Source organism: Oncorhynchus nerka, unplaced genomic scaffold, assembly GCF_034236695.1.
Source record: "Oncorhynchus nerka isolate Pitt River unplaced genomic scaffold, Oner_Uvic_2.0 unplaced_scaffold_1693, whole genome shotgun sequence".
NCBI classification, from domain to species: domain Eukaryota; kingdom Metazoa; phylum Chordata; class Actinopteri; order Salmoniformes; family Salmonidae; genus Oncorhynchus; species Oncorhynchus nerka.
In genome coordinates this window covers 7,279-79,367 of record NW_027039624.1, presented here as the reverse complement: position 1 = coordinate 79,367, position 72,089 = coordinate 7,279, and the positions used below count along the sequence as shown (strand labels likewise).

The window sequence follows — 72,089 nt, the reverse complement described above, 5'->3', positions numbered from 1 at the left end:
CTTTGTTGAGCAGCCCGAACGGCGTATCGATGTTAAATACACTGGAGGTGTAGAAGTTTTCTCAGGTCCGCCCGCGTGATTGCCTGTTTTTGCACCACGGGACCAGCACCCTGCTCCTCCAGCTTTCTGATGACCGCGGCCAGGGTCAGGTTGGCGCTGCGTAGCTCCGGGTCTTTAGTGAGATCCGGTGCGACAGTACGGTGGCTCATTCAGGTAGCGGTTCAGAGAACTCCGAATGCTAATGAGGGAAGACTTGCTGTAGAGCTGGCCGCTCTTAGAGCGTGCCTCCGCGTAGAAGGACTGCAGGACCACGCACAGCACCTCCTTGTCCAGAGTTTCAAAGTCAGGACTTTGGGATTTCTCGCTCAGGTACTCCCGGAAGATCCGTACCGCATACCTGGTAGCCAGGCGGGTGTTTTCGCTCAGTCTGGAGCGGTCAGACGGCTGCAGGTCTCCTCCGGATCCGAGTCCAGTTCGGGGATGTGAAACAGTCCAGGGTCCGCTCGGTCCAAACCCGCTGCACTGGTCCGTACTACGCATAAGGACCGCTTCTGTCTCCATAGCGGAGCAGCTGCTGGGGTCTGCGCACTCTGCCTCCCACTCCAGTTCATCCTCCCCGTACTCCTCCCCGGTGATCTGTACCTCCTGGATCTCATCATCCTCCTCATCTCCACTCCTCTCAGTCTCCGGGCAACTCATGTGCTCCTCCCGCTCTGTCCCCGCTGTGTCACTAGAGCAGTCTGCGCTGCCAGGCATTCTCGCCATATTGCAGTCTGTGTAGCAGTCCTCAGGCAGAGCGCATGCGCTATATTGGACCACAGAGATGGGAGAGCTTTGTGTTTAGTGACCTTCAGCTAGGCACGCACTCTTAAAGGTGCAGGGAGCGAGCGCTGCTAGTGGGTACAGGAGCGCGCTCCCAAAAAGGCTGCAGTATTGGACTGCATATTGGACCACTCACAAGCACCATGGGATTTATCTAACAGGGTTTCAGACCTCGTTTTATTGGAAGTAACTACTGCAATATCTAACTAACACACACACACACACACACACACACACACACACACACACACACACACACACACACACACACACACACACACACACACCTGCCTATTGGAACAGTGTTGCCAGCTCCAACAGCTTGATTTGAGAGGATGCAGCTTTAAAGATCCGCAGCTTCTATCTCAAGGCCATCAGACTTAAACAGCCATCACTAACATTGAGTGGCTGCTGCCAACATACTGACTCAACTCTAGCCACTTTAATAATGGAAAAAATGGATGTAATCCATTTATCACTAGTCACTTTATATAATGCTACATTACTCATCTGTACGCTAGACCATCTACTGCATCTTGCCATCTTGATGTAATTAAATGTATCACTAGCCACTTTAAACAATGCCACTTTATATAGTGTTTTCATACCCTACATTACTCGTCTCATATGTATATACTGTACTCGATACCATCTACTGCATCTTGCCATCTTGATGTACTGTATCACTAGCCACTTTAATGCCACTTTATATAGTGTTTTCAAACCCAACATTACTCTTCTCATATGTATATACTGTACTCTATACCATCTACTGCATCTTGCCTATGCCGTTCGGGCATCACTCATTCATATATTTTTATGTACATATTTGTATTAATTCCTTTACACTTGTGTGTTTAAGGTAGTTGTTGTGGAATTGTTAGGTTATATTACTTGTTAGATATTACTGCATGGTTGGAAGTAGAAGCACAAGCATTTCACGACACTCGTAGCGGCAAGCATTTTCGCTACACCTATGTGACAAATTCATTTTGATTTGATGTTGTGTAACTGCACTGATATGCGTTCTCTCTCATCTCCCATAAGATAATAACCATGCAGCATGTTCACATAATCCTTGCTGCGCAGGGACATGAGAGATGCGCAGGTCACTGGAGAAATATACATCAACTCTTTATCGGACCAGCTTTCCTGGTTATGTCGTGTACAGTACTCCATCTCCAGTGCTATGTGAGATGTGTTGTTAGACTTGTGCATTGATTTGAGAATGAATGCCAATTCCTCAGAAGTGCAAAGCAATTATATTATATTATTTTTAATGTAGAACATCATCACCCTGCTGTACCTCAGGCTAAAAGAGCACTGCTTCTCCCCTGGGCACACATGACCTTATTACAGCCTCATCCATGGTGTTCTCCATGCGATGCTCCTTTACACAGCTTATAAGGCTATATGAGCTCTTATAAAGGGTCATAGGTTAGCTCTGTTGCCCTTCTGAAGTACAGTTGAAGTCAAATTTTACATTCACCTTAGGCAAATACTTTTAAACTAAGTTTTCACAATTCCTGACATTTAATCCTCGTGAAAATTCCTTGTCTTAAGTCAGTTAGGATCAACACTTTATTTTAAGAATGTGAAATGTCAGAAAAAATAGTAGAAGAATTATTTATTTTAGCTTTTATTTCTTTCATCACATTCCCAGTGGGTCAGAAGTTTACATACACTAAATTAGTATTTGGTAGTATTGCCTTTAAATTGATTAACTTGGGTCAAACGCTTGGGTAGCCTTCCACAAGCTTTACACAATAAGTTGGGTAAACTTTGGCCCACTCCTCCCCTGACAGAGCTGGTGTAACTGAGTCAGGTTTGTAGGCGTCCTTACTCACACACGCTTTTCAGTTCTACCCACACATTTTCTATAGGATTGAGGTCAGGACTTTGTGATGGCCACTCAAATACCTTGACTTTGTTGTCCTTAAGCCATTTTGCCACAACTTGGAAGTTTGCTTGGGGTCATTGTCCATTTGGAAGACCCATTTTGCGACCAAGCTTTAACTTCCTGAATGATGTCTTGAGATGTTGCTTCAATAAATCCACAACATTTTCCATCCTTATGATGCCATCTATTTTGTGAAGTGCACCAGTCCCACCTGCAGCAAAGCACCCCCACAACATGATGCTGCTACTCTGTGCTTTACGGTTGGGATGGTATTCTTTGGCTTGCAAGCCTCCCCCTTTCTCCTCCAAAACATAATGATGGTCGTTATGGCCAAACAGTTCTATCAGACCAGAGGACATTTCTCCAAAAATCGATCCCCATGTGCAGTTGCAAACATTAGTCTGGCTTTTTATGGCGGTTTTGGAGCAGTGGCTTCTTCCTTGCTGAGCGGCCTTTCAGGTTATGTCGATATAGAACTCGTTTTACTGTGGATATAGATACTTTTGTACCTGTTTCCTCCAGCATCTTCATGAGGTCCTTTGCTGTTGTTCTGGGATTGATTTGCACTTTTCGCACTAAGTCACGTTTATCTCTAGGACAGAATGCGTCTCCTTCACTGGAGGTGGTATAGACGGCTGCGTGGTTCCATGGTGTTTATACTTGCGTACTATTTTTTGTACAGGTGAACGTGGTACCTTCAGGCATTTGGAAATTGCTCCCAAGGATGAACCAGACTAGTGGAGGTCTACAATTTCTTTTTTTGAGGTCTTGGCTGATTTCATTTGATACATCCCACAGGTACACCTCAATTGACTCAAATGATGTCAATTAGCCTATCAAAAGCTTCTAAAGCCAGGACATCATTTTCTTGAATTTTCCAAGCTGTTCAAAGGCACAGTTAAGTTAGTGTATGTAAACTTCAGACCCACTGGAATAATGTCTGTAATCAATTGTTGGAAAAATGACTTGTGTCATTCACAAAGTAGATGTCCTAACCGACTTGGCAAAACTATAGTTTGTTAACAAGAAATTTGTGGAGTGTTTGAAAAACAAGTTTTAATGACTCAACCTAAGTATATGTAAACTTCAGACTTCAACTGTACATACTTCTGATGCTGCTCTTGTGTAGGTTAATTGTTATGCTGCTACCTTAGGTTCATATGTCCTCCATACGCTGCTGCTATTGCAGCATGAGGACAGTATGAAACTGTTCCTACTAAGGTTAATAGATGAACTCTTTACCCTTGTGAAGGTTCATAGACTTCTTATGCTGCCCACTTAGGGTTCATATAGACATACACTAAAAGTTTCCCTTACTGTCCCCTAACGAGATGGAGTAAAGAGTTGTTAATGACCCTCTTCGCCAACTATACCCAGATTAACAACACAGGAAGACCTGTGAAAGCCAAGTGCCTAACAAAGCTGTTAGTTAAATTCAAGTATAATATGACAGTTAACAAATCTCAGACTATCTCTGCTGCTCCATGACAGTGCTGGATGTCGCGGGGATTTGGTGTTATGTGTGAGAGGGGGCAGTAATGGATATGCGTCAGGCAGACAGCCTCGACAGTGTGTATCTACGGGGAGTGTGTTAATGGCATTTATTACAATTGAAAAAGCAGCGTGATCCACTTCAATCCATCACAGTAGTACAGAGAATAGAACAGAGCAATATAAACATATTTCCTGGTGAGTGTGTTGTGATGGGATTGTGTCAAAATGTTATGTACAGTATGTGAGGAAATTAATATGAGCACACATTGAGGGCCTTTTCCCAACCCACATTAAGCCTGGTTCTGGACTGAAATCACTTTTAATGGATATTTTTCATGTAGAATGCTATTTGGTCCATGATTCATTTTAATCTGGGTCCATTATGGGAAGGGTTCAGGGGATGGGGAGAAGCAACCAACAAGTAAACACTGTCCTGTCAGCAACAGTTGTTATGAATCCTTCCTTCCTGAAACCCCTTTTCTCTCTGACTGTGTTCCAGCTCCCAGGCATGTCACCAGGAAGGACGGCTGAGACATTAAAATAAAAAAATATTAAAAAAAATACCCACGTTTTAATTCTTGTTAGCAGCACCTCGTTTCGCAACTCCATACCCAATTAGCAATTAGCTAGCTCTTTAAGTTGAGACCTTTGCCGTGGTGTCTGATCCCAACCTGATTTGTATGCTGCTTGTGTAGTTGATGATAAGAAGAGGGCCCCGGAATATGGAGTTTTACATTTCATTTTATGATGATTTGCATGCCAGGAGAGCCTTCGGGGTTTGAGGAAATAACATGGCCGCTCTTCAAAAGAAGATCTATGCGCCGCGTGGCAGCAAAGTGTGTAGGATTGCGCTTTTTTGTGTGCAGGCAGGTAATTTACTCCCTGACTAATCTGCAGAGATAGGGAGAAGCTGTAGAAGAAAAAAACACTTACACAAAGAACAAGGCTCTCTCTTGCTCTGAGGCTCCTTGTCAAAAACCTTGGGAAATTAACACCAAGGTGTGATAGCTAGTCCTGCTCCCGTAGCCTAGGGCTGGCATGAAAGAGTAGAGAGATGTGTTAGTTTGTGGGGGTATGTTTGTGGGTGTGTAGAAGAGTGTGTGAGCATATCAATTTCTTCGGGGTGTGCATATGTGTGTGTGTGTGTTTGTGTGTGTGTGTGTGCACTCTCTTATAAACAAAAGCCCTCACTCTACACCTGCCCTTTACACACTGCCCAAACCGGACGTGTGTGCGAGCGTTGCAAAATTAATTTACACATGTTACACATGTTACACATGTTATTCAGTCACAGCACCCACACTGCTCGTGCACGCCAACGAGCGTCTGCATTAACAGGCACTAAAATAGAAGTTGCTTCTATTTGTGACGCCGAACGCGATGCAAGTCCTGCCTCTCCCATCTCCTCATTGGCTTTTAGAAGCATATACCCACGTGCCATCTCCTCATTGGATATACCCACGTGGGTGATTGAAAGATGAACTGAGGTAGGTTGTGGTAATACACCTTATTATGAAAGTTAGTTGCCAATCGCCATATAAGTAAGAGAGATGACTAGACATAATTTGGTTGACCATTTTATGTGTGGATTAATTGTTAGAGTAGAGGACCTTGTGTATTTTGGGTAAAATAACAACTCAATGTTTATATCCCAGGACAAATTAGCTAGCAACAGCAAGCTAGCTAGCTAAATAGGGCAAATTAGCTAGCAACTGCAAGCTAGCTAGCTAAATTGCCATAAATGTTTAATGCTTTTCGACCTGTCCCCAAATTAATATAATTGGTTCAGAGTTTGCTTTGATATTTCAACCTGCGTGTCGTGATCGCGATTGGTGTGGGGGGGGGGGGGCAAAATCTATTTCCGCACAACGGCAGACTGACGCACACGTCTGGTTTGGGCATGGTATTACACTCATTATTGTCTAAAACAGCCAATCTTCCCAGTAGTAGTTTGTAACGAGAACACAGTCAGGAACAAATACTCTGTTTGTCTGTCTGTCTGTCCCATAGGAGAGACCTGCAACATTATGTACACATACACCAAATCAAACAACAGGTACACATACACACTAATTCGGAAACTATTTGCGCACATACAAAGTCTATTAAAGCAATTACTTGTCACAACAAATAATGAAGGTAAAACTTTGAAGACTAGATTACACCGCCAGTAGGACACCATCCCTTACATACCCAACATAATTAAGCAATAAGGTGCGGCGGTGCGGTATATGGCCAATATACCAAGGCTAAGGGCTGTATCCAGGTACTCCACATTGCGTCGTGGCTAAGAACAGCCCTTAACCGTGGTATATTGGCCATATACCACAAACACCCAAGTTGCCTTATTGCTATTATAAACTGTTTACAAACATAATTAGAGCAGTAAAAATAAATGTTTTGTCATACCAGTGGTATACGATCTGATATACCCCCGCCTTCAGCCAATCAGCATTCAGGGCTCGACCCACCAAGTTTATAATGAACATTAATACACAAAATACCTACACAACTGCACAATCATTATTAGTGCAAAGACTTTACAACAGTGTAATAACCACATAAGCCTTGCCTACTCTCTATCAAATATACTTTCTGATCATATATTTGGTATTCTATCCTTCTGAAACATGCCATTATCCTGAAGAGGTCTAAACAGCTGGAGTACAGAATGTTTTCGGAATGTGCATCTATGAGCATATTTCTCTCCCTGCCAGCCGGTGTAAATAGCAAGCTGTCACTTCAGCTTTAATGAGTTCCAGGATCCATTATTAATGACATGCCAAACAACTGGATGGCTCAGGGGTGACTGCATATCCTATACGGTACACATTGTCTGCTCCACTACCTCTACACACAAGCACACAAATGTGCATGCACGCACACATGCACGAGTGCAAGGAACCACACATACACACACGTACACCACAAACACCTACACACACACACCAGGGTTGGGCTCAACTTAATTTGAAAGCAATCATTTCAGGAAGAAAACTAAAATGACAATTCAATAATTGAACATTAATCTGGGCATTTATTTTCAATGACTTCTCAATAAATGGAAAAGTTATTTATTTCCAAAAACATAATTTCTGATTTAAAAAAAATTGAAATCACTCCCTGAATTGACACACACACACACACACACACACACACACACACACACACACACACACACACACACACACACACACACACACACACACACACACACACACACAATATGAATCAAAGTATGATGAGATGCTAACTGGAACAATACAACTGCAGTATAACAACAAAATATTGTCATTATTCTATTTCCATATTTAACTTTACATTTGAATAACGTGTAGTGCCATGATAAGGCATTCCCACATGGTACACACCAGGGAGCTGTTATTTCAGCATAAAATTGACCCGGACAGCAACCTAGACAAGCCATCAGCACCCTCTACATGTGCAGGACCATGGACAGCGACACATAACAAGGCTACAGAGCTTAGAATTTCCTCACCACAAGTGATGAATAATTTTGGCAGCAAATTGTAGTGCTTGTCCACTACCCTAGGACATGTGTAAAACACCGCTGCTTGCCTAACCAACTCCACAACCTGTACGAGGAAATGAAAAACTAACCCAGTCTCAGACAGTTCTTACCTGAAACATCCAACATCAATCCTTGGCTTCCTGATCTGAATCCAGGCGATATGCTGCTTCCCCAGCGCGCCAGAGAGAAAAGGCTAGCGAGGAAGGGAAGACAACCACATACAGTGAACAGGCGCTCCGAGGCTCCGCTAGACCCTCAGGCAAAGATCAGAAAACAAATGTAGGCTATTCCTCCAATCTCTGTACACACACACAAGAGAGACAACAACTTCTATCAAATCAATATTACTGGCTTCCATTTATAGCTTTCATAATAATCAACCCTATACAATAATAGTTATATTACAGTGCATCCGGGAAGTATTCAGACCCCTTCCTTTTCCACATTTTATTGAGTTTCAGCCTAATTCCTAATTTTCCCCTCATCAATCTACACACAATACCCAATAATGACAAAATGAAAACATGCTTTTTACCAATTTTTGCAAATGTATTAAAAATAAAAAACAGAAATACCTTATTTACATAAGTATTCAGAACCTTTGCTTTGAAGCTCGAAATTGAGCTCAGGTGCATCCTGTTTCCATTGATCATCCTTCAGATGTTTCTACAACTTGATAGGAGTCCACCAGTGGTAAATTCAATTGATTGGGCATGATTTGGAAAGGCAGACACCTGTCTATATAATGTTTTGGTGCATGTCAGCGCAAAAACCAAGCCATGAGGTCAAAGGAATTATTCGTAGAGCTCCGAGACAGGATTGTGTCGATGCACAGATCTGGGGAAGGGTACCAAAACATTTCTGCAGCATTGAAGGTCCCCAAGAACACAGTGGCCTCCATCATTCTTAAATGGAAGACGTTTGGAACCACCAAGACTCTTCCTAGAGCTGGCCGCCTGGCCAAACTGAGCAATCAGGGGAGAAGGGCCTTAGTCAGGGAGTTGACCAAGAACCCGATGGTCACTCTGACAGAGCTCAGAGTTACTCTGTGGAGATGGGATAACTATCTCTGCAGCACTCCACCAATCAGTCCTTTATGGTAGAGTGACCAGACGGAAGCCACTCCTCAGTAAAAGGCACATGACAGCCCGCTTGGTTTGCCAAAGTACTCTCAGACCATGAGAAACAAGATTCTCTGATCTGATGAAACAAAGATTGAACTCTTTGCCCTGAATGCCAAGCATCACATCTGGAGGAAACCTGGCACCGTCCCTACAGTAAAGCAAGGTACTGGCAGCATCATGCTCTGTGGATGTTTTTCAGCAGCAGGGACTGGGAGACTAGTCAGGATCGAGGGAAAGAGGAACGGAGCAAAGTACAGAGAGATCCTTGATGAAAGCCTGCTCCATAATGCTCAGGAATGGACTGGGGTCGAAGGTTCACCTTCCAACAGGACAACAACCCTAACCACACAGCCAAAACAATGCAGAAGTGAATTTGGGACAAGTCTCTGAATTTCCTTGAGTGGCCCAGTCAGAGCCCGGAGATTAACCCGATCGAACATCTCTGGAGAGACCTGAAAATAGCTGTGCAGTGACGCTCCCATCCAACCTGACAGAGCTTGAGAGGACCGGCAGAGAGGAATGGGAGAAACTCCCCAAATACAGGTGTGCCAATATTGTAGCACCATACCCAAGAAGACTACCAATGGTGCTTCAACAAAGTATTGAGTAAATGGTCTGAATACATAAGTAAATGGAATATTTCAATATTTGTTTTATTTAAAATTTGAAATAATGTATAAAAACCTGTTTTTGTTTTGTCATTTTGGGGTATTGTGTATAGATGAATGAAGAAAAACATCAATTTAATCAGTTTTAGAATAAAGCTGTAACGTAACAACATCTGGAAAAAGTCAAGGGGTTTGTTTGGATAGGTTCCTCACCATAGAGTCCTGTCTCTTTCGCTCTCCTGCTCAGCTTGCCTCCAGTGCTCTCCATGTCGCGGGAGAGGCTAGGAATGAAAAGGATCTCGGCCTTGATGTTAATCGTGCTGTGTGGTTTTGACGGAGACCCTCAGCAGGTGGGTTTCTTCTAATGGATGGAGAGCTACTGCTGACGGTGGTTATGTAAACTGTAGCTTGTGTCAACCGCAAGTATTTATCCAAAGTGTTTGATACGAGCAAATGTGTAGGCCTACTGCACATTGGAGAAAAGAGACCTCTTGGACACTATTTGACCAATCAACAGTGTGCATCTCAATCAAGAGGAAGAGATAGGAGTCAGACTGTGTTGACTATTCAGGAAGGAATGGATAAAGTATGTATCAACATCTCTAATTTCATGATTGTGTATGCTGACCTGTATTTATAGAGAAGAGATGATGCTGACCTGACTCATGTTTGCCCTTTGGGCAGCTGCACTGTAAAACCCCAATGTTTGCACATTATGCTGGCTCGAAACATTTGAGGAAAACCTTTGCCCATGATATACAGTTTACTTAAAGTGATTTTGTAGTTATTACTCAAACCCATAGAGTAACTGTGACCCTGTAGGGCACATGTGTCAAACTCATTCCACGGAGGGCTTAGTCTCTGCGGGTTTTCACTCCTCCCTTGTACTTAATTAATCAATTAAGGTCACTCATTTGTAAATAAAGCTTCTTATTTGGTTGTCTAGGTCTTAATTGAAAGGACAAACCAAAAACCTGCAGACACTAGGCCCTCCATGGAATGAATTTGTGTCACCACTGGTGTAGGGGGTCCATATTTGAGTTGCATCAGCTTGAAAATGTTGAGTAACGCCTTCAGTAAGCCACGCCTCCAATATAATTTCCCAGTGTGCCTTGCCTTTTCGAGTGAATTGTAGAGTTACCACTCATGACTGTGTTTGTAAGTGATATAGATATGGTTGTTGAATTTATTCATTTTCAGTCCTTTGGCCATCACCAAGTGAGTTCCTTGGTAAATATTATCATTATAAATAAACTCTTTATGTCAATACATTACATATCTCGTAAGGCCTTGTTCTGAGGACTAGCTTAATTCTAATACAGTGGGCTGAAACTCATGGTTTACAGGCCACATCAGGCTTACAAGTAGAGTTACTAAATCCTGCCAACTTTCCCAAAATTCTGATTGTAGCATTACCTGGAATCTTCCAACTGGGGGTTTCTGGAAAACCTGTGAACTCTACCAGAATTTTTCAACCCTACCGGCAAGTAACAGTATGCTGGCTTGCAAAGTGATGTGTAATTACTATTGGAATCCATCCAGAGATAAAATATCCAGTTGGCATCCTCTCCTGGTCCTTTTGGAGGTTGCCTAGTTCACTCTAGCGTTCACTCTTCTGCGTCCCTACAGGTTACCATGCCGATGATGTACCGCAGGTGGTCCACTTGCGTTTTTTTACCACCCAGAAGGATATGGTCCCTATTGACCAAATGGATAGTGTTGACTTTGTGATACCATAGCAGTCTTGTGGTGATGTGTTGAATATTGTGCCACAGACAGTCAGGGAGACAGATGGCATGTGGGCAGAGCCACCCTTCAGGCATGTCTCCTTTGATTGGTCTCCTGTGATATCCACCATGGTGGTTAATATTAAACACCAGTCAGTCAGACATCTTTAAATATTTAAATTGTATACTTCCTCAGTGGAATTACAATGGCTGCACATGGCTGTTTGTGTGTGTGTGCGTGCGTGCGCGTGTGTGTGTGTGTGTGTGTGTGTGTGTGTGCGCTCAGTGTTTTGTATTGCCTGTAACTAAGTGAGTTTTAATCTCACATTTTTGTAATCATCCATCCTCCTGCCCTCTTTCATTCTCCTTCAGTCTTGTCATCCGGTGCCTTCCATTCACTGTACAAGGAGGCTGTATGATTTCAGACACAACAACTCCCAATATCTCCATTGCCAGCAAAATAACAAGGTATTGACATAGCCTTTGTGTGTCTCTAGTCCTCTGGGCATTTATGTGCAACTACAGTATGTCTGTGTCTTGCTTCTCTGGTCATTTAACTTTTAATGAGAATGTGTTTTTTCTCCCTCCAATTCATGTAAACAGTGCAATTATATAAACACGTTTAATAAATAGAAATTGCCACATGATAGAACACAGCTCTGTGAGGAGAGAAGGGCTTCACTGTACCAACAGCACAGTTTACTAAGCACTTTCCTGGGAATGGCCTACTGTACACACACATGCACGCACGCACGCACACACACACACACACACACACACACACACACACACACACACACACACACACATACACACACACACACACACACACACACGACATGCTCTAACCCCTTATAGAAAAAACACATTACTTTCACATGTGATCACATATGATTTAGGTGGGGGCAAAATACAGGTGGGCTCATGATAAGGTCTAATAAATATGTACATTAATCATGTAACAATTAACTCATAAGTAACTTGGGGCACCATGGAAAAATGTTGTTTTAAGAGTTAACGTTTCCTGAATTAACTCAAGAATATATCTGAATATATCGTTATCACACCAGTCATCCATTAATAATTTGCTCATATCAGTCTCACTCTGAACGTCACTGACCTCGTAAATCACACAAACCCTAGCCGAAAAATGATGATCCAGCAATACACAAATTGTCTTCATCATTTGGGGGGCTATCTGTTTGCCCTGTGCCAAGCTGATCTGGGTCCTATGATCCTCACCCAAGAGAGAGAGTCATGACAATGGTTATGCTGATGCAAGTTGAGCACCTTCTTCAACACTGTCTGTTCTGCAAACTTTGTAAAAGCAAGTGTCACTAATGAGCTGCTCTGTAAAAAGGTTATGGTGCATTTTCCAGTAGTTTAAGTGGCAACAAGTTGTCAGTAATTTATTGTGAGACTCACAATAACACACACCAGTAACCTACTGTGCCTTAACTGACTCTTCTGTTGATAAACATTACTTGCTAATTGGCAGCATACTGTAGCAGTGGCAGCCTCTCAGAATATTGCAGGTGTGGCTTATTGGAGGCACCTTGCAATTAGCTCTTTTTGGTCTCCCATGAGAGGTAATGTCATCCCAATTCATTAGCTCTGTTGAATTCTGTACTGTCCGTTTTCCAGCCTTGTGAATACCTGGCATAAGTGCACATGATACAGGTCATTGTAATGCTAACTTTCCTGTCATACCATCAGGTCAGTGAGTGTGGCACATAAGCTACACTAAGTTCCTTTGATATGTACAGTAACTGACATGCAGCTAGTTGTCAGTGACTTATTGAAAGTTTAAAATTAACTTTATGAAACAGCTGTCATTAAACTGCTGGAAAATGCACAGTAATTTGCCACAAGCTCTTACCAAGATCGCAGAACTCACAGTGTCAAAAAAGGTGCTCAACCGTCATCAACATAATGATAAACCACTTCAACTCGTACACTATTTCTATTGACAGTTGGCACAAATACAACATGAGCCCGAGCCAGCACATTGCCACCACCTAAATTTCAAAGTGTGTTAATGAGTGTACCTTATATTGAATACATTGTGTACAAAAATGTACCATTATGCTAGATTATCCACACATGTCCCCTAAAAGGTATTGACCAGTACCATGTGAATTCCTATGTGTATCTCTGAATGTACCTTTTGTGTACATTTGGCCTTTTTTTAAACCAGGGAACAACATTGTACCGTAACCATGCTCTTATTTTTGAGAGTGTGTGGATACAGTGGGGCAAAAAAGTATTTAGTCAGCCACCAATTGTGCAAGTTCTCCCACTTAAAAAGATGAGAGGCCTGTAATGTTCATCATAGGTACACTTCAACTATGACAGACAAAATGAGAGAAAAAAATCCAGAAAATCACATTGTAGGATTTTTAATGAATTTATTTGCAAATTATGGTGGAAAATAAGTATTTGATCACCTACAAACAAGCAAGATTTCTGGCTCTCACAGACCTGTAACTTCTTCTTTAAGAGGCTCCTCTGTCCTCCACCCATTACCTGTATTAATGGCACCTGTTTGAACTTGTTGAACTTGTTAAAAGACACCTGTCCTCAACCTCAAACATTCACACTCCAAACTCCACTATGGCCAAGACCAAAGAGCTGTCAAATGACACCAGAAACAAAATTGTAGACTTGCACCAGGATGGGAAGACTGAATCTGCAATAGGTAAGCAGCTTTGTTTGAAGAAATCATCTGTGGGAGCAATTATTAGGCAATGGAAGACATACAAGACCACTGATAATCTCCCTCGATCTGGGGCTCCACGCAAGATCTCACCCTGTGGGGTCAAAATGATCACAAGAACGGTGAGCAAAAATACCACAACCACACGGGGGGATCTAGTGAATGACCTGCAGAGAGCTGGGAGCAAAGTAACAAAGCCTACCATCAGTAACACACTACGCCGCCAGGGACTCAAATCCTGCAGTGCCAGACGTGTCCCCCTGCTTAAGCCAGTACATGTCCAGGCCCGTCTGAAGTTTGCTAGAGAGCATTTGGATGATTCAGAAGTAGATTGGGAGAATGTCATATGGTCAGATGAAACCAAAATATAACTTTTTTGGTAAAAACTCAACTCATCGTTGAAGAATGCTGAGTTGAATCCAAAGAACACCATACCTACTGTGAAGCAAGGGGGTGGAAACATCATGCTTTGGGGCTGTTTTTCTGCAAAGGGACCAGGACGACTGATCCGTGTAAAGGAATAATGAATGGGGCCATGTATCGTGAGATTTTGAGTGAAAACCTCCTTCCATCAGCAAGGACATTGAAGATGAAACGTGGCTGGGTCTTTCAGCATGACAATGATCCCAAACACACCGCCCGGGCAACGAAAGAGTGGCTTCGTGAGAAGCATTTCAAGGTCCTGGAGTGGCCTAGCCAGTCTCCAGATCTCAACCCCATAGAAAATCTTTGGAGGGAGTTGAAAGTCCGTTTTGCCCAGCAACAGCCCCAAAACATCACTGCTCTAGAGGAGATCTGCATGGAGGAATGGGCCAAAATACCAGCAACACTGTGTGAAAACCTTGTGAAGACTTACAGAAAACGTTTGACCTCTGTCATTGCCAACAAAGGGTATATAACAAAGTATTGAGATAAACTTTTGTTATTGACCAAATACTTATTTTCCAACATAATTTGCAAATAAATTCATTAAAAATACTACAATGTGATTTTCTGGATTTTTTTTCTCATTTTGTCTGTCATAGTTGAAGTGTACCTATGACAAAAATTACAGGCCTCTCTCATCTTTTTAAGTGGGAGAACTTGCACAATTGGTGGCTGACTAAATACTTTTTTGCCCCACTGTATATGTTTTTGGTAAGGATCTGGTGGCAGTGCTGAGACCTTAATGAAATGGTGGTTTTAAAGTTAGCGGTACACAGTTCAGCATAAGTATAAGCCACCTGTGGTTTGAACTCACAACCTCTGGATTGGAGTTGCATTAATCTTTCTGCTGCGCTACACATTCTAGTGTTCTTACACACATTCATTACCTATAATACATCTCTGCATTCAGCGAAAGAGAGCCATCTCCACTGCTATTTTCACCACCAGTTAATCTGACTATTCTCTTATTATCGATTTAATTGACTTAGTTCAGCAATTTGAGGGTTTTCTGTATAGTTGTCGAATGTTGGTGAGGCATATATTATTCTGTTTTAATGTTACTCCTGAATCACTATGATATGAGTATATTTTTTAACAAAGCTGAGATTCACTGTGTAAGTGTAAAAATACAGGTGGAATTAGTTATTAGCACAGGTGTGGTGGTGTAGCAGAAAGATTGTAATACTGTGAACCAAGATATTGTGAGTTCAAAAGTCCTGGATGATTAATTATTTTTGAGGTCAGTTCCATTTCGGTTTGATTATAAAAACGTTACTTTTTTTTCCATTTTAGTTTTCAATTATTATATATATATATTTTACATGAAATCAAATCAAATTGTATTTGTCACAGACGACGAATACAAAAACCTTACCGTGAAATACTTACTTACAAGCCCTTATTAACCAACAATGCAGTTTTAAGAAAACAGAGTTACGAAAGTATTTACTAAATAAGCTAAAGTTTAAAAAAAGCAACACAACAAAATAAAATGCACTATGCATTATGCAGATTGAATGCTATAACAACACAGAATAAAACCATGAAAAAAAGTCCCATGATGGTAGTGACTGCCCATTACTGCTTATCAGTCATTAACCATCATTTATTCACATGACTTTGCTTTAATAAAATACTTAAGTTGTGTATATTACATTTGTTTTATTTGATTACTATTATTTAATTCAAAGTCATCATCTCATCTATATAGAGCTACTTTCTATGCTGCCTGACAAAATCCCCATTTTATTAGTTGTAAATAAGGTATACTTTTATGACTGCTGAATATCAACTATCAATCAATATTTTCAGGTAGAGATACCTCACGACTGCTCTCTATCCCTCCAGAGATCATGCATTCTTCTCTCTCGTCTCTCTCTCCGTGTCTGCCCCACACTAACCTGAGGTCGCATATAAGAAACACAAAGACCGTACAAGTAGGTGTGTAATGGATTATGGTCATTGTTGTTAATAACAATGTTTTCTGCGCTGAACTTTGTAGCTTATTGTTGGAAACTAAATCCCCCTAGTACATCGCACAGTTCTGGCTTGATCTGCTTTATCTCTAGAGAAAATGTTCAACGTGTGCAATGAGTTCACAAAAAATAAAATAATAATTAACGGAATTCAAATAAATTAACCAAAGTCGCTCAATTAGTTGTCACACAAAAATCCACACTTTTTGGTTAATGGCTCAGCACTTCAAATCCCATGTGCTTTTCTACATGTGAAATCATGTGGTTTTTCGCTAAGGGGCACATACCTATGCTCTCACAAACGAACATCACGCACGTACATGCTTGCGCTTTCCCAAAAACTACAACTTCCCACTCAAGCCTTTCCTGAGGTCGTTAGAGCCCCCTGCTGTTAGACAGCGGTAAGTACACCAGTTTAACTTTGGGGAAAGCGGAATACAAGTCATTTGTACAACTGAATGCATTCAACTGAAAAGTGTCTTCTGCATTTAACCCAACCCCTCTGAATCAGAGAGCTGCGGGGGTTGCCGTAATTGACATCTACGTCTTCGGCGCCCGGGGAACCTGTGGGTTAACTGCCTTGCTCAGGGGCAGAACGACAGATTTTTACATTCTCAGCTCCGGGGTTTAATCCAGCAACCTTTCGGTTACTGGCCCAACGTTTTAACCATTTCTAGCCTCAAACATGCAGGGGATTTGTTTTGGAAAACATTGTATCCCATTGTGCTGGGTTATGGAAAAAATAATAAATCATGTTGCTAAATCAGCCAATCAATTAATCAATCAATTTATCAACCAATCCATCGGTTTAACTTTATTAGTTATGATGTACCTAAGTATACTGCAGCACAGCTCAGTGGAGAGACAATTGATATTGAATTCAAGAGATATGTCCAACATATTAACAGTAGAAAAACAACATGAAACAGGCTACATTATCTGCTTTTTATACAATCCCTCTATAGATTATAGGACTTACCTTAAACAAAGGAAGATCAGTCTGTGAGTGTATGTAAGTGTGTGTGTCTGTGATTAAAGGGCTTGAATTTTTCATATCGCTGAAGCGTGATTGCAATTTAAAGGTAATTTCCCATCCAGCTCAGATATGCAGTCTCCACTAACGTGGGAAAATTGCCTTTAAATTCCTATGCCCTGTAGCGCAGCTCTTTGCGCCACGGATTGAATCGAGCCCAAAATATGAGAGGGATAGGAGGGGAGGACATATTAACAAAAGCAAAAATCGTAAGGAAGGGAGACAGTAAAAGAGTAAAAATGAATACAGTAAAAGTAGAATAAATCTGTCCAACCCACCTCCAGTAATCTTTATTCATGAACATTGTTTATCCCTGCCACATCTTATACACGCATGTAAGCAGTGTGAATTGGCTAGCTAGTTAGTGGTGCGCGCTAGTGGCATTTCAATCGATGACATCACTTGCTCTGAGACCTTGAAGTAGTTGTTCCCCTTGCTCTGCAAGGACTGTGGCTTTTGTGGAGTGATACAGTTAAAGTCGGAAGTTTACATACAGCTTAGCCAAATACATTTAAACTCAGTTTTTCACAATTCCTGACATTTAATCCAAGTAAAAATTCCCTGTTTTAGGTCAGTTAGGATCACCACTTTATTTTAATGAACTTCTTATGGCTGCAGGGGCAGTATTGAGAAGCTTGGATGAAATGTGCCCAGAGGTCCCCAGAGTAAACTGCCTGCTCCTCAGTCCTAGTTGCTAACATATGCATGCTATTATTAGTATTGGATAGAAAACACTCTGAAGTATCTAAAACTGTTTGAATTATGTCTGTGAGTATAACAGAAATAAAATGGCAGGCAAAACCTGGGAAGAAATCCAAACAGGAAGTGGGAAATCTGAGGTTGGTCGGTTTTCAACCCAGCCCTATTGAATACACAGTGGGATATTGGTTATGTTGCACTTCCTAAGGCTTCCACTAGATATCAACCGTCTCTAGAAACTAGAATTAGGCTTCTACTGTATTGTGGGGCAGGATGAGAGCTCTTTGAGTCAGTGGTCTGGCAGAGAGCCAGGTCCTGGTCACGCGCATTTCACATGATAGCGACCTTGCTTTCCATGGTATTTCTATAGACAATGGAATTCTCCGGTTGGAACGTTATTGAAGATTTATGATAACACCATCCTGAAGATTGATTCTATGCTTAGTTTAATAAGTTTCTTCGACCTGTAACATAACGTTTTGAAGTTTTTGTCCGATGTCCGGCTGGACCTGCACGAGCATTCGGATTTGTGTACCGAACGCACTAACAAAAGTAGCTACTTGGAAATAAATAATGGACATTATCGAACGAAAAAAACATTTATTGTGGAACTAGGATTCCTGAGAGTGCATTCTGATGAAGATCATCAAAGGTAAAGGGATATTTATAGTGTTATTTTTGATTTCTGTTGACTCCAACATGGAGGATACATTTTTTTTCTTTTGATTGCCGTCTCAGATTATTGCATAGTTTGCTTTTTCCGTAAAGTTTTTTAAAAATCTGACATAGCGGTTGCATTAAGGAGAGGTATATCTATATTTCCATGTCTAAAAATTGTATTTATCGACATTTATAATGAGTATTTCTGTAAAATGATGTGGCTCTCTGCAATATCACCGGATGTTTTTGGAACTAGTGGACGCAACGCGTCAATGTATACTGAGATTTTTTAAATATCAATATGAACTTTATCAAACAAAACATACATGTATTATGTAACATGAAGTCCTATGAGTGTCATCTGATGAAGATCATCAAAGGTTAGTGATTCATTTTATCTCTATTTGTGCTTTTTGTGACTCCTCTCTTTGGCTGGAAAAATGTCAGAATTTTTCTGTAAGTTGGTGGTGACCTAACAATCATTTGTGGTGATTTCGATGTAAAGCCTATTTGAAATCGGACACTGTGGTGGGATTAACAACAAGACTACCTTTAAAACGGTATAAGGTACACGTATGTCTGAGGAATTTTAATTATGAGATTTCTGTTGTTTTGAATTTGGCGCCCTGCACTTTCACTGGCTGTTGTCATATCGATCCCGTTAACGGGACTGCAGCCCTAAGAAGTGTTTAAGAATGTGAAATGTCAGAATAATAGTAGAGAGAATGATTTATTTCAGCGTTTATTTCTTTCATCACTTTCCCAGTGGGTAAGAAGTTTACATACACTCAATTAGTATTTGGTAGCATTACCTTTAAATTGTTTAACTTGGGTCAAACGTTACGGGTAGCATTCCACAGGCTTCCCACAATAAGTTGAGTGAATTTTGTCCCATTCCTCATGGCAGAGCTGGTGTAACTGAGTAAGGCTTGTAGTAGGCCTCCTTACTCACACAGGCTTTTTCAGTTTTACCCACAAATTATCTATAGGAGTGAGGTCAGGGCTTTGTGATGGCCACTCCAATACCTTGACTTTATTGTCCTTAGGCCATTTTGCCACAACTTTAGAAGTATGCTTGGGGTCATTGTCCATTTGGAAGACCCATTTGTGACCAAGCTTTAACTTCCTGACTGATGTCTTGAGAGTTTTTGCACCAAACTACGTTCATCTCTAGGAGACAGAACGCGTCTCGTTCCTGAGCGATATGACGGCTGTGTGGTCCCATGGTGTTTATACTTGCATACTATTGCTTGTACAGATGAACGTGGTACCTTCAGGCTTTTGGAAATTGCTCCCAATGATGAACCAGTCTTCTAGAGGTCTAAAATATTTTTTCTGAGGTCTTGGCTAATTTATTTTGATTTTCCCATGATGTCAAGCAAAGAGGCACTGAGTTTGAAGGTAGGCCTTGAAATAACATCCACAGGTACACCTCCAATTGACTCAAATTATGTCAATTAGCCTATCAGAGGCTTCTAAAGCCATGACAACATTTTCTGGAATTTTCCAAGCTGTTTAAAAGCACAGTCAACTCAGTGTATGTAAACTTCTGACCCACTGAAATTGGGATACAGTGAATTATAAGTTAAATAATCTGACTGTAAACAATTGTTGGAAAAATTACTTGTATCATGCACAAAGTAGATGTCATAACCGACTTGGCAAAACTATAGTATGTTAACAAGAAATTAGTGGAGTGGTTGAAAAACGAGTTCTAATGGCTCCATCCAAAGTGTATGTAAAGTTCTGACTTCAACTGTAGATCGTGATGTTTCTAAGGTGACTGTCATCAATGTGTTCAGAGAGTCCCTGGTTCAAGCCCAGGTTGGGGTGAGGCGAGTGATGAAAGCAACACTTTTACATACATATAAACTCATAAATTGTATTGTATATATTTTAGCTATTAAAGAAACATCTCATATAGATCATATAGATCATTCAGGCCATAAAGGATAAGAAGAGAAAGAGAGGAGCACCCAGTTGAAAGGGTGCAGATTTGAACACGTACACTAGGGGTTGGTCTGTGTTTGTGTCTATATTGCAAGTGTCTACATATAAAGTATGCTGTATGTGTTAAGTCTGTCTATATCTCTACAGAAGGCAAGTCTATCGTTGTGCCTATAGTCAGTCTACAGTCTTTGACTGTCAGTTTGCATAGCAAGTCAGTCTCCATAAGAGGTCAAGTCAGTCATAAGAGAAAGTCTTTAGGTCGGTCAGCATTAGAGATGTCAGTCCAGCAGAGATTAGTCTCTATAAGAGGTCAGTCTCTTTGAGGGGAGGGTATGGGTTAAGGGACTGTACAGTGGTCTGGTCTTTTCTCCCAGTGCACCTCACTAGTCATACAGAGGAGAGCACCTCCCCTGACGTCTCCCTCTCCCTCTCCTTCTGTTCAGCTCTCTCCACATTCATCACGGTGAAGGGGTGTTCTTTGGCCAGTTGGTCACGGTCTACCCTTAAGCTGCTCTGGACCTCTCGATATTTGGTGGAGGTGAAGCCAGTCTTGGAAAGGACCTCAGTATAACGTCTCTTCAGCTCAGGGTCGGGACAGAACAAGTACTCATACAGAGTTGCGGCTGTCACACCGCCCAGCACTGGGCCTACCCAGTACACCTGAGATGAGAGAGGGAGAACTATTAGTATACTGTATTTACCCGTGTGGGTATGTATGTGTTGGTGTGTGTGTCTATGGGTGCATCAGTATGAGAGCATAGCAGTGTGTTTGATGTATATGATGTACAGTATATCACAAAATATTGTCTCACCTCACATTTGTGTAAATATTTGAGTATATCTTTTTATGTGAACTGAACTGAACACTGAAGAAATGACACTTTGCTACAATGTAAAGTAGTGAGTGTACAGCTTGTATAACAGTGTAAATTTGCTGTCCCCTCAAAATTACTCAACACACAGCATTAATGTCTAAACCGCTGGCAACAAAAGTGAGTACACCCCTAAGTGGAAATGTCCAAATTGGGCCCAATTAGCCATTATCCCTCCCCGGTGTCATGTGACTCGTTAGTGTTACAAGGTCTCAGGTGTGAATGGGGAGCAGGTGTGTTAAATTTGGTGTCATCACTCTCACACTCCCTCATACTGACTGGTCACTGGAAGTTCAACATGGCACCTCATGGCAAAGAAATCTCTGAGGATCTGAAAAAAAAAATTGTTGCTCTACATAAAGATGGCCTGGGCTATAAGAAGATTGCCAAGACCCTGAAACTGAGCTGCAGCACGGTGGCCAAGACCATACAGCGGTTTAACTGGACAGGTTCCATTCAGAACAGGCCTCGCCATGGTCGACCAAAGAAGTTCAGTGCACGTGCTCAGCGTCATATCCAGAGGTTGTCTTTGGGAAATAGACGTATGAGTGCTGCCAGCATTGCTGCAGAGGTTGAAGGGGTGGGGGGTCAGCCTGTCAGTGCTCAGACCATACGCCGTACACTGCATCAAATTGGTCTGCATGGCTGTCGGCCCAGAAGGAAGCCTCTTCTACAGATGATGCTCAAGAAAGGCCGTAAACAGTTTGCTGAAGACAAGCAGACTAAGGACATGGATTACTGGAACCATGTCCTGTTGTCTGATGAGACCAAGATAAACGTATTTGGTTCAGATGGTGTCAAGCGTGTGTAGCGGCAACCAGGTGAGGAGTACAAAGACAAGTGTGTCTTACCTACAGTCAAGCATGGTGGTGGGAGTGTCATGGTCTGGGGCTGCATGAGTGCTGCCAGCACTGGGGAGCTACAGTTCATAGAGGGAACCATGAATGCCAACATGTACTGTGACATACTGAAGCAGAGCATGATCCCCTCCCTTCGGAGACTGGGCTGCAGGGCAGTATTCCAACATGATAACGACCCCAAACACACCTCCAAGACGACCACTGCCTTGCTAAAGACGCTGAGGGTAAAGGTGATGGACTGGCTAAGCATGTCTCCAGACCTAAACCCCATTGAGCATCTGTGGGGCATCCTCAAACGGAAGGTGGAGGAGTGGAGGAGTGGAAGAGGACTCCAGTGGCAACCTGTGAAGCTCTGGTGAACTCCATGACCAAGAGGGTTAAGGCAGTGCTTTAAAATGATGGTGGCCACACAAAATATTGACACTTTGGCTCAATTTGGACATTTTCACTTAGGGGTGTACTCACTTTTGTTGCCAGCGGTTTAGACATTAATGGCTGTGTGTTGAGTTATTTTGAGGGGACAGCCAATTTACACTGTTATACAAGCTGTACACTCACTACTTTACATTGTAGCAAAGTGTCATTTCTCCAGTGTTGTCACATGAAAAGATATACTCAAATATTTACAAAAATATGAGGGGTGTACTCACTTTTGTGATATACTGTATATGAGTTAAGTTCTGAGACAGGATGTTTTTGGTTTTGTTTGAGTGATTGCACGTGGTTGTATATTCATGTGTGTAGTTTGTACATGGTTGTATGTGCATTGTGTATCATTTGTTCTCTCTCACCCAGTGGTTCTCCCAGCTCCAGGTGACCATGGCAGGTCCAAATGATCGAGCGGGGTTCATACTGGCACCAGTGAAGGGGATCTAAACAGAAGAGTATAGAGATATTACACAAATACACTATTTGAGACATTCTAACCCGAGGACTAGTGTAGTTTCCCTGGTTAATTTGGCCCCATGTAGCAACATGGCCAGTTTGGCAACCCATCATGGATATCGGATGACCAGACTCCTACACTGGCTATGGCTAGGGTTGCAATGGAACATTCAGTAATTTTGGTAATTAACTGGTAATCTATGGCAATCTATGGTAACTTTCAGAATTTATACTTGAACAACTTGTGTTATTCAAAATGTTTTCATATAGCATTCCGGTTTTATATCTGTGTCCATATTGTCCATGAGTTTCTAGTGGTTCAAGGGGAAATCGCCATAGTAGGGCTCTAAAGTGCGACGAAATATTTTGATGCGACCTGAAGTTTTATTTTGGGAGCACTGGGACAATGAAAAAATAACCAAGATAATAATTATTGTAATCATCAGGCTACCCTGTACCGTTGTTCCCGAGTGCTTTAGAGAAACAAGCGAGTGCAGATTTGTTTGTGTGAAGGTTGAATCCTTACTACAGAGAAAACGGCTTGCTTCTAGCCCAACAAGGTCAAAAGATCTGACCCATTTAACAGGTGTTGTGCCGAAAATCTCCCCCCCTGCCAGAATCCCCCCCCCCCTCTAATTTCCTTAATTTTGTAGCTAGAGTCAAATACTTTCTGTGACACACATCAGAATCAAATACTTTCTGTAGAACACACTTCACGTCAGCCGTTTTCTCTGTAGTAAGGATTCAACCTTCACACAAACAAATCTGCACTCGCTAGGCAACCGAAATTAAATAATTTACATTTACATTACATTTAAGTCATTTAGCAGATAATACATAATATGATACATAATTCATGTATGTGTGTTATATTAAACATAGAGGAGGGAGTAAAATGATGGCAATCAATAAACATTTCAGAACAACTATGGCTGAATTATTATCCTTACACTTTCAAAAATGCTAGTCGAAAAGGAGCAGTCAGAGCGTACAATCATGGCTATCCGAACAGCAGAGGATGAGGTCACATATGACCCAAAAAAGATTTTCATGATTTTTACTGCAAACTATATACCTCTGAGAGAAAACACACGGAGGCAGAACTCCACTCTTTCCTAGAGGGAATCTCGCTACCTAAACTATCAGAGACCGACCAAGAAGATCTCAACTCCCCCTTCACTCCTGAGGAGATCCTGGAGGCAATTACCTCCATGCCACCTAATAAGTCCCCAGGCCCAGATGGATTCCCCAGAGTTCTACAAAGCTTTTTGGCCCCAGCTCAGCCCTATCTTCATGCCAATGCTGGAGGATTTTTGCAAAAATGGAGTTCTCCCAGACTCAATGCACACAGCTCGCATTACAGTGTTGCTAAAAAAGGACAAGGACCCCCTATCCTGCTCGTCCTTCCGGCCCATAAGCTTTTTGGATTTCGACTATAAAATAATTACCAAATTGCTCGCCAAAAGACTAAACACTCTTCTTCCCAAAATAATAAAAGCGGACCAAACCGGATTTATTGGAGACAGATACTCTTCTGATAACATTCGCCGTCTTTTTGATATTATTGATCAAGTAAACGCACAGAAGACCCCTGTCCTGCTGGCTTCACTGGATGCCGAGAAGGCGTTTGACAGGATGGAGTGGAGCTTTCTGTTTTCAGTCTTAGAAAAGTTCAATATGGGCCCAAATTTTATTTTATTTATTACATTTTATTTATTACATTTTATTAAAATCACTATACTCTCATCCCAAAGCCATGGTGACTACCAATGGACTGAACTCTGACAGATTCCCTCTGGAACGGGGCACAAGACAAGGGTGCTCGCTGTCCCCGCTGCTCTACTTGTTGGGGGCGGAGCCTCTGGCAGAGCTGATAAGGAGCAATCCAAGTATTATGGGTGTTTCTGCAGGCGGCCTGCAGCACAAGATTTCGCTTTACGCAGATGATGTCTTGCTCTACATATCCAACCCTGAGAAATCCCTCCCTCTCATTTTAGACACAATTGCTCAGTATGGCAAGTTTTCAGGTTATAAGATCAATTTGAACAAATCCACTGTCTGCCCTCTCAATATTACACTCACCAGCTCTATGAAGACACTTTGTCCTTTCCAATGGAAAACACAGGGGTTTCAATACCTCGGGATCTTCATAACACCACATCTGAATAGCCTTTTTAAGGAAAATTATCTTCCACTCCTGGATCGAATCAAGAACGATCTCCAAACCTGGATCTCCCTCCCAATTAGCTTAGTAGGAAGAATTAATGTAATCCGTATGAACGTCCTCCCTAGACTGAACTACTTATTTCAGATGCTCCCATGCTATCTCCCAGTTTCCTTCTTCAAAACAACTAACCAAAGCATCACCAAATTTATATGGGGCAATAAAAAACCTAGGATCAAGTTTTCCACTCTATCGAAACCTGAATCTAAGGGTGGTCTTGCCCTTCCCTCCCTTCAATTGTACTACTGGTCTGCCCAAATCCGCAACATGCTAACATGGATCACAAACAGACAAGAGTCAACGTGGATTCAGATAGAACCCCAATCCTGTGGTTCATTGCCCTAAAGCTCAATTATATTCATTAATAACTTTAGTGAAGTGGGCAACATAGCCAAAACCTTTGTGATTTACAGCACCCTACTAGTGTGGAGGGACTGTAAGAAATACCTGGGCATTTACTCCCAAATATGTTCTCACTCGCCTTTAGTAGGCAACCCAGACTTGCCAAAAGCCCTGAGGGATGCCAACTTTAATCTTTGTCATACTCTAGGAATCAGGACCTTTTCAGACCTATATCATCAGAAAACCACTACACTGAAATCCTTTCAAGAGCTCTGCAGTGAATTCGATGTGCCAAGATCCCATTTTTTTAAATATCTAAAAAATTGGACATGTAATTTCCTCATTTACCTCCAAGAGGAGGTTTAGAACTCAGTTGAATGAAGTTGAAACCATTCTTGTCACAGAACAATCCATTAAAGGCAAAATATCTTACATCTATAGACTCCTTTCTGACTCCTTTGAAAATAATCTGGGAAAAGGACCTTGGTCTGACTATCAGTGATGAGTTATGGGCGGAGGTTTGCGACAGGGTATACTGCTCCTCTACCAGTGTAAAAATGATAGAATCTAATTACAAATTTTTGTACAAATTTTATTATACTCCTTTGAGACTCCATAGAATGAAAACAGATATGACTCCTAACTGTAAAATATGTACCTCTGAAAGTGGAACCTATATGCATGTATTTTGGAGCTGTAGGGAGATTGCCAGATTCTGGCAATCTGTACATACTGCTGCACAGAAAATACTAGAGGTACAGTTTGATATGACCCCGTGTATCTATCTTCTTAATGCCCAGCAGGACTTTGTTCTTGATCCTGACAGAGAAAATTTGCTTATGACAATTACATACTTTGCTAAGAAATGTATTCTTCTATTGTGGGCCTCTAATACCCCTCCTACATTTAAAATGTGGATTGACCAGATTGTTGACTTTCTTCCTCTTGAAAAGCTCACTTATGACCTCCACAAGAGACAGCCCAAGTTTGATAGACTCTGGTCTCCACTATTCAACTATCTTTCAAACTGGACAGAGTGGACTAGCCACAGATACATGTTGTGTAAGGTACTGTAAAACCTAAAAACGAATTATTGGCCCGTCATCTCAGCGAATGCTTGAAATAGCTGATAAGAACCTTGATAGTGCTGCTGCAAGTGTTATATGTTTTTTTGTGTGTTTTTATTTTAATTTCGTTTTTGAGTACGTATGTATGTGTATGTATGTATGTATGTATGTATGTATGTATATGTGTGTATGTATGTACCTATGTATGTATGTATGTATGTACATATATATGCACCAAGGAAAATAAATAGATTAAGAAAAATAAATGTTTTTATTTGACTTTATCATTAATTTTAATTGTATTTTAATTTTTAATTTTTTCAAATGTACTATTATTTTTTTACTCTTATTTTTTTTTTTTTAAGCCTGTCACATCTGTGAATGTGGAATGTGTTTTGTTGGTTGATTGAAAAACAACAAGAGATGACGAATTTTAGCAAAGAGATTTATTTATAGACTAATACAAAATCGGTTGTGGATTTAGGTACGGGCAACATGACCAGCCGTGCGGGCGGGGGCAGGCGCTGAACGGGGGGTTCGCTCAGGGCGCCACAACTACTTGAAACAAATAGCCAAGCCGAAAACTGCAGACAAAAATGCTTTCTGCTACTAAGATCAGTGAAATGTAGGCTAAACTGACAACAGAGTGAAGAGCAGAAATCTCAACTAGCAAGCAAGTCACAGCAATGAAGAACGCGAAGGGGGGGAGAATTCTTTCAGGGGGAGATTTTCAGCACAACACCAGCGCAACATTTCTATCTTCCTATCGCAGGGATCACATTTTACGTTCAAAAACCATGTCCCGGTCTGTTCTAAAACTACTCGCGCGTCGACGTTGTTAACCATTTGTTTATACTTTCTTCAGTCATGTTACCTCATTGGCTAGCTAGCTCACAACCTGGTAACTTTAACCAGTATATCTAAACATTGGGGGGCACAGAAAGAAAGGAAAAGGAGATTTAAAAAAAGGGGGGCCGTCACTAGTTACCACAACCACAAAGTCATAATTATACCTAAACCCTGCCTATCTCTACTATTTATCTTCTTAAGATCCGGTGTTAAATTTAACCATCAATGTAACCCTAACCTTAACCACACTGCTAACCGTATACCCAACCCTAACCTTAAATTAAGACCAAAAAGCGTTTGTTTTCATGCATTTTCATAATAAAGCCATTTTATTTTGTGGCTGTGGTAACTAGTGACAACAATATAGAAACCTAATATTCCACAAATGACTTCATTTCAATAAAACATTTTAGCTTTTATAATTTACAGTGTTACATATTAGTTTCTATGACACAACATGTGCTTCAAAAATAGCTAGAAACTCATATAGGACTCCACATCTAGTTTCCTACAACTCATCCGAACTTCCCTGGATCTGCACTTCATCTCTCCCTGTTACAATAAATATCTTGGTTAATTCATTCCTGTTTTCTGGTCTGAGTCTGCTCTTGGGTTCCCCTGTGCTGCTCCGCCTAACACCCACACCCTGCAAAAAAATAAAAATAACTCCCTTGCCGTTCATGAACTAACACTCACACTTGACTTTTTCCTACTAGCACTGCCTTTGCTGATAGCTAATAGCTGAGTAATTTTAAGTCACTCAGGACAAGAGTGTCTGCTAAATTACAATAAATGTAATTTAAAATGTAGCCTAATGAGAAAACACTCCAACTACTGTCTGTTTTGGTGCCAAAACATTTACTACAAAGACAAATTGACATTGTAAAATATATATAGTGTGTAATAACATATTTCATGCTGAAACACTCATGAATGGTATTCATTAAGTTGATGTTTTATATTTATGATTTACAGCTTTGTCATTACATGTTTTAATCATACTTGGTTATTTTATATATTTTACATGTAACAAGGCCACACAGAGGGCCAGAGATAGACGCTTCGTGATAATCTGAAGTGTCTACCCAAAAATGGCCACTAGATGTCATGCGATAAAATTCCCCTAAACCTTGAAAACTACCAAAATTCTGATAGTTTACAGGTAAACCTGAAATGTTATCAGTAATATACCCTCCCTTTGCAACCATAGCTATGGCTAAAAACAGGTTAGGGTTGAGGGCAGGGCTAGAGTTAGGTTTAGGTGTAGGGGTAATGTTAGGGTTAGTGTTCCTTGTTGACTGATGAAGTGTTGCTAACTATTTTGGCTACCTGAGGTACTACTCACAGCAAACAGGTGTCCAATGCAGACAGAGACGCCAATGGCCAGGGCAGCCGAGCCCTTCAGGTCGCTGCGTTTGGAGTCACAGGTGGCGAACACGGTGAAGACGAGCTCAAAGGTGATGAAGAATTCTATCACCAGAGCGTGACCCACGGAGATACTGGTGTTCACCTGGGGAGAGTCACATGACCTTGGTTAGCCAACAGGAGAGGATGTAATGCCCGTACAGAAGACATGAGGACAAGGTCCCAAATGGCACCCTATTTCCTAAACTTTCCGTGGAAAGGTTTCTACATGGAACCAAAAAGGGTTAAAGGATTCCCACTGGGCACACACTAGTTAAATCAACGTTGTTTCCAGGTAATTTCAATGAAACTACGTTGAACCAACGTGAAATAGACGTTGAATTGACGTCTGTGCCAACTGGATTAGTTTATGGGGCCAGCCAAATAACATATTTAAGCTCTAGATATAGCACCTTTTTTCAAAGTGTGTAGTTTCTCCTCAATGATGATGAAAACAGCTAATATACCCTATAATAAGTCAACAGAATTCGCTGTCAGACAAAATACTCTACACACTCAACGTATATTCATTCTACACTTAAGACAACTATTTCAGTGACATTTAAAGTCCAGAGTCAGTCTCCCCCTCTTCCTTACTGATGTGACGCCCAACTCGCCCCTGACGGAGCCTGGAGTAACCCCGTAGAGCACAGCCGCCCCCACCACGGCCCCCAGACACTGGGCCAGCAGGTAAAACACAGCCTTTGCCAGGCTGAGTCTCCGGGTCACCACCATGGCAGTGGTCACCGCAGGGTTAATATGGGCACCGCTGATGTGTCCGAAGCACTGGACCAGGGTGGCGATACTGAGTCCGAAGCAAAGGGAGATGAGGACCAGGTCAGGGTGGGGTGGATGCTCCTCCTCAACCGCCCAGTTGATGGTGGAACCCAGGCTGAGGAGCACGAAGATCATCATGGCCAGAAACTCCGCCCCGACGCAACGCCAAAACTCCTGCGTCCAGATCCCCTTGAAGGCAGCCATGATCCTGTCACTAGCGCAACACGCAGGCCAGGAAGGAAAAGAGATGGGTAGGCACTGTTCGGCACAGAAAGGAATCACACACCGGGACCAACACGTCCTGCAGAGAGGGAGAGAGGAAAGAGGATGAGGGAGATGATGAAGAAGAGGAGTGAGGGAGATAACGAGAGAGTGGGGGAGATAATGAGAGAGAGAGAGGGAGAGAGGAAAGAGGATGAGGGAGATGATGAAGAAGAGGAGTGAGGGAGATAATGAGAGAGTGGGGGAGATAATGAGAGAGAGAGAGAGAGAGAGAGAGAGAGAGAGAGAGAGAGAGAGAGAGAGAAACAAAAAAACAGTGTGAGAAAGGAGACAAGGAGAAATCAGGTGCCCTCCTGCTTCACTCACTTGGAGCTTAAAAATATCCATCAACTTCCCCTCACTGCTGATATAGGCTACACTGCTCAGTTTGGATAGGGATCAGACAGATCATCGCTGTCCATCATGAAGTCTTTCGAGTTCCTCTGCCATTCTAGCTCTAATTTGCGTGTAATTCCTATGGAAATGTGTTCCATTTGAGTGGCTCGCTCTGCGCACTCAACATTCCGGGAAGCACAAGATGGGAGAGAAGCAAGGGGGCAGAAGAGAGACGATGGGACAACAGAGATGATAAACAACCCCCACACCGAATGAGAATGAGAGGTGCAGACCAAAGCCTACCAAAATGGGCAGGACAGAGAACACAACAGAAAAAACAACTAAATAATACAATGCCATTTTCGTTATAAAAATAACCAAGGTTATATATTAGGCTGCAAAAGGGACACATTCTTTTATATTAATGTATGTGGGGAGAATAACTAATAATGCAGGTAGGCTGAAAATAAATCCATATCACCAAGGAATGAATAGGTTACCCTATCAAACAAACTTAACGGAAAATCTATCAATAAACCAATAGTATAGGCCATGAAAGACTAATTTTACCGGCAACTTTCACTCCTTACATTTTCTGAAATATTAACGCGGGTATAATCTCCACTCAAATGTAATCCTATTTGTGATGGCATATTACCCACGAACCTAAGCTACATATAAAAACAAGTAAATCTAAAACTTAAACACTTTCAAAGCACATGCACCTGCCACAGACACATGTCGGAGACATAACTATTGTAATCAAAACCGTCCTTGTACTCCATTGTAACTACTTACGTGGGAATGGAGCTGTCTGGAGCTGTGGAGAAGTGTGTGTGAGTGAGTTTGGAAGTTTGGAAGCAACCTTGAAGGCAGTGGTGGAAAAAGTACCCAATTGTCACACTTGAGAAAAAAAGTGAATATATCTTAATAGAAAATGATTCAATTGAAAGGGAAAGAGTAAAATTCTACTTGAGTAAAAGTCTAAAAATATTTGGTTTTAAATATACTTAAGTATCACAAGTAAATGTAATTGCACAAGTATACTTAAGTATCAAAAGAAAAAAGTAAAAGTATAAATAATTTCAAATTTCTTATATTAATCAAACCAGATGTCACAAATTGTATTTATTGTATTTACTGTTAGCCAGGGGCACACTCCAACACTCAGACATAATTTACAATGAAGCATTTGTGTTTAGTGAGTCAGCCAGATCAGAGGGAGTAAGGGATGACCAGGGATGTTCTCTTTATAAGTGCAAATTTGGCAATTGCCCTGTCCTGTTAAGCATTCCAAATGTAACACGTATTTTTGGGTGTCTGAGAAAATGTATGGATTAAAAAGTTCATTATTTTGTTTTGTAATGTAGCGGAGTAAAAGTAAAAGTTACTAAAAATATATAAATAAAAAAGTAAAGTACAGATACCCACAAAAACTACTTAAATGGTATTTTTACTTAAGTATTTTACACCACTGCTTTAAGGATATTAATAAAGGTCTAACCACACATTTCCAACCCAGTCAGCCCTCGAGGTAGCCCTTGGTCATGACTCTGTTCCATTACATTACACACGAAGGCATCTTCTATACGGGGGAGTTATGTTACGAGCCCAGACGCTAAGTCTGAAAAAAACCCTAGAGTCGATTGATGCACTTATACATCATAAGGTAAATTCATTTTAATATTGAATAGCTCCCTGTGTGTTTACGCTAGAGACTTGCCGTTTCTTGTTGTGGCTGCAGCTCAATGCCCTCTTTCCGCTGATATAACGCTTGCTCTTATTCCATATCATGGGGCTTATTAAAGCGTTTTCTACACAAGAGCATCTGGACAAGACAATTATAATGAAACTGTCTGTAAGTTGTTCTGCGCTACAATGCACACAAGCTTCCGAAGGTAACCTAGTACCAGGCTGTAACATTTGCTAAAAGTGCATAGGGGGTCAAATGTGTCATAAATAAGGTGACCAGACATGGGTCTAAAAATATATATATTACTCCTGTTTTCTTATATCTCTCAGATATAGGACAGACAACCTCTTGGGGCTAGGGGGCAGAATTTTCACTTTTGGATAAATAGCGTGCCCAATTTCAACTTCCTGCTACTCATGCCAAGAATATAATATATGCATATTATTCATATATTTGGATGAGAAACACTTTGAAGTTTCTAAAACTGTTTGAATCATGTCTGTGAGTATAACAGAACTTATGTAGCAGGCAAAACCCCGAGGATAAACCATCCAGGATCTTTTTTTTTTGAGGTCACTCTCTTTTCAGATTTTTTCTTCCTCTCCCTGTTCCCTGACTTGTTATTGTAAAGGGATATTTATTAGGAACCTGTTTTCAGTTCCTACCGCTTCCACTGGATGTCACCAGTCTTTTGAATTTGGTTGAGGTTATTCCTTACCTTTGTGCAATGAACAAATAGGCCAACTGGGAACTGGGTACACTTTTGTGGGTTGCGCAAGACGTGAAAAGTGGCGCTGGTTTGTTTTCATTCCTGTATTGAACACAGATTGCCCCGTCTACAATTTGATCGATTATTAACGTTTAAAAATACCTAAAGTTTTATTACAAAAGTAGTTTGAAATATTTTGGCAAAGTTTATAGGCACTTTTGAAATATTTTGTAGTGACGTTACGTTTTTTGTAAGCTGTTTTTTTCTGGATCAAACGTGCTTTATAAATGGACATTTTGGATATATATGGACGGAATTCATCGAACAAAAGGACCAATTGTGATGTTTATTGGACATATTGGAGTGCCAACAAAAGAAGCTCGTCAAAGGTAATGCATGTTTATATTTTATTTCAGCGTTTTGTGTAGCGCCTGTAGGGTTGAAATATGCTAACTCCTTTGTTTACTGCTGGTGCAGATGGTGCAGGCTATCAGATAATACTTTATTTTGCTTTCGCCGAAAAGCATTTTAAAAATCTGACATGTTGACTGGATTCACAACGAGTGTAGCTTCAATTGAGTATCTTACATGTGTGATTTAATGAAAGTTTGAATTTTATAGTATTTTATTTGAATCTGGCGCTCTGCATTTTCCCTGGCAATTGGCCAGTTGAGACATTTGCGTCCCGCCTATCCCTAACTAGTTTAAAATCCTTGTTCCTTATGATTTCTTTTTTGACTGTCTGTGTACAAATGTGTTATTCAATGCATTTCTATGGGCTATAGCATTTGAGGCCAAAATCAATGTTTCATCAAATAATAATTACAAATATTTGTTTTATAACTAACTAAAATTATGCAAATGTTTTAGTTTTAGAGTTAATTTCATGCAAAAATCAATGGCCTTGATAACTACAAGTTTAGATAGCAGGCTGGTAGACTAACTTACCAACCTAAAACATTTTAGCTGGCATGGGCTAATTGTGTGACTATCAGTGAATTGACATAACAAGAGAAAAACTGTTGATGCACAATAGTATTCTACTATTTGACCTCGTAAGTTGAGACTCAGACAAAACAAACTATTTTAAATTGGTCCGAGGGCCTTCAAAAGCTGGGCCACGGGCCACTGTTTGCCCATCCCTGGCTAAGACCTACTGGACAGGGGTTTAACACGCATGTCATGCGGTACGGTTTTTGGAAGCATTAGGACTTTATCTTTCATATCAGCGAGAAACCATTTTCAAAAAACAAAACGTTAAATTGATACACACCTTCATGGGGTCAGGGTTAGTGTTACTGCATGGCCATATCTCCATGTTAAAGCGTGTTTTTACGGAAGACAGAGGGACCACCTGTGCTATTAGATATCTGCATGCTCCCAACACCTGTGTGTAATGACAGAATGCCCCCAGAAATGTTTTGTCACAGAAAAATACTGTTGGCTGCAACTGTGATAAAACACATCTATACACAGTATGTGCAAATGATGTAGGATAAGGGAGGTAAGGCAATAAATAGGCCATGGTGGCGAAGTAATTACAATATAGCAATTAAACACTGGAATGGTAGATGTGCAGAAGATGAATGTGCAAGTAGAGATACTGGGGTGCAAAGGAGCAAGATAAATAAATACAGTATGGGGATGAGGTAGTTGGATGGGCTATTTACAAACGAGCTATGTATAGGTGCAGTGATCTGTGAACTCCTCTGACAGCTGGTGCTTAAATCTAGTGAGGGAGATATGAGTCTCCTGCTTCAGTGATTTTTGCAGTTCGTTCCAGTCATTGGCAGCAGAGGAAGGAAAGGCGGCCAAAGGAAGAATTGGCTTTGGGGGTGACCAGTGAGATATATCTGCTGGAGCGCTTGCTACGGGTGGGTGCTGCTATGGTGACCAGTGAGCTGAGATAAGGCAGGGCTTTCCTTAGAAGAGACTGTAGATGACCTGGAGCCAGTGGGTTTGACGACAAGTGTGAAGCGAGGGCCAGCCAACGAGAGCGTACAGGTCGCAGTGGTGGGTAGTATATGGGGCTTTGGTGACAAAATGGATGGCACTGTTGTAAATGACATTGCTGAAGTTGAGAATCGGTAGGATGGTCAGTTTACGGGTATGTTTGGCAGCATGTGTGAAGGATGCTTTGTTGTGAAATAGGAAGCCGATTCTAGATATCATTTTGGATTGGAGATGCTTAATGTGAGTTTGGAGGGAGAGCTTACAGTCTAACCAGACACCTAGGTATTTGTAGTTGTCCACAATAGTGATGCTGGACGGGCGGGCAGGTGCGGGCAGCGATCGGTTGAAGAGCATTTACTTGCATTCAAGAGCAGTTGGAGGCCACGGAAGGAGAGTTGTATGGCACTGAAGCTCGTCTGGAGGTTAGTTAACAAAGTGTCCAAGAAGGGCAAGAGGTATACAGAATGGTGTCGTCTGCGTAGAGGTGGATCAGAGAATCACCAGCAGCAAGAGCGACATCATTGATGAATACAGAGAAGAGAGTCGGCCCGAGAATTGAACCCTGTGGTACCCCCATAGAGACTGCCAGAGGTCCGGACAACAAGCCCTCCGATTTGACACACTGAATTCTATCAGAGAAGTAGTTGGTGAACCAGGCGAGGCAATATTTTGAGAAACCAAGGCTGTCGAGTCTGTCGATAAGAATGTGGTGATTGACAGTCAAAAGCTTTGGCCAGGTCGAAGAATACGGCTGCAGAGTAATTTCTCTTATCGATGGCGGTTATGATATTGTTTAGGACCTTGAGCGTGGCTGAGGTGCACCCATGACCAGCTCTGAAACCAGATTGCATAGCGGAGAAGGTACGGTGGGATTCGAAATGGTCGGGTAATCTGTTTGTTAACCTGGTTTTCGAAGGCCTTAGAAAGGCAGGGTAGGATAAATATAGGTCAGTTTGGGTCTAGAGTGTCTCCCCCTTTGAAGAGGGGGATGACTGTGGCAGCTTTCCAATCTTTGGGAATCTCAGAGAGAGGCTGAATAGGTTAGTAATAGGGGTTGCAACAATTTCAGCAAATCATTTTAGAAAGAGAGCGTCCAGATTGTCTATCCCGGCTGATTTGTAGGGGTCCAGATTTTGCAGCTCTTCCAGAACATCAGCTATTTAGATTTGGGTGAAGGAGAAATGGGAAGGCTTGGGTGAGTTTTGGGCGAGTTGCTCTGGGGGGTGGAGGGCTGTTGATCGGGGTAGGGGTAGCCAGGTGGAAAGCAAGGCCAGCTGTAGAAAAATGCTTATTGAAATTCCCAAATATCTTGGATTTATCGGTGGTGACAGTGTTTCCTAGCCTCAGTGCAGTGGGCAGCTGAGAGGAGGTGCTCTTATTCTCCATGGACTTTACATTGTCCCAGAACTTTTTTGAGTTTGTGCTACAGGATGCAAATTTCTGATTGAAAAAGCTAGCCTTAGCTTTCCTAACTGCCTGTGTATATTGGTTCCTAACTTCCCTGAAAAGTTGCATATCACGGGGGCTATTCGATGCTAATGCAGAACGCCACAGGACGTTTTTGTGCTGGTCAAGAGCAGTCAGGTCTGGAGAGAACCAAGGGCTATATCTGTTCCTGGTTCTACATTTTTTTGAGTGGGGCATGCTTATTTAAGATGGTGAGGTAGGCACTTTTAAAGAATGAACAGGCATCCTCTACTGACGGGATGAGGTCAATATCCTTACAGGATACCCTGGCCAGGTCGATTAGAAACACCTGCTTGCTGAAGTGTTTTAGGGAGCGTTTGACAGTGATGAGGGGTGGTCGTTTGACCGCAGACCCGTTATGGATGCAGGCAATGAGGCAGTGATCGCTGAGATCTTTGTTGAAAACAGCAGAGGTGTATTTGGAGGGCAAGTTGGTAAGGATGATATCTATGAGGGTGCCCGTGATTACAGATTTGGGGTTGTACCTGGTGGGTTCATTGATAATTTGTGTGAGATTGAGGGCATCAAGCTTAGATTGTAGGATGGCCGGGGTGTTAAGCATGTCCCAGTTTAGGTCACCTAGCTGCACGAGCTCTGAAGATAGATGGGCGGCAATCAATTCACATATGGTGTCCAGGGAACAACTGGGGCAGAGGGTGGTCTATAACTAAAGAAACAACTGGCCTAATGAAACAACAGTGACAACCATACAATACACCAATTGTTTCTAAATACTATTACATTTGGGTCATTTAGCAGATGCTCTAATCCAGAGTAACGTACAGTAGTGAGTGCCTAAATTTTCATACTGGTTCCCTGTAGTAATTGAACCCACAGCCCTGGTGTTGCAAGTGGCATGCTCTTTTAACTGAGCTAAACGGGACTAGAATGTTTGTAAACTAATTTGACTGTCTTTACACGAGCAGCTCAATTCTTATATATTTTTTAAACACTAATTGTTCTTATAAAAAACAACATTTATTTAACTAGGCAAGTCAGATATGAACAAATTCTTATTTACAATGCCAGCCTACCAAAAGGCAAAAGGCTTCCTGTGCGTATGGGGGCTGGGTTTAAAAATCTAAATACATTAAATAAAAATATAGGACAAAACACACATCATGACAAGAGAGACAGCACAACACTACATACAGAGAGACCTATAAGACAACAACATAGCATGGCTGCAACACAGAATAGTAGCAACACAACATGACAACAACATGGTAGCAACACAAAATGGCAGCAGCACAACATGGTAGCAGCACAAAACAGGGTACGAACATTATTGGGCACAGACAACAGCACAAAGGGCAAGAAGGTAGAGACAGCAATACAACAAACAGACACAACTGTCAGTAAGAGTTTACATGATTGAGTGTCTTTGAATTAAGTAAGAGTGTCTTTGAATTAAGACATTGAGATAAAACTGTCCAGTTTGAATGTTTGTTGCAGCTCGTTCCAGTCGCTAGCTGCAGCGAACTGAAAAGACGAGCGACCCAGGGATGTGTGTGCTTTGGGGACCTTTAACAGAATATGACTGGCAGAACGGTGTTGTATGTGGCGGATGAGGGCTGCAGTACATTTTTCAGATAGGGGGGAATGAGGCCTAAGAGGCATACAGAGAGGACCAGGGTATACAGAGATGACCAGATGACCAGTATAGAGTGCAGTGATGTGTCCTATAAGGAGCATTGGTGGCTAATCTGATGGCCAAATGGCAAAGAACATCTAGCCACTCGAGAGCACCCTGACCTGCTGATCTATAAATTACGTCTCCGTAATCTAGCATGGGTAGGATGGTCATCTGACTCAGTATTAGTTTGGCAGCTGGGGTGAAAGAGGAGCGATTATGATAGAGGAAACCAAGTCTAGGTTTAACTTTAGCCTGCAGCTTTGATATGTGAGAGAGTAATAGGATACGGCATGTGTCAAAAATGATTGATTGCTGACCTTATGACCTGATGACATGTACAGAATATGTGCCCCCTCCACCCCCCCAGTTTTATCTCCCTTATGGTTGTTATCTATGAAGCAGGAATGTCTGGGGCTATAGATAGCTCTGGGGCCTCAGCATTATAAATGTCCAGAACAAGCCATTTTTTAAGACCTGAATATTAAGCATCTAAAAATATGTCTACAAGGGGAATTCTCGGAGTGCTCTGTAGCTCATGTCACGAACCCAACGCCAAAAGCTTGGAGGATATTTTGGTAGAGGCTCCCCGAATGTTTTAACGGATTTCTGTGTACAAGTGAGGGCCATATTTCGTACATATTCAACCCGGAGGAATCTACGGTTAAGATATTCACAGACAGCGTGTCCCAACCCTTTTATCGTGCAGAACCCGAGCCTTTTTCTCTAGCGCTAAGGATGCGAGAATGGCTTAAAATAAGGCTAGCTTTGTGTCAAATGGAACGTGCCATGAGTGCTTCAAGGCTGCCAGGATATGCGTTGGAAGAACAAGTCTGTGGACGCCAGGATCTAATGGCCATGGGGTATACCCCGGACTACCCCCTACGTCATGATGACGTGTACTGAATATGTGCCCCCGCCCCGTCCCCCCTGTTCGTGTGGTCATGTGTTAGAGGGTGTTTGAACTTTTGGGGCCCATGCTCCCCTCCACCCCCCAGTTTTATCTCCCTTATGGTTGTTATCTATGAAGCAGGAATGTCTGGGGCTATAGATAGCGCTGGGGCCTCAGCATTATAAATGTCCAGAACAAGCCATTTTTAAGACCTGAATATGTGTGTGTGTGTGGGTGTGTGTGGGTGTGTGTGAGAAACAAGGAATGTGTGTGGGTGTGTGTGTGTGTTAGAAACAAGGTCCCTTGGGCATTGTGTCCATTTCAGGCTTTAAACAACAATTAAACAGCCATCTAAATAATGTTTCTCAGCCTAGTTTCCTATTGAGTTCTCTTTATATGTACAGGCACAGAGCTTCCAGATGGCTCCAGCCTAAGGATTTTCAGTGCATGTACACACGGGAGATTAGAACCCCAAAGAAAAGATCCTAAAGGTACTTTCAGATTCAGGTTTATCATGACAGCCGCTTTATGAAAGGCATTTACTTATGGCTAAACAGCTTCTACACAGTTTATTAATTAATGCTGTGGGATGAAATTAGGTGTTTCTAGGAGGTCTTAAACAGATCTACAGTGAAACAAACATGTACACTTTACACACATATTTATTGACTTTTAAAAAGACCACAGTAACATGACAGAATTTGTGCAAAGGCAACGAAATCTGCTAGGGGATATTAAATGTACAACAGTAGTATTCTGTAACAAGCAATACGTGTTAAACATGAGGCACATGCAATCATGACCGCCTCTTTATGAAAGGCCTTTAATTAGGTGTTTCTAGGAGGGCTTAAACAAATATACAGTGAAACAAACATGGCCACTTTACACACATTTTTATTGACTTTTAAAAAGACCACAGTAACATGACAGAATTTGTGCAAAGGCAACGAAATCTGCTAGGGGATATTAAATGTACAACAGTAGTATTCTGTAACAAGCAATACGTGTTAAACATAAGGGACATGCAATCATGACAGCCGCTTTATGAAAGGCATTTACTTATGGCTAAACAGCTTCTACACAGCTTATTAATTAATGCTGTGGGATGAAATTAGGTGTTTCTAGGAGGTCTTAAACAGATCTACAGTGAAACAAACATGTACACTCTACACACATATTTATTGACTTTTAAAAGACCACAGTAACATATTTATTGACTTTTAAAAAGACCACAGTAACATGACAGAATTTGTGCAAATGCGACGAAATCGGCTAGTAGATATTAAATGTACAACAGTAGTATTCGGTAACAAGCAATACGGGTTAAACATAAGGGACATGCAATCATGACAGCTGCTTTATGAAAGGCCTTTACTTATGGCTAAACAGTTTTCTACATCTTATTCATTAATGATGTGGGCATACCCAGGATTTACAGGCAGGACGTTTGATCTACACAGGGAGGGGAAAACTTACGGAGTTATGATGGAGCGGGCAAGCGTCTTTGAGTTGGTGAATTCGAAGCGAATAATGGTCTTGTAGCTCCCTTCAGTAACCACGAGCACAACCGTTCCATGATTTTAACTGGCGGCTTTATTCTGTAGTTTCAGTGAGAATTATCCCCTTCAGTGAGAACTATAAAGTAAATTAAAAATACAGTTAAGCACACTCTTACAACATTATCTTAGGAGTGACTTATTAGCTTGGTATAACTCTGAAGTGCTTACATACATAACAGTTTAACCGGCGTTATAACGGGTTCAGATTAAACACATGAATAAAGGAAAAAATACCTCATTGGCTGCTTATTACAGAAGGGAGGAAATCAAACTTCACACTTATTATTCCTGGCATGAATTCACACTTCATCCTAACATACACTCTTCAACCTTTATGAACTACACCCGATGACATGAAAACTTAGCTAACGCAGCGAAGGATTGCCTTCCCTACAAAAGTGTGTTGCTACAATAAGGATCCCCAGTTACAACAGTATTAGCTACGTAGTTCCGCTTGTATTATCATTTTCCCCGCACAGCGGACACATAATTTGGAATTATAACATGTGTTAAAATGTAGGTACTAAATATTTGGAATTAAATCACTGGTTTTAAAAATGTATCTCACGCTTTAACGATAGGGGAAGAGGTCATTTCATATTTCGTTTTAGGGGGGTTATTAACTTTATGGAAAACAATATTCACACAAACAACACCGCTTAGAGCAGCTTGGAGATTATTAGCCATGTAAGCGGGGAGCAAAAGAGCGGATTTAACTAACTCTGTACAAACCCCGACACGGGGTATGATAACTCTGACGCGTACGTCTAATGATTATTGTAGATGTTTACAACTGAGGGAGTTGACAGTAGGTCAATGAGATGTATAAAGGCAAACTGACATAACGGACCTCAAAGACCAACAGCCTACTTAATAATATAGAATGCAGGGGTGTGTAATGAACATGTAACCATTATAAAACTAAAAACAAACAAAAAATGTCTCGAAACACCCATAGTTAGGGACAGAACGTGGAGCATATACTTTAACCTCATAGTCCGACCAAACCCGTATGCGGTAGCGTAACTACAGCCTCAAGCTCATTAGCATAACGCAACGTTAGCGATTTCTAAAAATCGCAAATGAAATGAAATAAATATGCCTGTTCTCAAGCTTATCCTTTTCTTAACAATCCTGTCGTCTCAGATTTTCAAAATATGCTTTAGAACCAGAGAAAATCACTAATTTGTGTAAGAGTGGTGTTAGCTAGCTTAGCATTAGCGTTAGCATTTAGCATGCAACATATTCACAAAAACCAGCCAAGGAATCAAATAAAATAATTTACCTTTGAAGAACTTCAGATGTTTCAATGAGGAGACTCTCAGTTACATAGCAGATGTCCAGTTTTTCCTGAAAGATTCTTGTGTAGGACACATCGTTCCCTTTTGTTACTATGCATATGGCTACCGAAACTAACCGAAAATTCAGTCACCTACATGTCGAACTTTTTTCCGAATTAACTCCATAATATTGACTGAAACATGGAAAACGTTGTTTGAATCAATCCTGAAGGTGGTTTGTCATATTTCTCTCCATTGAAAGCACCGTCCTTGTAGCCTGGTTTGTTCTGAGATTTGAATGGAAAAATACCGGGACCTGACTTTTGCGCACCGATTGCCACGCAGACACCAAGCGGGACACCTGGTAAATGTAGTCCCTTATGGTCAATCTTCCAATGATATGCCTACAAATACGTCACAATGCTGCAAAGACCTTGGGGAAACAAGAGAAAGAGTCCGTTCATTCCTGTCGCATTCACAGCCATATAAGGCGATCATGGAAAACGTAGCTTCAGAAATCCTGTGCATTTCCTGGTCGGTCATACATCTTGGTTTTGCCCGAAGCATTTGTTCTAAGGGACTCACAGTGAAAATCTTTGCATTTCTGGAAACGTAAGACTGTCTTCTTTCCAAAACTATCAATTCCAAGCATATTCGAGCATCTTTTCGTGACAAAATATTGCGCTTAAAACGGGCACGTCTTTTTATCCAAAAATGAAATACTGCCCCTAGAGTCTTAACAGGTTAACACTGTTACCACAGCTTTAGCACAAACCCACAGCCCCGAATATTTAGCTGCCAGAACAGATTAAAAAAGAGATGTGAATAAGGGAATCCCTCCTAATAGATATTTCTGAAGGCTACTGGACATAGGTGATTGGGAAGCGACTGTTAGACGTAGATTCTCAGAAGCAATTTATAGTCTTTCCTACAATGGTATGTTATAAAGTTTGTAATAATGTACAACTGTAGGTCTCCAATGTTTTTACATAAAAACACTAATGATGCATGTTTAAATAGATAGTAGTACAATTTGGTAATTAATTCGAACATGTCTTTAAAAAGTTAGTACTATATATTTTGGGTCTTAAATCAATGGTTTTAAAACAGTATCTCACCCTTTAACGAAGGGAAAATGTCCTTTCCAGCCATCAACCACGTCTGTCACGAAGAAAAAAATACAGAAAATCCGGGTGCGTGCGTGCGTGAGTGTGCGGTACAACTGTAGGCCTCCAATGTTTTTATATAAAATACTAATGATTCTTGTTTAAATAGTAGTACAATTTGGTCATTAATTCTAACACGTCTTTATAACGTATGTACTAAATATTTTGGAATTAAATCACTGGTTTAAAAATGTATCTCACCCTTTAACGATAGGAAAATGTCCTTTCCCGACATCACCCGGTCTGTCACGAAGAAAAAAAGACACGGAAAATCAGGGTGCGTGCATGAGTGTGCGTGTGACGGGCAGCAGGAGTGTGTGTGTGTGTGTGTGTTTTGTTTCAAAAACAAAGGGTGTGGGTGTGTGTTCAACAGGGGCCCAAGCATGTAGCCCCATTCTATCTGTAGAGAATCGTTTGAAACCAAGGTGTGCACTATCATGCATAAGGCATGTCGAGATATCAGCCGACCACCGGGGTTAAACATAGATACCTCTAATCTGCGGCCGGTGACCCCCAACCGGGTTGCAGACAGAATGTCACGACATCCCCTCCTGTTGTTTGAATTCATAGCCTTTGTTCTCTAAACCAAATATCCTGTATCGGAGGAACCGATGAAACAGACAGTATTAGGTCTTTTGTATGAAAGGTCTACGACGTTGGAACATCTACAACTATTGAAGATGCAAAAAGGGGTTTTCAGAAAAACATTTGGTTTGCAGATATGTATTATTATAAAAATAATATAACATTATTATCATAATCTAAAACACTTTAAAGGAGCTCTAATTCAAACATGCAAGGATATATATATATATATATATATGATGATACGATTACCCACTTTAAAACTGTTGCTGCAAAATCACTTCTCAATGGGTGTACATTTCAAGCTTTCAACAACAATAAACCAACCAGCTCAATAATGTTTCTCAGACTTACACACTGTTGAGTTTTCCTAGTTAGTAAAGAAACAACCACTAAGTCAAAACTACACGAATTGCCATTATTTTAGTTAACAGCCACCCATGGTTGAATTTGGTACTTTTTCTTTGTACATGCACCAAGCCTCCAAGGGGGGTGACAACCGTATTCCTAATGAGAAATATAGTCTAATAAAACAAATGTCTGCATAATGAAAGACATGGAAACTGTAGCCAACAATGTATTTTGAGCTGTTTTAAACGGGGATATTGACAGTAAGGTCACAAACTAACAATAGACAATAGTTATTGTGGGCGGTTTAGGGTTTAAATATAGGGGAAGGATCAGGAATGTTAGAGATTTGGTCACTGGGGCGACTTTGAAAGAGCGAGTGAAGGGGTCGCTGCATTCATTTAGATTATTTCAACATAGTCTAGAACCAGTAAGAACATAGAGTGAATGATCGGCTTTGTGCTATTGAGCAAGAGGCCTGACCCATTTCTATGTAAGAAGCAACACTTTTTATATTCAGCTTCTGAATTACCTAAATCATAAATATGTTTTTAAGTCAGCTTAATAGCTTGATACACTTCAATCATTAGAATAATATGCATAATGTAGTTCAGATAGAGCACGAGCAGCAGGGCGGGCGATAGAGTACACAACTGTATCAACGGCTTGAATTTCTGACAAAATAATATTATCAATGTATACAATATATCTGTTTATTAGACCTACCAACATAGAACACAATAGGGTATATCATGGGTAACTCCCGTTTTCATGGTTAATTGATAGGTGTTCAATTCTGTGGCCTGAGAATCCAAAATACTTTGCACAACATATACATTAACCATGAAAACGGGAGTTACCCATGATATACCCTATTGTGTTCTATGTTGGTAGGTCTAATAAACAGATATATTGTATACATTGATAATATTATTTTGTCAGAAATTCAAGCCGTTGATACAGTTGTGTACTCTATCGCCCGCCCTGCTGCTCGTGCTCTATCTGAACTACATTATGCATATTATTCTAATGATTGAAGTGTATCAACCTATTAAGCTGACTTAAAAACATATTTATGATTTAGTTAATTCAGAAGCTGAATATAAAAAGTGTTGCTTCTTACATAGAAATGGGTCAGGCCTCTTGCTCAATAGCACAAAGCCGATCATTCACTCTATGTTCTTACTGGTTCTAGACTATGTTGAAATAATCTAAATGAATGCAGCGACCCCTTCACTCGCTCTTTCAAAATCACCCCAGTGACCAAATCTCTAACATTCCTGATCCTTCCCCTATATTTTAACCCTAAACCGCCCACAATAACTATTGTCTATTGTTAGTTTGTGACCTTACTGTCAATATCCCCGTTTAAAACAGCTCAAAATACATGGTTGGCTACAGTTTCCATGTCTTTCATTATGCAGACATTTGTTTTATTAGACTATATTTCTCATTAGGAATACGGTTGTCACCCCCCTTGGAGGCTTGGTGCATGTACAAAGAAAAAGTACCAAATTCAACCATGGGTGGCTGTTAACTAAAATAATGGCAATTCGTGTAGTTTTGACTTAGTGGTTGTTTCTTTACTAACTAGGAAAACTCAACAGTGTGTAAGTCTGAGAAACATTATTGAGCTGGTTGGTTTATTGTTGTTGAAAGCTTGAAATGTACACCCATTGAGAAGTGATTTTGCAGCAACAGTTTTAAAGTGGGTAATCGTATCATATATATATATATATATATATATATATATATATATCCTTGCATGTTTGAATTAGAGCTCCTTTAAAGTGTTTTAGATTATGATAATAATGTTATATTATTTTTATAATAATACATATCTGCAAACCAAATGTTTTTCTGAAAACCCCTTTTTGCATCTTCAATAGTTGTAGATGTTCCAACGTTCGTAGACCTTTCATACAAAAAGACCTAATACTGTCTGTTTCATCGGTTCCTCCGATACAGGATATTTGGTTTAGAGAACAAAGGCTATGAATTCAAACAACAGGAGGGGATGTCGTGACATTCTGTCTGCAACCCGGTTGGGGGGGGTCACCGGCCGCAGATTAGAGGTATCTATGTTTAACCCCGGGTGGTCGGCTGATATCTCGACATGCCTTATGCATGATAGTGCACACCTTGGTTTCAAACGATTCTCTACAGATAGAATGGGGCTACATGCTTGGGCCCTGTTGAACACACACCCACACCCTTTGTTTTTGAAACAAACACACACACACACACACACTCCTGCTGCTCCGTCACACGCACACTCATGCACGCACCCTGATTTTCCGTGTCTTTTTTCTTCGTGACAGACCGGGGTGATGTCGGGAAAGGACATTTTCCTATCGTTAAAGGGTGAGATACATTTTTTAAACCAGTGATTTAATTCCAAAATATTTAGTACATACGTTATAAAGACGTGTTAGAATTAATGACCAAATTGTACTACTATTTAAACAAGAATCATTAGTATTTTATGTAAAAACATTGGAGGCCTACAGTTGTACCGCACACTCACGCACGCACGCACCCGGATTTTCTGTATTTTTTTCTTCGTGACAGACGTGGTTGATGGCTGGAAAGAACATTTTCCCTTCGTTAACCTGTTGCTTCTACTCGGGACGCTTGCGTCCCAACTAGAGCTCTGGAAATGCAAATGCGCTACGCTAAATGCTAATAGTATTAGTTAAAACTCAAAAGTTCATTAAAATACACATGCAGGGTATCGAATTAAAGCTACACTCGTTGTGAATCCAGGCAACAAGTCAGATTTTTAAAATGCTTTTCGGCGAAAGCATGAGAAGCTATTATCTGATAGCATGCAACACCCCAAAAGACCCACAGGGGACGTAAACAAAATAATTAGCATTTCGGCGTTACACAAACCGCACAATAAAATAGAAAACATTCATTACCTTTCACCATCTTCTTTGTTGGCACTCCTAGATGTCCCATAAACACTATTTGGGTCTTTATTTCGATTAAATCGGTCCATATAAAGCCTAGATATCGTTATATGTAGACTGTGTGATAAACGAAAAAAAACATCGTTTCAAAACGTAACGTCATTTTTAAAATTCAAAAGTCGACGATAAACTTTCACAAAACACTTCGAAATACGTTTGTAATGCAACTTTAGGTATTAGTAAACGTTAATAAGCGATAAAATTCATCAGGAGGCGATGTAAAGATCATTAGCTGTCCGTCTGGAAAAATGTCCGGCTAGAAACTCAACGAAAATATCCGGTCCTAGACCGGAGGAGATCTGGTGTCCTGCATGTGTTTGACCAAGAAAAAACTCGAAGGAAATGACAAGACTCTAGACACCGTGTGGAAGCTGTAGGTACTGCAACCTCAGTCAATTAATTGTGGTTCACTTTTATCAATGGGTTCAAGTAGCGCATGGATATATTTTCCCATTTTCAGTGATCAGTTTTTCCTGTGCTTTTCGATGTAAATGCCGTTCTGGTAAAGCCACAGCAGTGATTTAACCAGTTTTTTAAACGTCTGAGTGTTTTCTATCCACACAGACTAAGCAAATGCATATACTATATTCCTGGCATGAGTAGCAGGGCGCTGAAATGTTGCGCGATTTTTAACAGAATGTTCAAAAAAGTAGAGGGTCGACTTAAGAGGTTAAAGGGTGAGATACTGTTTTAAAACCATTGATTTAAGACCCAAAATATATAGTACTAACTTTTTAAAGACATGTTCGAATTAATTACCAAATTGTACTACTATTTAAACATGCATCATTAGTGTTTTTATGTAAAAACATTGGAGACCTACAGTTGTACATTATTACAAACTTTATAACATACCATTGTAGGAAAGACTATAAATTGCTTCTGAGAATCTACGTCTAACAGTCGCTTCCCAATCACCTATGTCCAGTAGCCTTCAGAAATATCTATTAGGAGGGATTCCCTTATTCACATCTCTTTTTTAATCTGTCCTGGCAGCTAAATATTCGGGGCTGTGGGTTTGCGCTAAAGCTGTGGTAACAGTGTTAAAGTATATGCTCCACGTTCTGTCCCTAACTATGGGTGTGTTTCGAGACATTTTTTGTTTGTTTTTAGTTTTATAATGGTTACATGTTCATTACACACCCCTGCATTCTATATTATTAAGTAGGCTGTTGGTCTTTGAGGTCCGTTATGTCAGTTTGCCTTTATACATCTCATTGACCTACTGTCAACTCCCTCAGTTGTAAACATCTACAATAATCATTAGACGTGCGCGTCAGAGTTATCATACCCGTGTCGGGGTTTGTACAGAGTTGGTTAAATCCGCTCTTTTGCTCCCGCTTACATGGCTAATAATCTCCAAGCTGCTCTAAGCGGTGTTGTTTGTGTGAATATTGTTTTCCATAAAGTTAATAACCCCCTAAAACGAAATATGAAATGACCTCTTCCCTATCGTTAAAGCGTGAGATACATTTTTAAAACCAGTGATTTAATTCCAAATATTTAGTACCTACATTTTAACACATGTTATAATTCCAAATTATGTGTCCGCTGTCTTGAAAAATGATAATACAAGCGGAACTACGTAGCTAATACTGTTGTAACTGGGGATCCTTATTGTAGCAACACACTTTTGTAGGGAAGGCAATCCTTCGCTGCGTTAGCTAAGTTTTCATGTCATCGGGTGTAGTTCATAAAGGTTGAAGAGTGTATGTTAGGATGAAGTGTGAATTCATGCCAGGAATAATAAGTGTGAAGTTTGATTTCCTCCCTTCTGTAATAAGCAGCCAATGAGGTATTTTTCCTTTATTCATGTGTTTAATCTGAACCCGTTATAACGCCGGTTAAACTGTTATGTATGTAAGCACTTCAGAGTTATACCAAGCTAATAAGTCACTCCTAAGATAATGTTGTAAGAGTGTGCTTAACTGTATTTTTAATTTACTTTATAGTTCTCACTGAAGGGGATAATTCTCACTGAAACTACAGAATAAAGCCGCCAGTTAAAATCATGGAACGGTTGTGCTCGTGGTTACTGAAGGGAGCTACAAGACCATTATTCGTTTCGAATTCACCAACTCAAAGACGCTTGCCCGCTCCATCATAACTCCGTAAGTTTTCCCTCCCTGTGTAGATCAAACGTCCTGCATGTAAATCCTGGGTATGCCCACATCATTAATGAATAAGATGTGTAGAAAACTGTTTAGCCATAAGTAAAGGCCTTTCATAAAGCAGCTGTCATGATTGCATGTCCCTTATGTTTAACCCGTATTGCTTGTTACCAAATACTACTGTTGTACATTTAATATCTACTAGCCGATTTCGTCGCATTTGCACAAATTCTGTCATGTTACTGTGGTCTTTTTAAAAGTCAATAAATATGTTACTGTGGTCTTTTTAAAAGTCAATAAATATGTGTGTAGAGTGTACATGTTTGTTTCACTGTAGATCTGTTTAAGACCTCCTAGAAACACCTAATTTCATCCCACAGCATTAATTAATAAGCTGTGTAGAAGCTGTTTAGCCATAAGTAAATGCCTTTCATAAAGCGGCTGTCATGATTGCATGTCCCTTATGTTTAACACGTATTGCTTGTTACAGAATACTACTGTTGTACATTTAATATCCCCTAGCAGATTTCGTTGCCTTTGCACAAATTCTGTCATGTTACTGTGGTCTTTTTAAAAGTCAATAAAAATGTGTGTAAAGTGGCCATGTTTGTTTCACTGTATATTTGTTTAAGCCCTCCTAGAAACACCTAATTAAAGGCCTTTCATAAAGAGGCGGTCATGATTGCATGTGCCTCATGTTTAACACGTATTGCTTGTTACAGAATACTACTGTTGTACATTTAATATCCCCTAGCAGATTTCGTTGCCTTTGCACAAATTCTGTCATGTTACTGTGGTCTTTTTAAAAGTCAATAAATATGTGTGTAAAGTGTACATGTTTGTTTCACTGTAGATCTGTTTAAGACCTCATAGAAACACCTAATTTCATCCCACAGCATTAATTAATAAACTGTGTAGAAGCTGTTTAGCCATAAGTAAATGCCTTTCATAAAGTGGCTGTCATGATAAACCTGAATCTGAAAGTACCTTTAGGATCTTTTCTTTGGGGTTCTAATCTCCCTGTGTGTACATGCACTGAAAATCCTTAGGCTGGAGCCATCTGGAAGCTCTGTGCCTGTACATATAAAGAGAACTCAATAGGAAACTAGGCTGAGAAACATTATTTAGATGGCTGTTTAATTGTTGTTTAAAGCCTGAAATGGACACAATGCCCAAGGGACCTTGTTTCTAACACACACACACACCCACACACATTCCTTGTTTCTCACACACACCCACACACACCCACACACACACACATATTCAGGTCTTAAAAATGGCTTGTTCTGGACATTTATAATGCTGAGGCCCCAGCGCTATCTATAGCCCCAGACATTCCTGCTTCATAGATAACAACCATAAGGAGATAAAACTGGGGGTGGAGGGGCATGGGCCCCAAAAGTTCAAACACCCTCTAACACATGACCACACGAACAGGGGGACGGGCGGGGCACATATTCAGTACACGTCATCATGACGTAGGGGGTAGTCCGGGGTATACCCCATGGCCATTAGATCCTGGCGTCCACAGACTTGTTCTTCCAACGCATATCATGGCAGCCTTGAAGCACTCATGGCACGTTCCATTTGACACAAAGCTAGCCTTATTTTAAGCCATTCTCGCATCCTTAGCGCTAGAGAAAAATGCTCGGGTTCTGCACGATAAAAGGGTTGGGACACGCTGTCTGTGAATATCTTAACCGTAGATTCCTCCGGGTTGAATATGTACGAAATATGGCCCTCGCTTGTACACAGAAATCCGTTAAAACATTCGGGGAGCCTCTACCAAAATATCCTCCAAGCTTTTGGCGTTGGGTTCGTGACATGAGCTACAGAGCACTCCGAGAATTCCCCTTATTCCCCACATATTCTGTACATGTCATCAGGTCATAAGGTCAGCAATCAATCATTTTTGACACCTGTCAGCAATCAATCAATTTTGACACATGCCGTATCCTATTACTCTCTTATGTGCTGAGAAAAGGACAGTGCACAGTACAGTCTAGCAGTCTAACCATACTCCCAAGTACTTGTATGAGGTGACTACTTCAAGCTCTAAACCCTTAGAGGTAGTAATCAAACCTGTGGGGAGAGGGGCATTCTTCTTACCAAACCGCATGACCTTTGTTTTGGAGGTGTTCAGAACAAGGTTAAGGGCAGAGAAATCTTTGTTGTAGAGCGTTTAACACAAAATCTGGGGAGAGGCCACCTGAGTATAAGACTGTATCATCTGCATATAAATGGATGAGAGAGCTTCCTACTGCCTGAGCTATGTTGTTGATGTAAATTGAGAAGAGCATAGGGCCTAGGATCGAGCCTCGGGGTACACCCTTGGTGACAGTCAGTGGCTGAGACAGCAGATGTTTTGACTTTATACACTGCACTCCTTGAGAGAGGTGGTTAGCAAACCAGGCCAAAGACCCCTTAGAGACACTGTTACTCCTTAGCTGGCCCACAAGAATGGAATGGTCTACCGTATCAAAAGCTTTGGCCAAGCCCAAAAAAATAGCAGCACACATTGCTTAGATTCAAGGGCAATGATGACATCATTGAGGACCTTTAAGGTTGCAGTGACACAGCCATAACCTGAGCGGAAACCAGATTGCATACCAGAGAGAATACTATAGACATCAAGAAAGCCAGTCAGTTTATCATTGACAAGTTTTTCCAACACTTTTGATAAACAGGGCAAGTTAGAAATAGGCCTATAACAGTTAGGATCAGTTTGATCTCCCCCTTTAAAGAAAGGACCTTCCAAGCAATGGGAACCTCCCCAGAGAGGAGATACAGGTTAAAAAAGTCTGAGATAGGCTTGGCGATGATAGAGGCAGCAACTTTGATGAAGGAAGGGTCTAAGCCATCTGATCCAGATGCTTTTTGGGGGTCAAGTTTAAGGAGCTCCTTTAGCACCTCGGAATCAGTGACTGCCTGCAGGGAGAAACTTTGTAGCGGGGCAAGGGAAAAAGAGGGAGAAGTATTGGGGATAGTCACATTAGAAGGGGTGGGAGATGAGGAAATATTGGATGGCAAGCAGGCATGGCTGAGTCAAATAGGAATCCTGACTCTATGAAGTGGTGATTAAAGAGCTCAGCCATGTGCTTCTTGTCAGTAACAATCACATCATCAACTTTAAAGGACATGTGCAGCTGTGAGGAGGAGGGTTTATTCTCCAGGTCTTTAACCATTTCCCAGAACTTTTTGGGGTTAAACCCACGGAGAGAGAACTGCTCCTTAAAGTAACTAACTTTGGCCTTCCGTATAGCCTGAGGGCACTTATTTCTCATTTGCCTGAATGAGAGCCAGCCAGCCTGAGCATGCGTGTGCCGAGCCTTTCACCGAATGCAATATTTGAGGTGGAGTAACTCTGCAAGATCACGGTCGAACCTGTGGCTGAACCTGTTTCTAATTCTAATTTTCTTTATGGGGCGTGTTTGTTAACAATATTACTGAAAATATAAAAAAGAAGGTCCAAGCGTCTTCGACAGAGGGGTCAAGCTGATTCTATACCAATTTATAGAGGCCAGGTCATGAAGGAAGGATTTGCTCATGAAAGTTTTAAATCAGGACAGGTCATTTCACTGAGCAGCCATTACGAACACAGGCTGTAAAACAGTGATCACTAAGGTCATTACAGAAAACACCAGACTGATACCTATGAGGATTATTTTTGAGGATAACATTTCCTGGGTGTTTGGAGTCATAATTTGTGGAATTGGTAATAATCTGAGAAAGATTTAGGGAGTCCCATTGCTTTAGGACGTTTGACCAATCAGATTAGCTCTGTAAAAAAGCTGACGTGAAAAGATTTGATGTGATTGGTCAAAAGAGCAATTAGTCGAACCAATGTTAGAATTGGGCTGCCTGTGTAAACACAGCCAATGGGTTGCCATTTGTGATGCAAGGTAACAACCTAAAACCACCACAATAAGCCAAATGAATCAACAAATAAAGATGACAATTATAGGGTAGGCTAATTAGGGTTGCCATTGCTATGGCAGCAGGATGACAGCAGGTAAAGCATAACTCGAAGTGATAGGTGCATTAGGCTACATGTCATAAAGAGTGCAACAAGTGGCATATTTGTCCATATTCAATATGTACTCATATATAGATTTTTAAAATAATTAACCATAAATCCTTCAATCAAATTAATATAATTACTGTTTATTTTTAATTGCAAGACTATTTCGATTGAGGGACACATAGGCTTCTTCTCAAGAAATTCGTATTGTACCAAGAGATCAGAAATGTTCATAATTGACTAACATTGAGCAACCATACATTGTCCTTCAAATGTATAACAAAATTATATTTACATCAAAAGCAAATAACATTTTCATTGGAATGTAGCCTATTCTAACGGGTGTAAAAATAAATACAAATAAAAACATTCAAAGGAACACACTGTCAAATTCCTCTGACTCGTGATACAAAGTTGCAATCAAAGCTTCACAAACACTGTATAGGCCTTTATCTCAGACAGACCAATCATCAAACACACCAGACAAGCCCACTTAAATAATTATATCTATTTTTTTAAATCTGAAATGCACCATACCAAAAAAGTATCGAGATAATCAACCCAAGGCGATGCATGGAAACATCATATAATATAACATGTTAACCTGTAAAAACCCGTTCCCAAACACTAGCATTCCCATGACGCACCGTTCCGCCCTACTCACCTCAGGCGCTCTGCTGTCCCGCTCTCAGTTGTCATACCTTGCGATGCAGCCGACCCCGGTAGTGTGTGTGTGTGACTTTATAGGTTGGTCTATGTTGTGTGTTCTCCCCATCCCTTTGGCTCCTCTCATCTTTCTCATCTCCCTCCCTCATCTCTCCCCTCCCCCTTCTCCCGTCACCGTGCAGCTGCACCCCTCTAGAGGAGCCATGGACACAAACAAAGAAAGTTTGAGCAGAACCAACTTTGACAGGACAGAATGAGGGTGAGAAGGGAGAGTGATGGAGGGAGAGAGATACAAGGGGTGTAAAGAGGGAGAAATAGAGAACAATAAAGAGAGAGAGGTGGAGAAGGGGACAGAGAGGGTGTGAGGGAGAAATCGGGAGGGGGAGATAGAAGGAGGGAGAGAGACCAATAGAGAACAGTACTGTAGTGGGGAGAGGGAAGAGATTTTCCAGGTTTAGTCTGCTTTTGTCTTCTCTAATACACATTGATGCTGTCCTTTATGACAGAAGAGTTTATCGTATTCTCTACTTATCCATTCATTCTAGTTTCAGGGCTATCTTTGTGTGTTTGAGGAGTTCAATATGTGTGAGAGTTTGTGTTTTAGGAGTATTTTCACTTCAAAGTGGGGTCCACAGTGTACATAGCTTGTTGAGTGTGTCTGATTGGTGTGTGTATGAAGACTGAGGCAGCAAAGACACATTACTCATCTGCCTGCTGCAGATTCCTGAAAGAGTGAAACCCCACAGAATGAAACACTGGCTGGTCCAGTCAGCCAAATCAATAGTTCTGAATAGAGGGGAGAGAAGAGAGAGAAGAGAACTGAAAAGGGTTCTCTCACACCTCTCTCTAGTCCCATCAAACCCCTTACCTCCTCCCTCTTTCCCTCCCCTTCTCTCCCAACCTCAACCCCTTACAGAGCCCCACTGTTTCATACTGCAGAGAAGCTTGGCAATAGCAGTTGCCCTAGTGTACACCTCACATAGCAAGAGAGGGAAAAGAGGGAGAGAGAAGACATAAGAAAAAGAGTTAAAGGGATAATTCATCACACCTTTTTCTTGTTCAAGAAATCAAGAAAATCAAAACCTTTCAGCCTTTATCTGAACTGAAAGCCTTGTCTCAGACTAGACGTAAACATAGTAAATGTCCGGGACACTCAAATTAGGGAAAGAGAAAGGGGGATATCTAGTCAGTTGTACAACTGAATGCCTTCAACTGAAATGTGTCTTCCGCATTTCGTCTTCTCATCCAACCCGGCCAACCACCCTACTTTAATTTCTTGTCCTAAATAACCACCTGTCTTACATAACCCTGCAAAATGTAACCTATCATACTAACCTCAGTGGCGGAATGACATATTTTTACCTTGTCAGCTCGGGGATTCGATCCAGCAACCTTTCGGTTAAGTATGATAGAATACGTTTTGTAGGGTTACACAACACAGATGGTTACTTAACATCTCTAGGCTAGGGGGTGGTATTTTCACATCCAGATGAAAATCGTGCCCAAAGTAAACTGCCTGCTACTCAGGCCCAGAAGCCAGGATATGCATAGTATTAGTAGATTTAGATAGAAAACATTCTGACATTTCTAAAACTCTTTGAATGATGTCTGTGAGTATAACAGAACTTTTTTGGCAGGCGAAACCCCGAGGACAAACCATCCAGGATCTTTCTTTTTTGAGGTCACTCTTTTCAATGGGTTTTCAATGGGGATCTAGATTTCTAAGGCACTTGCTTGCAGTTCCTATCGCTTCCACTGGATGTCAACAGTCTTTAGAAATTGGTTGATGTTTTTCCTTCGTGTAATGAAGAAGTAGGGCTGTTCAGAACGAGGCTTGAGTCTAGTGTACTGTTTGTTTAGAGGCGCATGAAAGCACGCTCCACATTGTTTTTGTCCGGTATTGAACGCAGTTTATCCCGTCTTAAATTGTATTGATTATTTACGCAAAAAAATACCTAAAGTTGCATTAGGAAAGTTGTTTGAAATGTTAGGACATAGATTACAGGTAACTTATCAGATATTTTGTAGTCATGTTGCGTGAGTTGGAACCAGCATTTTTCTGGATCAAACGCGCCAAATAAATTGATATTTTGGATATATAACGACGGAATTAATCGAACAAAAGGACCATTTGTGATGTTTATGGGACATATTGGAGTGCCTACAGAAGAAGTTCTTCAAAGGCATGAATTATATAGTTATTTCTGAGTTTTGTGTCGCGCCTGGCAGGATGAAATATGATTGTCTATGTTTGTTTGATGGGATACTTTCCTCAGATAATCGCATGGTTTGCTTTCGCCATAAAGCCTTTTTGAAATCTGACACCATGGCTGGATTAACAAGAAGTCAAGCTTTAATTTTACATATTGCATGTGTATTTTCAAGAATGGTAAATATTTACAATTCTGTAGTTTGTATTTGGCACCCTGCACTTTCACTGGATGTTGGTCAGGTGGGACGGTAGCATCCGGTCTAGCCTAGAGAGGTTTTAAGACAAAAAACTAAAGTAGGGTGGATGGATAGGCATATAATGCGAACGTCTAGCAACCCAAATGTTATGAGTTTGAATTTCATCACAGACAACTTTAGTATTTTCAACTACTAACTAGTTTTTAGCTACTTTGCAACTACTTAGCATTTTAGCTAAACCTTCCCCTAACCCTAACCTTAACCCCTTTTGCTACAATTCCCCTAACGTTAACCCTTTAAACTAACTCCTAAACTCAACCCTAACCGATAAACCTAACCCCTTGCCTAGCTAACGTTAGCCACCTAGCTACAATCCGTAACATACTTTATCGTACGTTTGGCAAATTTGTAACATATTGCAAGTTTTGTAAATTCATAACATATTGTAGGTTTTGCAAATTCGTAACATGTAATACGAATTGTAATTCGTAACATATCATATGTAATGGGTGATGGCCATCTACAAATTAATACTTTCCATGCAAAGCGTAACATACTAAATTGAGTGTCTCGGATTGCGTACCGAATAATACGAAATGCTCTGAGGTTGTTGGAGTCCACCTTGACCCGAAAAAGAGTCATATAGCCATGGAGAGTCATAGAGAGAAAGAGTCCTATGAGTTCACTGCCTTTGATCCTGCAGTTAGGTAGTCTATGCCTGTTCAGACATCATCATTGGCCTTTCATCATTACATCGATTATGGTCTTCAAATACTCAGTGATTGCAGGAATCCACCATGCTGAGTTTTATTTATCTGTCCTGATGGGGTAGGAAGTGTCTGAGCGTTAACTCATTATCAAACCACACACGGTCTCTCTCCCTGCACCCCTACAGAGAAGCTAATCTGGGGCTGACTCTGGGCCAAAACACATACACATGCAAAAACGTACACACACACACACAGAAACAGGCACAAAGAAATGCATGCACACAGACATGTACACACATTAGGGGTAAGTGTTTAAACAGTTGGGTTGGCTGAGAGAAGGGTGAGGGTTGGAGGAGGGGAGTTGGAGGTACATTGGATCCAAGCAAACACAATGGAGTGTAAGATTTTGCACACACACAACAACAAAAAAACACTCTTTAACGCACATAAATGGGGGACATTGTTGGGTCATCCCCACTTTCCTGATATGTGCAGAGATGTCCACGTTATTAATGTGAAGAGTTTTACATTTATTTGAATAGTATTTCCATGGTGTTGTGGTTGAATTTCAAGGGACATATGGCTCTCTATGGCATTCTGTATTTATCAGTATAAAAGGACACTAGCGACAGACGATCACATTACATCAGGGATCATCAACTCGATTCAGCCACAGGCAGATATTTTCTTAAGCGGATGGTCGAGGGGCCGGAAGATAATTGCAAATAATTGAAAACTGACCACAAGCCTCCCAAAGAGATATAATATTTGACTAAAACATAATAATTTCAAACCTAGCTTCCTTTTGTATATACTTAACAAAAATATGAACACAACATGCAACAATTTAATTTATTTTACTGCGTTACAGTTCATATAGGGACATCAGTCCATTTAAATAAATTCATTAGGCCTAATCTATGGACTTCACATGACTGGGCAGGGGAGCAGTCATGGATGGGCCTGGGAGGGCAATAGGCCCACCGACTGGGGATCCAGGTCCAACCCGATCAGAATCAGTTTTTCCCAAAAAAAGGGCTTTATTACAGACAGAAATACTCCTTAGTTTCATCAGCTGTCCGGGTGGCTGGTCTCAGAAGATCCCACAAGTGAAGAAGCCGGATGTGGAGGTCCTGGGCTGGCGTGGTGACATGAGGTCTGCAGTTGTTTGGTTGGAAGTACTGCCAAATTCTCTAAAACAACATTGGAGGTGGCTTATGGTAGAGAAATTAACATTAAATTCTCTGGCAACAGCTCTGGTGAACATTCCTGGAGCCAGCATATCAATTGCTGACTCCCTCAAAAGTTGAGACATTTGTGTCATTGTGTTGTGTGAAAAACTGCGCATTTTTGAATGACCTTCATTTCTGGGATCTTTTATTTTTTTTTTACTTGTTGCGTTTATATATTTTTTTCAGTGTATATGATCACGTCTCTATTATACATGGGAATACTTTGGAACAGAGTTCCAAAATTAAAATCAATTGGGGGTGATTTCCTGGTGTTTTTACAGTCTTTTATGTCCAACAATAAAAAATAAAATTTAGCTCAGAAAACTTGGGGAGCTAAATAAAACCATTTGGCCCACGGTCGCCAGTTGGGGACCTCTACTTTACATGAAAGAGTTTGACTAAGAGCTATACCTATAGAGGCAGCAGAGTTCTTTAGAAAGTACGTTCACCGAACAAACTCATTGTGGTGGTAAAGTGATGACCATCTCTCTCGCTCTCTTTCTCTCTCTCATTCTCTCTCTGCCACCCTCCTCTCCCATATCCCTCTCTCTCTCTGGCTATAAAGAATGTTCTACTCGTCAGGGACAGGCTAATTGATCCTGACATTTCATTGGGTGTCAATTTTTTGCTGTGCTGTCTATTTGAGATGAAATGAACATTGTGGACAGTTTTCAGCAAGTTGCAACATGGAAATACAGAAATAAGGACTTTTCCATAAACAAGCTCTAAATCATGTTTGATGCACTCTGGATAACATTTTGTTTTGTTATGTTTATTCGAGATGTTATGAAAACACTGTAGAATGCATAAATAAGCACTTTTCCATAAACAAGCTCTAAATCATGTTTGATGCACTCTGGATAAAAAAATGTTTTTGTTATGTTTATTCGAGATGTTATGAAAAACGCTGTAGACTGTTTTCAGCAAGTTGCAACATTGAAATGCAGAAATAAGCACTTTTCCATGAACAAGCTCTAAATCATGTTTTGATGCACTCTGGATGTCAATTTTTGCTGTGCTGTCTATTTGAGATTAAATGAAACATTGTGGACAGTTTTCAGCAAGTTGCAACATGGAAATACAGAAATAAGCACTTTTCCATAAACAAGCTCTAAAGCATGTTTGATGCACTCTGGATGTCCAATTTTTGCTGTGCTGTCTATTTGAGATGAAATGAAACATTCTGGACAGTTTTCAGCAAGTTGCAACATGGAAATACAGAAATAAGCACTTTTCCATAAACAAGCTCTAAATCATGTTTGATGCACTCTGGATGTCCAATTTTTGCGGTGCTGTCTATTTGAGATGAAATGAACATTGTGGACCGTTTTCAGCAAGTTGCAACATTGAAATGCAGAAAAAAACTTTTTCCCATAAACAAGCTCTAAATCATGTTTGATGCACTCTGGATGTCCAATTTTTTGCGGTGCTGTCTATTTGAGATGAAATGAACATTGTGGACAGTTTTCAGCAAGTTGCAACATTGAAATGCAGAAAAAAACTTTTCCCATAAACAAGCTCTAAATCATGTTTGATGCACTCTGGAGGTCAATTTTTGCTGTGTTGTTTATTCGAGACGATATGAACACTGTGGACAGTTTTCAGCAAGTTGCAACATTGAAATACAGATTTTTTTTCCCTCCATAAACAAGCTCTAAATCATGTTTGATGCACTCTGGATGTCCAATTTTTGCTGTGCTGTCTATTTGAGATGAAATGAACATTGTGGACCGTTTTCAGCAAGTTGCAACATTGAAATGCAGAAAAAAACTTTTCCCATAAACAAGCTCTAAATCATGTTTGAATCACTCTGGATATCAATTTTTGCGGTGCTGTCTATTTGAGATGAAATTAACATTGTGGACCGTTTTCAGCAAGTTGCAACATTGAAATGCAGAAAATAACTTTTCCCCATAAACAAGCTCTAAATCATGTTTGATGCACTCTGGTTGTCCAATTTTTGCTGTGCTGTCTATTTGAGATGAAATGAACATTGTGGACAGTTTTCAGCAAGTTGCAACATTGAAATGCAGAAAAAACTTTTTCCATAAACAAGCTCTAAATCATGTTTGATGCACTCTGGGATGTCAATTTTTGCTGTGCTGTCTATTTGAGATGAAATGAACATTGTGGACAGTTTTCAGCAAGTTGCAACATTGAAATGCAGAAAAAATTTTTTCCCATAAACAAGCTCTAAATCATGTTTGATGCACTCTGGATGTCCAATTTTTGCTGTGCTGTCTATTTGAGATGACATGAACATTGTGGACAGTTTTCAGCAAGTTGCAACATTGAAATGCAGATCTTTTTTTCCATAAACAAGCTCTAAATCATGTTTGATGCACTCTGGATGTCCAATTTTGCGGTGCTGTCTATTTGAGATGAAATGAACATTGTGGACAGTTTTCAGCAAGTTGCAACATTGAAATGCAGAAAAAAACTTTTTCACATAAACAAGCTCTAAATCATGTTTGATGCACTCTGGGATGTCCAATTTTTGCGGTGCTGTCTATTTGAGATGAAATGAACATTGTGGACAGTTTTCAGCAAGTTGCAACATTGAAATGCAGAAAAAAACTTTTCCATAAACAAGCTCTAAATCATGTTTGATGCACTCTGGATGTCCAATTTTTGCTGTGCTGTCTATTTGAGATGAAATGAACATTGTGGACAGTTTTCAGCAAGTTGCAACATTGAAATGCAGAAAAAACTTTTTCCCATAAACAAGCTCTAAATCATGTTTGATGCACTCTGGATGTCCAATTTTTGCTGTGCTGTCTATTTGAGATGAAATGAACATTGTGGACAGTTTTCAGCAAGTTGCAACATTGAAATGCAGAAAAACTTTTTTCCATAAACAAGCTCTAAATCATGTTTGATGCACTCTGGATGTCCAATTTTTGCGGTGCTGTCTATTTGAGATGAAATGAACATTGTGGACCGTTTTCAGCAAGTTGCAACATTGAAATGCAGAAAAACTTTTCCCATAAACAAGCTCTAAATCATGTTTGATGCACTCTGGATGTCCAATTTTTGCTGTGCTGTCTATTTGAGATGAAATGAACATTGTGGACAGTTTTCAGCAAGTTGCAACATTGAAATGCAGGAAAAACATTTTTCCATAAACAAGCTCTAAATCATGTTTGATGCACTCTGGATGTCCAATTTTTGCGGTGCTGTCTATTTGAGATGAAATGAACATTGTGGACAGTTTTCAGCAAGTTGCAACATTGAAATGCAGAAAAAAACTTTTCCATAAACAAGCTCTAAATCATGTTTGATGCACTCTGGATGTCCAATTTTTGCTGTGCTGTCTATTTGAGATGAAATGAACATTGTGGACAGTTTTCAGCAAGTTGCAACATTGAAATGCAGATTTTTTTCCATAAACAAGCTCTAAATCATGTTTGATGCACTCTGGATGTCCAATTTTTGCGGTGCTGTCTATTTGAGATGAAATGAACATTGTGGACAGTTTTCAGCAAGTTGCAACATTGAAATGCAGAAAAAACATTTTCCCATAAACAAGCTCTAAATCATGTTTGATGCACTCTGGATGTCCAATTTTTGCTGTGCTGTCTATTTGAGATGAAATGAACATTGTGGACAGTTTTCAGCAAGTTGCAACATTGAAATGCAGAAAAAACATTTTTCCATAAACAAGCTCTAAATCATGTTTGATGCACTCTGGATGTCCAATTTTTGCGGTGCTGTCTATTTGAGATGAAATGAACATTGTGGACAGTTTTCAGCAAGTTGCAACATTGAAATGCAGAAAAACTTTTTCCCATAAACAAGCTCTAAATCATGTTTGATGCACTCTGGATGTCCAATTTTTGCGGTGCTGTCTATTTGAGATGAAATGAACATTGTGGACCGTTTTCAGCAAGTTGCAACATTGAAATGCAGAAAAAAACTTTTTCCCATAAACAAGCTCTAAATCATGGTTTGATGCACTCTGGATGTCCAATTTTTGCGGTGCTGTCTATTTGAGATGAAATGAACATTGTGGACAGTTTTCAGCAAGTTGCAACATTGAAATGCAGAAAAAACTTTTTCCATAAACAAGCTCTAAATCATGTTTGATGCACTCTGGATGTCCAATTTTTGCTGTGCTGTCTATTTGAGATGAAATGAACATTGTGGACAGTTTTCAGCAAGTTGCAACATTGAAATGCAGAAAAAACATTTTTCCATAAACAAGCTCTAAATCCGGTTTGATGCACTCTGGATGTCCAATTTTTGCTGTGCTGTCTATTTGAGATGAAATGAACATTGTGGACAGTTTTCAGCAAGTTGCAACATTGAAATGCAGAAAAAACTTTTTCCCATAAACAAGCTCTAAATCATGTTTGATGCACTCTGGATGTCCAATTTTTGCTGTGCTGTCTATTTGAGATGAAATGAACATTGTGGACAGTTTTCAGCAAGTTGCAACATTGAAATGCAGAAAAAACTTTTTCCATAAACAAGCTCTAAATCATGTTTGATGCACTCTGGATGTCCAATTTTTGCTGTGCTGTCTATTTGAGATGAAATGAACATTGTGGACAGTTTTCAGCAAGTTGCAACATTGAAATGCAGAAAAAAACTTTTTCCATAAACAAGCTCTAAATCATGTTTGATGCACTCTGGATGTCCAATTTTTGCTGTGCTGTCTATTTGAGATGAAATGAACATTGTGGACAGTTTTCAGCAAGTTGCAACATTGAAATGCAGAAAAAAACTTTTTCCATAAACAAGCTCTAAATCATGTTTGATGCACTCTGGATGTCCAATTTTTGCTGTGCTGTCTATTTGAGATGAAATGAACATTGTGGACAGTTTTCAGCAAGTTGCAACATTGAAATGCAGAAAAAAACTTTTTCCCATAAACAAGCTCTAAATCATGTTTGATGCACTCTGGATGTCCAATTTTTGCTGTGCTGTCTATTTGAGATGAAATGAACATTGTGGACAGTTTTCAGCAAGTTGCAACATTGAAATGCAGAAAAAAAACTTTTCCCATAAACAAGCTCTAAATCATGTTTGATGCACTCTGGATGTCCAATTTTTGCTGTGCTGTCTATTTGAGATGAAATGAACATTGTGGACAGTTTTCAGCAAGTTGCAACATTGAAATGCAGAAAAAAACTTTTCCCATAAACAAGCTCTAAATCATGTTTGATGCACTCTGGATGTCCAATTTTTGCGGTGCTGTCTATTTGAGATGAAATGAACATTGTGGACAGTTTTCAGCAAGTTGCAACATTGAAATGCAGAAAAAACTTTTTCCCATAAACAAGCTCTAAATCATGTTTGATGCACTCTGGATGTCAATTTTTGCAGTGCTGTCTATTTGAGATGAAATGAACATTGTGGACCGTTTTCAGCAAGTTGCAACATTGAAATGCAGAAAAAAACTTTTTCCATAAACAAGCTCTAAATCATGTTTGATGCACTCTGGATGTCCAATTTTTGCTGTGCTGTCTATTTGAGATGAAATGAACATTGTGGACAGTTTTCAGCAAGTTGCAACATTGAAATGCAGAAAAAAAACTTTTCCCATAAACAAGCTCTAAATCATGTTTGATGCACTCTGGATGTCCAATTTTTGCTGTGCTGTCTATTTGAGATGAAATGAACATTGTGGACAGTTTTCAGCAAGTTGCAACATTGAAATGCAGAAAAAAATTTTCCCATAAACAAGCTCTAAATCCGTTTGATGCACTCTGGATGTCCAATTTTTGCTGTGCTGTCTATTTGAGATGAAATGAACATTGTGGACAGTTTTCAGCAAGTTGCAACATTGAAATGCAGAAAAAACTTTTTCCATAAACAAGCTCTAAATCATGTTTGATGCACTCTGGATGTCCAATTTTTGCGGTGCTGTCTATTTGAGATGAAATGAACATTGTGGACAGTTTTCAGCAAGTTGCAACATTGAAATGCAGAAAAAAACTTTTTCCCATAAACAAGCTCTAAATCATGTTTGATGCACTCTGGATGTCCAATTTTTGCTGTGCTGTCTATTTGAGATGAAATGAACATTGTGGACAGTTTTCAGCAAGTTGCAACATTGAAATGCAGAAAAAACTTTCCCATAAACAAGCTCTAAATCATGTTTGATGCACTCTGGATGTCAATTTTTGCGGTGCTGTCTATTTGAGATGAAATGAACATTGTGGACAGTTTTCAGCAAGTTGCAACATTGAAATGCAGAAAAAACTTTTCCATAAACAAGCTCTAAATCATGTTTGATGCACTCTGGATGTCCAATTTTTGCTGTGCTGTCTATTTGAGATGAAATGAACATTGTGGACAGTTTTCAGCAAGTTGCAACATTGAAATGCAGAAAAACATTTTTCCATAAACAAGCTCTAAATCATGTTTGATGCACTCTGGATGTCCAATTTTTGCGGTGCTGTCTATTTGAGATGAAATGAACATTGTGGACAGTTTTCAGCAAGTTGCAACATTGAAATGCAGAAAAAAACTTTTTCCATAAACAAGCTCTAAATCATGTTTGATGCACTCTGGATGTCCAATTTTTGCGGTGCTGTCTATTTGAGATGAAATGAACATTGTGGACAGTTTTCAGCAAGTTGCAACATTGAAATGCAGAAAAAAACTTTTCCATAAACAAGCTCTAAATCATGTTTGATGCACTCTGGATGTCCAATTTTTGCTGTGCTGTCTATTTGAGATGAAATGAACATTGTGGACAGTTTTCAGCAAGTTGCAACATTGAAATGCAGAAAAAAACTTTTCCCATAAACAAGCTCTAAATCATGTTTGATGCACTCTGGATGTCCAATTTTTGCTGTGCTGTCTATTTGAGATGAAATGAACATTGTGGACAGTTTTCAGCAAGTTGCAACATTGAAATGCAGAAAAAAACTTTTCCATAAACAAGCTCTAAATCATGTTTGATGCACTCTGGATGTCCAATTTTTGCGGTGCTGTCTATTTGAGATGAAATGAACATTGTGGACAGTTTTCAGCAAGTTGCAACATTGAAATGCAGAAAAAACTTTTCCCATAAACAAGCTCTAAATCATGTTTGATGCACTCTGGATGTCCAATTTTTGCTGTGCTGTCTATTTGAGATGAAATGAACATTGTGGACAGTTTTCAGCAAGTTGCAACATTGAAATGCAGAAAAAACTTTTTCCATAAACAAGCTCTAAATCATGTTTGATGCACTCTGGATGTCCAATTTTTGCGGTGCTGTCTATTTGAGATGAAATGAACATTGTGGACAGTTTTCAGCAAGTTGCAACATTGAAATGCAGAAAAAACTTTTCCCATAAACAAGCTCTAAATCATGTTTGATGCACTCTGGATGTCCAATTTTTGCTGTGCTGTCTATTTGAGATGAAATGAACATTGTGGACAGTTTTCAGAAGTTATTTGAAATGCAGAAATTAACATTGTGGACAGTTTTCATTTGAAGTTGCAGCAAGTTGCATTGAAATGCAGAAAAAAACGTTTTCCCATAAACAAGCTCTAAATCATGTTTGATGCACTCTGGATGTCCAATTTTTGCTGTGCTGTCTATTTGAGATGAAATGAACATTGTGGACAGTTTTCAGCAAGTTGCAACATTGAAATGCAGAAAAAACATTTTCCCATAAACAAGCTCTAAATCATGTTTGATGCACTCTGGATGTCCAATTTTTGCTGTGCTGTCTATTTGAGATGAAATGAACATTGTGGACAGTTTTCAGCAAGTTGCAACATTGAAATGCAGAAAAACATTTTCCATAAACAAGCTCTAAATCATGTTTGATGCACTCTGGATGTCCAATTTTTGCGGTGCTGTCTATTTGAGATGAAATGAACATTGTGGACAGTTTTCAGCAAGTTGCAACATTGAAATGCAGAAAAAAACATTTTCCCATAAACAAGCTCTAAATCATGTTTGATGCACTCTGGATGTCCAATTTTTGCTGTGCTGTCTATTTGAGATGAAATGAACATTGTGGACAGTTTTCAGCAAGTTGCAACATTGAAATGCAGAAAAAACTTTTTTTCCATAAACAAGCTCTAAATCATGTTTGATGCACTCTGGATGTCCAATTTTTGCTGTGCTGTCTATTTGAGATGAAATGAACATTGTGGACAGTTTTCAGCAAGTTGCAACATTGAAATGCAGAAAAAAATTTTTCCATAAACAAGCTCTAAATCATGTTTGATGCACTCTGGATGTCAATTTTTGCTGTGCTGTCTATTTGAGATGAAATGAACATTGTGGACAGTTTTCAGCAAGTTGCAACATTGAAATGCAGAAAAAACTTTTTCCATAAACAAGCTCTAAATCATGTTTGATGCACTCTGGATGTCCAATTTTTGCTGTGCTGTCTATTTGAGATGAAATGAACATTGTGGACAGTTTTCAGCAAGTTGCAACATTGAAATGCAGAAAAAACATTTTCCCATAAACAAGCTCTAAATCATGTTTGATGCACTCTGGATGTCCAATTTTTGCGGTGCTGTCTATTTGAGATGAAATGAACATTGTGGACAGTTTTCAGCAAGTTGCAACATTGAAATGCAGAAAAAACATTTTTCCCATAAACAAGCTCTAAATCATGTTTGATGCACTCTGGATGTCCAATTTTTGCTGTGCTGTCTATTTGAGATGAAATGAACATTGTGGACAGTTTTCAGCAAGTTGCAACATTGAAATGCAGAAAAAACTTTTTTCCATAAACAAGCTCTAAATCATGTTTGATGCACTCTGGATGTCAATTTTTGCAGTGCTGTCTATTTGAGATGAAATGAACATTGTGGACAGTTTTCAGCAAGTTGCAACATGAAATGCAGAAAAAACTTTTTTTGATGCACTCTGGATGTCCAGTTTTTGCATTTGAGATGAAATGAACATTGTGGACAGTTTTCAAAAGTTGCAACATTGAAATGCAGAAAAAACTTTTCCATAAACAAGCTCTAAATCATGTTTGATGCACTCTGGATGTCCAATTTTTGCTGTGCTGTCTATTTGAGATGAAATGAACATTGTGGACAGTTTTCAGCAAGTTGCAACATTGAAATGCAGAAAAAACTTTTTTCCATAAACAAGCTCTAAATCATGTTTGATGCACTCTGGATGTCCAATTTTTGCTGTGCTGTCTATTTGAGATGAAATGAACATTGTGGACAGTTTTCAGCAAGTTGCAACATTGAAATGCAGAAAAAATATTTTTCCATAAACAAGCTCTAAATCATGTTTGATGCACTCTGGATGTCCAATTTTTGCGGTGCTGTCTATTTGAGATGAAATGAACATTGTGGACAGTTTTCAGCAAGTTGCAACATTGAAATGCAGAAAAAACTTTTTCCCATAAACAAGCTCTAAATCATGTTTGATGCACTCTGGATGTCCAATTTTTGCTGTGCTGTCTATTTGAGATGAAATGAACATTGTGGACAGTTTTCAGCAAGTTGCAACATTGAAATACAGAAAAAAAATGTTTTTCCATAAACAAGCTCTAAATCATGTTTGATGCACTCTGGATGTCCAATTTTTGCTGTGCTGTCTATTTGAGATGAAATGAACATTGTGGACAGTTTTCAGCAAGTTGCAACATTGAAATGCAGAAAAAACTTTTTCCATAAACAAGCTCTAAATCATGTTTGATGCACTCTGGATGTCCAATTTTTGCTGTGCTGTCTATTTGAGATGAAATGAACATTGTGGACAGTTTTCAGCAAGTTGCAACATTGAAATGCAGAAAAAACTTTTTCCATAAACAAGCTCTAAATCATGTTTGATGCACTCTGGATGTCAATTTTTGCTGTGCTGTCTATTTGAGATGAAATGAACATTGTGGACAGTTTTCAGCAAGTTGCAACATTGAAATGCAGAAAAAACTTTTTCCCATAAACAAGCTCTAAATCATGTTTGATGCACTCTGGATGTCCAATTTTTGCTGTGCTGTCTATTTGAGATGAAATGAACATTGTGGACAGTTTTCAGCAAGTTGCAACATTGAAATGCAGAAAAAACTTTTTTTCCATAAACAAGCTCTAAATCATGTTTGATGCACTCTGGATGTCAATTTTTGCAGTGCTGTCTATTTGAGATGAAATGAACATTGTGGACCAGTTTTCAGCAAGTTGCAACATTGAACTGCAGAAAAAAACTTTTTCCCATAAACAAGCTCTAAATCATGTTTGATGCACTCTGGATGTCAATTTTTGCTGTGCTGTCTATTTGAGATGAAATGAACATTGTGGACCGTTTTCAGCAAGTTGCAACATTGAAATGCAGAAAAAACTTTTTCCATAAACAAGCTCTAAATCATGTTTGATGCACTCTGGATGTCAATTTTTGCAGTGCTGTCTATTTGAGATGAAATGAACATTGTGGACAGTTTTCAGCAAGTTGCAACATTGAAATGCAGAAAAAACATTTTCCCATAAACAAGCTCTAAATCCGGTTTGATGCACTCTGGATGTCCAATTTTTGCGGTGCTGTCTATTTGAGATGAAATGAACATTGTGGACAGTTTTCAGCAAGTTGCAACATTGAAATGCAGAAAAAACATTTTCCCATAAACAAGCTCTAAATCATGTTTGATGCACTCTGGATGTCCAATTTTTGCTGTGCTGTCTATTTGAGATGAAATGAACATTGTGGACAGTTTTCAGCAAGTTGCAACATTGAAATGCAGAAAAAACATTTTCCATAAACAAGCTCTAAATCATGTTTGATGCACTCTGGATGTCCAATTTTTGCGGTGCTGTCTATTTGAGATGAAATGAACATTGTGGACAGTTTTCAGCAAGTTGCAACATTGAAATGCAGAAAAAAACTTTTTTCCATAAACAAGCTCTAAATCATGTTTGATGCACTCTGGATGTCCAATTTTTGCGGTGCTGTCTATTTGAGATGAAATGAACATTGTGGACAGTTTTCAGCAAGTTGCAACATTGAAATGCAGAAAAAACTTTTTCCATAAACAAGCTCTAAATCATGTTTGATGCACTCTGGATGTCCAATTTTTGCTGTGCTGTCTATTTGAGATGAAATGAACATTGTGGACAGTTTTCAGCAAGTTGCAACATTGAAATGCATGTCCAATTTTTGCTGTGCTGTCTATTTGAGATGAAATGAACATTGTGGACAGTTTTCAGCAAGTTGCAACATTGAAATGCAGAAAAAACTTTTTCCATAAACAAGCTCTAAATCATGTTTGATGCACTCTGGATGTCCAATTTTTGCTGTGCTGTCTATTTGAGATGAAATGAACATTGTGGACAGTTTTCAGCAAGTTGCAACATTGAAATGCAGAAAAAACTTTTTCCATAAACAAGCTCTAAATCATGTTTGATGCACTCTGGATGTCCAATTTTTGCTGTGCTGTCTATTTGAGATGAAATGAACATTGTGGACAGTTTTCAGCAAGTTGCAACATTGAAATGCAGAAAAAACTTTTTCCATAAACAAGCTCTAAATCATGTTTGATGCACTCTGGATGTCCAATTTTTGCGGTGCTGTCTATTTGAGATGAAATGAACATTGTGGACAGTTTTCAGCAAGTTGCAACATTGAACTGCAGAAAAAACTTTTTTCCATAAACAAGCTCTAAATCATGTTTGATGCACTCTGGATGTCCAATTTTTGCTGTGCTGTCTATTTGAGATGAAATGAACATTGTGGACAGTTTTCAGCAAGTTGCAACATTGAAATGCAGAAAAAACTTTTCCCATAAACAAGCTCTAAATCATGTTTGATGCACTCTGGATGTCAATTTTTGCTGTGCTGTCTATTTGAGATGAAATGAACATTGTGGACAGTTTTCAGCAAGTTGCAACATTGAAATGCAGAAAAAAAACTTTTCCATAAACAAGCTCTAAATCATGTTTGATGCACTCTGGATGTCCAATTTTTGCGGTGCTGTCTATTTGAGATGAAATGAACATTGTGGACAGTTTTCAGCAAGTTGCAACATTGAAATGCAGAAAAAACTTTTTCCATAAACAAGCTCTAAATCATGTTTGATGCACTCTGGATGTCAATTTTTGCTGTGCTGTCTATTTGAGATGAAATGAACATTGTGGACAGTTTTCAGCAAGTTGCAACATTGAAATGCAGAAAAAACTTTTTTCCCATAAACAAGCTCTAAATCATGTTTGATGCACTCTGGATGTCCAATTTTTGCTGTGCTGTCTATTTGAGATGAAATGAACATTGTGGACAGTTTTCAGCAAGTTGCAACATTGAAATGCAGAAAAAACTTTTCCATAAACAAGCTCTAAATCATGTTTGATGCACTCTGGATGTCCATTTTTGCGGTGCTGTCTATTTGAGATGAAATGAACATTGTGGACAGTTTTCAGCAAGTTGCAACATTGAAATGCAGAAAAAACTTTTCCCATAAACAAGCTCTAAATCATGTTTGATGCACTCTGGATGTCAATTTTTGCTGTGCTGTCTATTTGAGATGAAATGAACATTGTGGACAGTTTTCAGCAAGTTGCAACATTGAAATGCAGAAAAAACTTTTTCCATAAACAAGCTCTAAATCATGTTTGATGCACTCTGGATGTCCAATTTTTGCTGTGCTGTCTATTTGAGATGAAATGAACATTGTGGACAGTTTTCAGCAAGTTGCAACATTGAAATGCAGAAAAAAACATTTTTTCCATAAACAAGCTCTAAATCATGTTTGATGCACTCTGGATGTCCAATTTTTGCGGTGCTGTCTATTTGAGATGAAATGAACATTGTGGACAGTTTTCAGCAAGTTGCAACATTGAAATGCAGAAAAAAACTTTTTTTCCATAAACAAGCTCTAAATCATGTTTGATGCACTCTGGATGTCCAATTTTTGCTGTGCTGTCTATTTGAGATGAAATGAACATTGTGGACAGTTTTCAGCAAGTTGCAACATTGAAATGCAGAAAAAACTTTTTCCATAAACAAGCTCTAAATCATGTTTGATGCACTCTGGATGTCCAATTTTTGCGGTGCTGTCTATTTGAGATGAAATGAACATTGTGGACAGTTTTCAGCAAGTTGCAACATTGAAATGCAGAAAAAAACTTTTTCCATAAACAAGCTCTAAATCATGTTTGATGCACTCTGGATGTCCAATTTTTGCTGTGCTGTCTATTTGAGATGAAATGAACATTGTGGACAGTTTTCAGCAAGTTGCAACATTGAAATGCAGAAAAAACATTTTTCCATAAACAAGCTCTAAATCATGTTTGATGCACTCTGGATGTCAATTTTTGCTGTGCTGTCTATTTGAGAGATTGAAATTTTCAGCAACAACATGTGGACAGTTTTTCCCATAAACAAGCTCTGCATGTTTGATGCACTCTGGATGTCCAATTTTTGCTGTGCTGTCTAAACAGTGTGGACAGTTTTCAAAGTTGCAACTCCATAAAAATCTAAATCATGTTTGATGCACTCTGGATGTCCAATTTTTGCTGTGCTGTCTATTTGAGATGAAATGAACATTGTGGACAGTTTTCAGCAAGTTGCAACATTGAAATGCAGAAAAAAACTTTTCCCATAAACAAGCTCTAAATCATGTTTGATGCACTCTGGATGTCCAATTTTTGCTGTGCTGTCTATTTGAGATGAAATGAACATTGTGGACAGTTTTCAGCAAGTTGCAACATTGAAATGCAGAAAAAAACTTTTCCCATAAACAAGCTCTAAATCATGTTTGATGCACTCTGGATGTCCAATTTTTGCTGTGCTGTCTATTTGAGATGTCATTGTGGACAGTTTTCAGATGAAATGAGACATTGATGCACTCTGGATGTCAATTTTTGTTTTCATTTGAGATGAAATGAACATTGTGGACAGCAAGTTGCAACATTGAAATGCAGAAAAAAACTTTTTTCCATAAACAAGCTCTAAATCATGTTTGATGCACTCTGGATGTCCAATTTTTGCTGTGCTGTCTATTTGAGATGAAATGAACATTGTGGACAGTTTTCAGCAAGTTGCAACATTGAAATGCAGAAAAAACTTTTTCCCATAAACAAGCTCTAAATCATGTTTGATGCACTCTGGATGTCAATTTTTGCAGTGCTGTCTATTTGAGATGAAATGAACATTGTGGACAGTTTTCAGCAAGTTGCAACATTGAAATGCAGAAAAAACTTTTTCCCATAAACAAGCTCTAAATCATG

At 39.9% G+C, this 72,089-nt stretch overlaps 1 protein-coding gene across 1 annotated transcript; it reads right to left on the bottom strand.

Annotated features, from left to right (window-relative positions):
* Window positions 1-17,108: 17,108 nt before the first annotated feature.
* LOC115145204 (aquaporin-4-like) lies at window positions 17,109-53,699 on the bottom strand. The gene is made up of 5 exons (XM_029686575.2): window positions 53,601-53,699; window positions 29,768-30,248; window positions 29,112-29,276; window positions 23,191-23,271; window positions 17,109-21,327 (listed from the first exon to the last, which is right to left on the bottom strand). The coding sequence occupies exons 1-5, from the start codon at window positions 53,633-53,635 to the stop codon at window positions 21,055-21,057; spliced, it is 1,035 nt and encodes a 344-aa protein (XP_029542435.1). The 5' UTR covers window positions 53,636-53,699; the 3' UTR covers window positions 17,109-21,054.
* Between the last annotated feature and the right edge of the window lie 18,390 nt (window positions 53,700-72,089).

Coding starts and splice junctions, on each gene's coding strand:
- LOC115145204 (XM_029686575.2), bottom strand. CDS start 53,635: ATGACAACTGAGAGCGGGACAGCAGAGCGCCTGAG. Junction 30,249..53,600: donor GGGACAGCAGAGCGCCTGAG/GTGAGTAGGGCG, acceptor CCCTCTCTGCAG/GACGTGTTGGTCCCGGTGTG. Junction 21,328..23,190: donor GGAGCTGGGAGAACCACTGG/GTGAGAGAGAAC, acceptor CTCTCATCTCAG/GTGTACTGGGTAGGCCCAGT.